Source organism: Erpetoichthys calabaricus, chromosome 17 (assembly GCF_900747795.2).
Source record: "Erpetoichthys calabaricus chromosome 17, fErpCal1.3, whole genome shotgun sequence".
Taxonomy (NCBI): Eukaryota; Metazoa; Chordata; class Cladistia; order Polypteriformes; family Polypteridae; genus Erpetoichthys; species Erpetoichthys calabaricus.
Genome location: NC_041410.2, coordinates 51,745,844 through 51,817,932, shown reverse-complemented (window position 1 = coordinate 51,817,932; position 72,089 = coordinate 51,745,844). Strand labels below are relative to the sequence as shown.

Here is a 72,089-nt window from a genome sequence, read left to right as displayed (position 1 = left end):
TCTTATATCTGAAGGCAACAATCAGAATGCCTCCTATGTCTTTTCTCCACCTCGTGTGTTTCACACTCACACTTCTGACCAATCACATTGCTCTGAGGGATCGGACACACACACACACACACACACATGGATTTTATTTCCAATTTTAATTTCTCAACTCACTTTTTTGTGTGAGTGACTGTGATGACTTTGTAAAGCACTTTGTGATATTTGTTTTGAAAAGTAATATATAAATAAAACGTACTTATGTTACAGCAAATTCAACAGTTGCCACAATCAAACTTTTCACAATATGCTCAATGCAATTTCTTACTTATATTTCTTTTGCTAGTCTGTTTCTGGGTTGCTGAGGCCCTTCTACCCAGCAGTCTTCCAGACCTGTGTTTGCTTAGATGTGCACATGTGAAGGCTGAACATTTTATTTATGCCTTTGGGCTTGAAGGTTAGAGCTCTTTCAAAGTGACACATTTGTTGATTATTTTGTGATACAATTTAAAGTGTATGTGAACTTGTACATTTCACTATTTTGGAGTTGTCATAATCATTAATCATACATCATGTCTCTTTTACTGTTAAAAAGTGCTCACGTAAGGCATTTTAACCTCCCAAGGTTCTTTTGTTTTATTGGTGGACAAGCTAATCCTGGAAATGCCTGAATTATTAGACTCGTATGTTCATGCCACAATACTTACTTCTTTACATTCACTCGCCAGTACCTTAACAATAGCTGAGGTTGGCTACCTCAGTTTTCTCCAATGGAAGGGCTGAGTCTCAGAACACTTTAGCAAAAGCCTCGAGCCTGTCCAGGAGCTCTGCTCTAGCCAAGATTCATGGATATGCTGGTCTGCCCCTGGATCGCTACATTTGAACCAACTAAACAAGCTCCGCTTTAACCTGACCAAAAATTCAAGGAATACCCAAAACAAACATCAAGAGAACCAACCTGCTGCCAGGTCACCTAAATCCTTCAGTTCCCAGATCACTGCCTTTGAAAGAGTTCACCTGAACAAGCACAGCTTATTTATTAATACTTCTTACAAAACATTGTCACACACGTGTGCTTAGGGGGCAGCCAAAGGGCTCACACGAGTGTGAAAGAACGAAAGATTGAGGACTGGAACAGAGTATTAATGCTTTCTCGCTTTTTTTCACCAGAAAAACAGAGGATCAATAACACTGGTCTACAAAAAAATATTTTTGTTTGCTTCTGGGAATTTCAGAGCAGCTATTTATTAAGTGTTTTACACTGATTTCATATAATTAAGCTAGGTTTTTGAAATACACATCATTGACATTTTGACACTTTTGAATATCAATATAATATATCAACACGGTATCTTGAATTTTCTCCCACCAAAATTGTTTTGATGTAAACAAAATAAAAAAAATAATCCAAAGAACCACAGCGATTGTCAAATGTTTGTTTATTGCATTCTCACTGACCAAGTATCAGTCGTTTACGAACACTCAACGGCTTCGGTATCATAAGGGGAGTTCCCCCAACTTTTAATCTTTCTGTGTTTTTGATTTCTTCACAACGTACAAATCATTTGAACAAGCACAGCTCAAACTATATTAGACTCATCACTCAGAGCAGATAATTGTAGTAAACAAGGCAGTTTCAGTGAGATAAGCCCCACAGTTGATTTCAATTCTTACTATTATTTATTTGCAGTGAAACCAGGCATCATATACCAGAAGTCAAAATAAATTAAAACATACCACCTGAATGTTTCAAATCAATGTCCCAAGCTTTGAATGAGTAAAATTAAGGAAGATGTCATTGAAAATTGAAGAGTCTTTTCCTCTTCATCCAGCTAAGGCATTCTTAAAATGTGGGCATTTTTCTTTTTATATGTGGCACTATACTTACATCCTCCAACAGCATGATGATAAATTGCACCTTCACTAACACCGTACCCTTTTTTCTCTCTCATACCAATCATTGCATCTCACACCTCTTGTGTCAAGAGCTACGTACCATCTCTGTGTCTTAAAAGCTAATTGACATCTCTCTGTAAGGCTGATAGAGAAGCTGACTTTGATATCTGAGCTTGAAGGCCACTTTTAGTAAGTCCACATCAGTCAAAAATCAGACAACTCATCAATTGTCTACTTAATTGTCAGCTAAGTTACTTTGGGCTAATTATGAGATACAAGTTAACAGCAGCCACCTATTTCACATCTTCTTACAAGCATATACACACTGGTTAGTTTATCTAAGCTTAAAACACATATTCTAAAAACTAATAACTTTCTTTTTAACATTTTGATTCAAATTTGCATATCTCCGGAGATGCTTAATTTATTTTGAATATACAGTACCTGCCTGCTGTTTCTGTTACATTTACATTTATTTGATGAGCAGACATTTTTATCCAAAGCAACTTACAAAGGAGGTCAACATAATCAAGTAACATCAGTCTAAGGACTGTTTTGAACAATTGTAGCAGTACAGGTCACAAAATTCAGTGATCACAAGTCAGAGCTAAAAAGCTAGCATTACAAAAACATGACAAATTACCAATATGACAGATACACACAGAGCAAATAACATTCATTAACAATATGACAGATACTCACAGAACAGCAGAGTTTTCAATCGCTTCTTAAACTTGAGTATTGTGTAGAGTGGAGTCAGAACCTCTGAGTTTTTCCCAGTTGATTCTGGGGTCCATCGGAGAGGTGTTTTTACTCCTACACTACTACTACTATGCTTGCATGGACTGGGTGTTGGGCAGGGTTGTGGGGTCCAGTGGCTATAGGACATCCATTGGTGAAGAAAGGTTCACGGATCTTGACTTTGCCGACGATGTTGTGATTTTTGCAGAGTCAATGGAGGGTCTGATTGGGGCTCTGAAGAGACTGAGTGCGGAGTCTGAGTGATCTGGATAAAAGCTAAGATCCAGGCCTTTAATGACCACTTAGGCACAGCCATCAGCAGTGTGTCTGTTTGCAGAGTGAGTGTTGATCTTCTCAAGCAGTTTACTTACCTTGGCAGTGACATTCATGTCTCTGGTGACTCTTCCTATGAAGTCAGTAGACGGATTGGGAAAGCATGGGGGTTCATGAGGTCACTTGAAAGGGGTGTGTGGTGCTTGTGATATACAATACAATACAACTTATTTTGTATAGCCCAAAATCACACAAGAAGTGCCACAATGGGCTTTAACAGGCCCTGCCTCTTGACAGCCCCCCAGCCTTGACTCTCTAAGAAGACAAGAAAAAACTCCCAAAAAAACCCTTGTAGGGAAAAAATGGAAGAAACCTTGGGAAAGGCAGTTCAAAAAGAGAGTTCAAGATATCTTTGTAAAAGTTCCAAGTCTTTAGAGTCCTGGGGCTCCCTGTCTTGCTATATGGTTGAGTGACATGGATGCTATCCAGTGGCCTGAGACAAAGACTGGACTCCTTCGATATTGTGTCTCTTTGGAGAATCATTGGGTTACACTGGTTTGAGTTTGTGTTGAACGAGTGGTTGCTCACAGAGTCCCGAATGAGGCTCACTACATGCATTGCGAGGGAGCGGCAATTACAGAACTACAGCCATGTGGTGCAATTCCCCAGCGGGTGATCTGGCTCACAGGATTCCCATTGTTGAGGACACGAGTGGCTGGACCAGGCCAAGGGGATACCCATGTAACACTGACTGGACTATGTATCTGCCCCGGGGGGGGCGCCAACCACCAGGATCAGGAAATGTTTCGTCATGTGGTGGGTGCGGAAACACATTGTACCTTAAACTTGGCCTTTTGAGTTCTGGGCACACCGTTTATTCACTTAGCCACATCTTATCTAAATACAGTAAAGCCTCAATTATCTGTCACTCAATTAACTATCAGTCTCCGTTAACCATCAGGGCCAAAAGAAAGAAAGAAAAAGAAAAAAACCTTGCGCTCTTTCCCAGCACCACGAGTCATGCTGCATTTTGAAATCACAGTGTCAGTTGCGTACATTGTTGTGGCCAATAAATGTATGTGTGTGGAATTGTCACAAAAAATTGAAATTATTAAACATTTATAAAATGAGGAAAGTGCTTCAAGTATTGCTTCAATTTATGGAGTAGGAAGAGCAAGAGTGAACAATATAAAGTGTGATGTCGATAAAATTGAAAAACGTGTCAAAAATGGAACCCACTGACAGTAATGTTATTCTGTATCAAAGTTACAGTAAATGTTGTTCTGTAATGTCATTTTCTTTTAAAATTCTGTTGTTTTGTTAATATATTGTGACATGCAGGCAGCTTGTAATGCACTGTAGGGGAGCAGAAAGGGTGGAATGAATGCTGTGTAGGTGATAGGACTGGGTGAAGGGCTTGCGTTCTGTGACGGGCGGACATGACTGACTGACAGGAGAAGTTAGGAGGAAAAGGAAGGTGCAGTGGAAGGAAGTTTTGAGTAGAGAGTCAGGAGACAGTAAGCAGGAGTGTTTGCGGTACAAAGAAAGTCAGAACGTGAGTGGTGGGAGATAAACTGATCGGTAGGGAAAGCTTTCTTTTATTATTTTGGAGGTGTGCTCTGTAACCCTGATAATGGAGTATAAGACAGGGCACCATTTGTTACTGAACAAAGACTCCAAATAAAATGTAAAAAAATCCAGTACTTCTGAGTTGTATTTGCTTATTACGCTGGTCATTACAATATTATATGAATTAATTTTGTTAATACTATATGTTGTTAATATAGTTTTGTTTTGCCAATAATTATGACCATTCACTAAACTAATCTACTGTATATCATTTTTAAAGTAGCTGTTCGCTTATCCGTCTTTTCTCTTATCCGTCACGGCTTCGGTCCCAATCCCTGATGGATAATCGAGGTTTTACTGTAATGCTGTAAATAAATGCTAAAATAAAAACACCCAAATTAAATATTACAAGTCATATTTAATCAACTCTAAAAAGCACATTTATCCCCATTATATAATGCTGATTAACTATGAACAATGCAATTTAACACTTTGGCCTTTATGAATATTCATTTGTGCCTTTGATGTTGAGTATTTGATATTAGTGCTGAGGTATCTTTTACTCCTGTTTTTTCATAATTGCACTCTATGACAAAATAAGTCGATAGATCTTAATTTTATGTGATTTTTCTATAGCACTTTTTGATTCACATTTTATCATCACTGGTTCTGAGAGCCTAATCGTTGTGATACGCTGTGTCTCTTCCTCATATGAGGTTTACTGGAGGCCGCCCTCCTCTGCTACCCTCCATGGCTCCTTCCATGCAGCTCCAATAATTTTTTCCTGTTCTGCCTACTGCCTGCAAATGGCTTCATCTCACACTGTGGGGCGGAGGAAATACCATCCGCGCTCACTTTCCCCCTACACCATGAGCTGATTCAAAACAGGATAATTCTGAAGATCACTGGGGACCACCATGCCAATAGGTTTAAGAAGAAAAGCGGGTCTCCTAAGTTCAGCTCTTGTGTTTAATGATCTCTCTCACACACACACACTACACAGCTTCTCAGGGTGACTCATTCCCTTCTTACAGTATCTCTCTCCCAGATCCGTGTGGCATCATCAGAATTTTCATGTCAAAATCCCACTGCTAAGAAGCTCCTAAAACTTTTGCCTCATGTTACTCCATCATATATACAGCACAGTAACTAACAAAGCACTGAGTAATGATTTAAAGAAAAGGGTAAACCTTAATGATGCACACTTCGAGATATGAAGGCACACACATGGAATATCCGTAAATGATGAAATCTCACTTTTCTAGTCCTGTCTGTGCTTTTTGCCCATTGCTCTCTGGTTCATTAGTGCAGAACCTCATTACCTACCAGACAACAACACGCACAGCTAATGTTAGGCTGTCTACGATCCAGGTCTCTGAGCTTTAAATCAGAAGCTACCATTCTTTTCAGAGGAGTCTTGCTTTAGTTGCTGGACCATAACATAGCTGAATGTTACAGAACGCTCTGAAAGAGATCAAAGTGTATCTTTTACAATGTAATTGGAGGAACTGCTTTCATTGCATTCTTTTCTTCAGCATGTGCTAAACAGCAGGTTAAAGCTTAAAGACTTTACAATCCTTCTCATTGTACTCCATGGAAAATGCACTCAGCTTCCATGACCGTAAGCAGTATTTTTAACACATGGGTTACCACTAGCAGTTGGCTATTTAAGTACTTGAGGATCTTCTAAACAATCTCAGAGTGGCTGAAACCCATCAAAGAGCTCAGGAGGAGTGCAATCTGACATTTATCTCATCTCAGTCCTAACTCCACGTCATAATTCTGCTGATGGAAGCATGAGGTTAGTTTGTACGGCAGCTGCTGGCTGTCAGAGATCTAGGTCAGGACGTGGGGTCAGTCTCAGGGTCAGGACTAGGGAAGAAAGCTCAGTGCATCAGCCCCTCCCGAAAGCCACCATCAGACACAGCAAAACTAAAATTTACAGGTATGTTTAGTGTTTTGTATGCATATACAATATATAAAAAATTCAAAATATTTAAAGATGCACTGTATTTTATATAAAATGTATTACTATACCATAGACTACAATATTTTATTATAAATGATACTATAGAATAACTTTTTTATATAAATGTATTAGTATATGAGCATAATGCTAAGTGTACATTTATAAAAACATGGTTTAAATTGTATAAGCATGGACACATTACAAATGAAATAGTCATACATATGTATATATACATAATGCGCTCTTTGTAGTATAATGTTATATAATAATGTTCATCACACATTCATTGCATTTTTAAAAACAGCAGGATAAGAAAATCAATGGATATATAATTAAGCATTATGTGTAAAATGTACAGTACAGTTAAAGTATTTGGTTATAATACACAGTAGGTAAACATTAAAATTAACACACAAAAATAAGATATGTATACATTATGCATTGTGTTTAATTTGATATAAAGTATAATGTCGGCTAAAATTGTACACAGAATAAGTTATGTATTGTATGAAAATCAACTGTGATGAATTCTGCTGCACAAAAATCACAAATCTAGAATGGAGACCTAAAAAAATGAGACAAATCAGAAATGTCCATAAGTCTGGACCCACCGAGAAGGCCTCACCTTTGGCAGCCTAGTCCCAAACCTCAAATGGCAGGCTTTCAGCTTGCACAGGCCCAAAAACTGAGCTAAAGGTTTTTAAATAACCAAATGTCGACAATATTCACAAAAGGAGGAGAGGAATACTGTGAAAACCTTAAGAGTCAAAAACAAATATTTAAAAAAAAAATATATAATTATTTATGCTGTTTCACAGTAAGGAGACCAGAGTTAATATCCCACGTTCTTCCCACATGGAGTTTGCATGTTCTCTACATGTCTGTGTCAGTTTCCTCCTACAGCCCAAAACCCTGCAAATTAACTGGTTTTGTGTTGCTAAACTGGGCCTGTACTCTGTGTGTGTGTGTGTGTGTGAATGTGTGGGTGGTGGGTGGGTGTTCTTCCTGTGATGAACTGGTGCTCTTCCAGCCTATGCTTGCTGGGATAGGCTCCAGCTCCCCTGAAACCCTCCTCAAGATGAAATAGAATAGAGGATGGAAAAATAGATTTAACTTTTTATTGTAAAGATTCCAAAAGGGAGCAAAAAAGGAAAGGCAGTAAGAAGTAAAAACTAGACTTTGTTTAAAAGGCAAAAGCTAACAGTAAACAAATCCAATAATTGTAAAACAGGATCAGTGCCTGAAATATGAAGCTGGGATTCAAGGCAGAATCTGTAAATTGGAAACACAAAAATTATAAAGAAAAGAAATTAAGAGTAAAAAAAAATGTACTGTCAACTGCAGCGTCTCCCTTTGTACTGCTTGGGTTGTTTCCAGCAACAACATCTGATGGCTCCACACCTTTAGGGCTACATAAAGGGGACAGGGCAGAAAACACTACCTATAATAGAAAAAATATTTTATAAAACTGACTAAATACTGATACATATACATAAAAATAAACAAAATAGGGACAAAATAAAACCAAAAACAGAAATAAAATAATGTGAAAAAATAAGAAAAATAATGAATAAGCAAAGAACAAATGTGAACCAGGGTATTGTTAAGGACACATTGAAGTGCCCGGAGATTATTGTGAGCGTTGAAAAATAACTGATGACAAGAAAAAGACGTGATCAGGCAAAGCACGGGTCAGAACTGTCAGATCCAAAGTAAATAGGGCCTACCGAGGGGAAACGATAAGACAAAACTTGAGTATCAAATAAAAAACAAAAGTCAAAACCAAAAGCAAAACCCAAAACCCCACCACTGTAACCTACTTGGAAATAAGCTAGCAGACAGTAATGATTCTTTCAAAGTTGTTTTATCTGCCAAGTGAGAAAGTGTGTTGCGAATGCTGGCATATTTCATTCGTTACATTACTGGTGTAATGATTGAGGTCACATGATCTGCAAAGCTGATTTGCCTAAATAGAGCAAGTCAACTTATAAACGTTTAAAAAAATTATAAAAAGTTGTTTAATAAGCAAGCGCAGAGATCTCATATTCTGTATGTAGTTAACACACCCATGTGCACTCACACACACACACATATAAATATATATATATATATATATATATATATATATATATATATATATATATATCCAGTGGAACCTCGGTTCACGACCATAATTCGTTCCAAAACTCTGGTCGTAAACCGAGTTGGTCGTGAACCGAAGCAATTTCTCCCATAGGATTGTATGTAAATACAATTAATTCGTTCTAGACTGTACGAACTGTATGTATATATATATACTTTTTAGTTTTTAAGCACAAATATAGTTAATTATACCATAGAATGCACAGCGTAATCCATCCATCCATCCATCATCCAACCAGCTGAATCTGAACACAGGGTCACGGGGGTCTGCTGGAGCCAATCCCAGCCAACACAGGGCACAAGGCAGGAAACAATCCCGGGCAGGGTGCCAACCCACCGCAGGACACACACAAACACACCCACACACCAAGCACACACTAGGGCCAATTTAGAATCGCCAATCCACCTAACCTGCATGTCTTTGGACTGTGGGAGGAAACCGGAGCGCCCGGAGGAAACCCACGCAGACACAGGGAGAACATGCAAACTCCACGCAGGGAGGACCCGGAAAGCGAACCCAGGTCCCCAGGTCCCCCAACTGCGAGGCAGCAGCGCTACCCACTGCGCCACCATGCCGCCGCACAGCGTAATAGTAAACTAAATGTAAAAACATTGAATAACACTGAGAAAACCTTGAACAACAGAGAAAACTAACACTGCAATAGTTCGCGCTATAGTGCTAGGCACCGCTCGCTAGGCGGCTCTCTCTGTCTCTCCTGCTGCCTCTCTCTCGCACTGCCTCTGTGTGTGTGTGTGTCGCGCTCTCTCGCTCTCTCTCTCTTGCTCGCTGCATAGGAAATGCACAGGGAGAGACTGAACATGTGCAAACCGAAAGGGAACCTGGCTTGTTCGTATACCGAGTGTGTGGTCGTGAACCGAGGCAAAAGTTTGGCGAACTTTTTGGTCGTAAACCGAGTTGTACGTGTACCGAGGTTCCACTGTATATATATATACACTCTATTGGTCAAAAGCAGAGATGCCCAAACTAGGGCCCGCAGTAATGTTTGATTTGGCCCGCCACACCATCCGAGAAAAGGGGGGGGGGGGAGGGGGATGCCTTCGACACAGATCGTCACTTGTAGTTTGACATAACATTTTTGTTTATTTTATTGTTGAACTACAAAAGAGTAAACTGATATTAAATGTTTAAATTAAATGTAAATTAATTTGATTTTTTTTTTCGTGCATGCACAATTCAAGGTGCAGCACCGCCTGCTTTGCTACACTCCACGTCAATTAACGTCAACAAATTAACAAACGCAATAATGGAGAAATCAAGGCGGTGGCACACAGACAAGAGAAATTTTTAAAAAGTTTGGCAAGACGAGTTTTTATTCACTGAAGTCAAATCAAAGGCAGTATGTCTAGTTTGCAAACAGTCGGTTGCTGTTTTAAAAGAGTACAATATCCGTCGTCATTATGAAACAAAACATTCTGCAGCTTTCTCAAAGTACAGCGGCGAGGGGCGAAAACAGAAGGCTAACGAGCTGCTTGCTAAACTTCGATTCGAACAGAGCGCGCTGCTACGTCCTTTAACAGCACAAGAAAGTGCCACACGGGCCAGTTATCAGATTTCCGCTCTAATTGCTAAAAGTGGAAGAGCCTTCGCTACTGGAGAGTTCGTCAAGGAATGTCTTGCAGTGGCTGCAGAAGCAGTTTGTCCTTCTCAGGTACGAATGTTCTCACAAATTAGCCTGTCAAGAAATACTGTCACCCGATGCATAGAGGACATGGCTCAAGACATCGGCGAGCAAATCAAGACAAAGGCAAGTGCGTTCTCTGCCTATTCAATAGCCTGCGACGAGAGCACCGACATATCCGATTCCGCACAGCTGTTGGTATTTTTGCGTGGAGTAAATGAAACTTTTGAAGTGACACAAGAGCTGGCTGGCATTGAGACCCTTTCTGGTACTACTAAAGGACAAGATCTCTTTTTTGCTGTTGAGAGAGTGTTGGAAAAAAATGAATTAAAGTGGGAGAAGATGGCTGGCATTACAACTGACGGAGCGCCGGCAATGGTAGGGAAGAAATCTGGCCTTGCTACATTAGTGTCTCAGAAAGTCAGTGAATGTGGAGGAAAAGTTGTTAAGTACCACTGCATTTTACATCAAGAACAACTATGTGCTAAATCTGGCGGGCTTGTGGTTGTGATGCGTGACGTCGTCAAAATTGTTAACAATATACGCTCCAAGGCGCTTTCTCACCGACAGTTCAAGGCACTGATGGAAGAGATGGATGCGCAATATGGTGATGTGTTGTACCACCAGGAGGTCAGATGGCTCAGCAGAGGAAAAGTTCTCCGGAGATTTTTTGATCTGCGTAATGAGATCAGAGTTTTTCAGGAAAGCAAGAATGGTAATATTCAAGTGCCCACTGATAAGAAATGGCTCTCTGACCTGGCTTTCCTTGTGGATGTAACAGAGATGCTCAATGTTTTGAATGTTCAGCTCCAGGGAAAGGACCAGATTATCACCCAGCTTTTTGATCACATCAGAGCCTTCAAACAAAAACTACTGCTGCTCAAAAGACATCTCTCAGCAGGTAACCGTAACATTTACAGTTATAATATTCAGGAAATTTTATGTGCAATTATAACTATATTATTAGTAATTATATGTGGAGTTTGCATTTATAATCAGTCATGTCAGCATTTGTGTTTTTGTTGTACTTCAAGCTGATAAAATTTGCTTAAAATTAGCTTGTTTCTTAAATTGTCATGAAATAATAATTTCCTCCTTTTTTTAGTTATTCTATTTTTTTCTTCCTGTTTTACATGCCTGCTTTGCTTGTTTCACTTCCAATCTCACACTGTTCTTTCTGTTTCTCACCCCACATGCAGGAAATTTAGCCCATTTTCCCTGTCTTGGAGAGGTAGGCATGGTGAAAGAGAAGGTCCATGAATATGATGCTGTTCTCAGCAACCTTATCCAGGAGTTTGACAGTCGCTTTGAGGACTTCAGACCAACACTGCTGACTTTGAGTTGTTTGCTCAACCCTTCACCATCAGTGTGGATGCAGTCAGAGATGATCTTCAGATGGAACTAATTGATCTTCAGTGTGATTCAGAACTGAAACACAAGTTCACATCTCTTCCTTTGACAGACTTCTACAAATGTGTCCCAGCAAACAGGTACCCAAAGATGTGCAAGCAGGCACAAGTGATGCTGTCTCTGTTTGGCAGTACCTACCTCTGCGAGCAGACTTTCAGTCTGATGAACTTGAACAAGAGTAAACTCAGAAGCAAACTAACTGACTCTCACCTACAAAATATCTTGTCTTTGTCTGTAAGTCAGCTACAGCCCAATCTTGAAAAACTTCTGAAAAATAAGGCCCAGTTTCATATCTCTCATTAGGTCACGGACATTGCAACCGAGTGGTTTTATTATTGCTTACAGCTTGACTAGTGTGTCTGGCATTGAACTGTATTGTACATTGAACACTTGCAGATTGTTTGTTTTTATTGTAATAAGTTCATTAAAATGCAAAACTTTACAAATAAAATTGCATTAGTTAATCAGGTTAAAGTTGTTTTATATTTATTTTAAATGTTATGAAATAAATAAGGGGAAACCATAGCAACTTTAATGTAATGCAGTTTGATATATGATGCAAAATTTACGTTTGGCCCACGGCACCTCAGTCAAGTTTGATTTTTGGCCCTTCATAGGAAAAAGTTTGGGCACCCCTGGTCAAAAGTTTCAGAACACCTCAGATTTATGGAAATGCACAGTTTAATGTCTTAATGTTTCATGAAATCAATGCCTAGAACAAATTAATAATTGCAAAAAAGTCAAGAAATCATTAAGTGTACAAAATTTTCAGATTTTTGATTCATCACAGTCGCCACCTTTTTCTGATATAACAGCCAAAGGGTGACAACCCTTTTGATTCAGAATGCCAGTCACTCAGCAAGTCACCAACTCTTCTTCCAAGACCATCACACTTCTTCCTCCATGTTTGACAATTGGTGTCACACACTGAGGGACCGTCCTTTCACCAACTCGATGGCATACCAGCACCCTGTGTTTCAAATTTTGATTCATTGGTCCATAAGACTTTCTTCGAGTCTGCAGTAGTCCACAGCAGATATTTCAAGGCCCGATTTGGTCCTTTAAGGAAGGGCTTTGTTACGGCCACTTGCCCTTTCAGACCTGCAGCTCAAAGTCTCCTCTTCACAGTACAAACTGCGACTTGTTTTATTTGACCTGCTCTGCTAAGCTGTGTGTGAAGCTGTTGTGCCCTGAGGTTCCTGTGATCACACAAGCTGGTGACCCTTAGAAACTTGTCTTCTGATTGGGTTGTGACTTTGGGTCCCCCAGATCTCTTCCAGTTTCCAATCGCCTTTGGATTGTGTGGGACACCTGACCTGACACCTTGTTATTTTTGGAAGTTTCTCTAAGGCCTTCAGTTCTAAGGGTAATAACACTCTGTCTCATTTCATTTGTTAATTGCAGTTTTTTTGCCATTATCACTGGAATATTGTCCACGTAGTAATCCAAAGGTCGTAGTAACAGTCTGTTCTAACTCTGCTTTAAGACACACAGAGAGTTGTTAAATAATCACAGGTCCTCCCTGTGTGGAGTTTGCATGTCTTCTCAGTGCCTGCATAGGTTTCCTCTGGGTGGTCCAGTTACTTCCCACAGTCCGAAGACATGCAGGCTGGGTGGATTGGCGATGCTAAATTGGCCCTAGTTTGTGGTTGGGGTATGTGTGCGTTTTTGCCCTGTGATAGACTGGCACTTTATGCCACCTAGGATAGGCTCCAGCATCCCCTGAGACACTGTTATATATATATATATATATATATATATATATATATATATATATATATATATATATATGTATACACAGCATAAAAATATACACACAGTTACAATTATTATATAATAAAAATAATAGTGTTTACACTTTATATCTTCAATGTTCAGTTTAGAAGAGAATAGCATCAGACAGAAAATGACAGGCAACTGAACCAATAAATCAATAAATACTTGAATGTATTAGAAATGCATAACTAGATACAAACGAAGAACAATAACTTGTGATGATCAAATAGACAACTAAGCACTTGTAGGAGATATGAAGCTCTGTATTTCTCACTGTTTTTCTTTCTTTTTATTTACTTATTTATCTACCTATTAATTTATTTAAAGAACTTCTGTAAAAAGCCAAATTTCCATTTGTGAACAAATAAAGTGGGCGGCACGGTGGCAGCGCTGCTGCCTTGCAGTTGGGAGACCCGGGTTCGCTTCCCGGGTCCTCCCTGCGTGGAGTTTGCATGTTCTCCCCGTGTCTGTGTGGGTTTCCTCCGGGCGCTCCGGTTTCCTCCCACAGTCCAAAGACATGCTGGTTAGGTGGATTGGCGATTCTAAATTGGCCCTAGTGTGTGCTTGGTGTGTGTCCTGCGGTGGGTTGGCACCCTGCCCGGGATTGGTTCCTGCCTTGTGCCCTGTGTTGGCTGGGATTGGCTCCAGCAGACCCCCGTGACCCTGTGTTTGGATTCAGCGGGTTGGAAAATGGATGGATGGATGGACAAATAAAGTTCTTTCTTTCTATCTATCTATCTATGCCCTGGTTTGGCCTTATCCTTTGTCTAGCAAGCTTACAATGTGGGCTTCTGTGTTCTAAAGGCTCAGCTGATGATACTGCAATCTGAAAGCAAGCTGCTGTAATCCATCGTGTTAAAGGTCCCTTTTAAGTAGATTCAGATACTGAGTAGCTCATGTCCTTCTGCTGCAAAGTAGAACTCATACATCAGCAGGAAGTACAAAGTTTGCTTTGTTTTAGCATTTTTACTTAAACGTGTCAACATTTTAATATTTAGAGGACTGAAAAATATATTTTACATTGTGTTTACTGTAACCCTAGGCTTTGCTCCTATATTGTTATCTTAAATGGAAAACATTTTTTTCTGTTTCAAATAACTCATAAGAGTATATATGCTATATATACAGTATGTACCTCTATATTATACAGTACATAATGTTTGGGACGAAGACATTTTTTTCTTGGTGTTCCCCTCAGCTACACAGTTTAAAATTACAAGTTAAATAATTCAGACATTGTTATTAAACTGCACATTGCAGACTTTCATTTAATTTCAGTCACACCATAAAGAACAGACAACACTTTTATACATTGTCCCCCCATTTCAGGGCACTATAACGTTTGGGACAATTGGCATCACAGATGTTTCTGATTACTCAGGTGGGATTCATTGCTTCATTAGTGCAGGCATAAAATACCTCGGCTTGCCTCTACCCTGTACAGTCTGTAGTTGCCATTGTTCAACATGAGGACAAGAGCTATGCCAATTAAAGTCAAAGAAGCCATTATTAGAACAATCTGGACGAGAAGAGGCCATTCAGCTCAACAAAGCTCACCAGTCCTATCTGCTTAATAGTTCTAAAAAAACATCAAGTCCAGTTCTGAAGGTCCCTAAAGTCCTACTGTCTACCACACTACACGGTCTACTCATTCATTCCAGGTGTCTGTGGTTCTTTGTATAACGAAAAACTTCCTAATGTTTGTGTGAAATTTATCCTCAACAAGTTTCCAACTGTGTCCCTGTGTTTTTGATGAACTCATTTTAAAGACACAATCTCGATGCACTGGACTAATTCACTTCATAACTGTAAACACTTCAATCATGTCACCTCGTAATCTTCTTTTACTTAAACTGTATAGGCTCAGCTCTTTTAATCTTTCCTCAAAATTCATCCCCTGTAGCGCTGCAATCAGCCTAGTCGCACTTCTCTGGACCTTTTCTAGTGCTGCTTTGTCCTTTTTGTAGCCTGGAGACCAAAACTGCACACAGTACTTTTGATGAGGCCTCACCAGTGTGTTATAAAGCTTGAGCGTAACCTCCTTGGACTTGTACTCCACACATCAAGGAGCTATATAACCTGACATTCTGTTTGCCTTCTCAATGGCTTCTGAACACTGTCGGGAAGTTGATAGCGTAGAGTCCACTCATGAGGTGTAGTCTCGATTTTCAGATCTACCATTGAGTATTCAAACTTAACATTTTTACTTCCTACATGTGATACTTCACATTTACTGCCATTAGACTTCATCTGGCACAAATCTGCCCAAGCCTGAATGCTGTCCAAGTCCTTCGATAATGATACAACGGATTCCAGATTATCTGCCAATCCAGCTATCTTGGTATCATCTGCAAACTTAACCAGCTTGTTACTTATGTTCCTATCCCAATCATTTATATACAAATACAGCTATTAGAGACATCGGTAAAACCTCAGGATTAGCTAAATCAACTGTTTCGAATATCATTAAGAAGAATGAAAGCACTGGTGAGCTCAGTAATCACAAAGGGACTGGTAGGCCAAGGAAGATGTCCACTGCTGATGACAGAAGAATCCTCACACGGTGAGGCTAAAATGTATGCAAATACTCTTAAACGAAAGTTTGCAATGTGCACTTTAATTACGTCTGAACTGTTTGATTTGTAATTTGAAACTGTGTAGCAGAAGCGCAATTCAAAGAAAAATGGATCTTTGTCCCAAATATAGCAGAGGGCACTGTATTTTTCACCTGTTGAAATTCAAAAGTTACATTAATGAAAAACATTGTTACCATAATCTAAACCTCATATTAATGCTTATTTGTAAATTAAGTATACACGCACTGTATCATGATAATCTTTACATCACGTTGCTATAGAAAGTCACAGGACTTAGCTTTTAGTTTTATTAAGGCACTCCTTACTCCTTTCTCAGTCCCTGACTCTTGACACAATGTTTATATATGACGCTTTTTCTTTTATATCAATTATCAGAGATGCTTGCCCTCAAATACCCTTCTCATCAGACTTTCTCAAACTAGATTGTGCCGGTGTCATTTCTTCTTGCATATGGTGCTCATTTTGCTTTTTTCATTTTTGAAATTTTTTAAATAAATGCTTTGCTTATAAGGATTCTTTCTGGCATTGTCCTTTAGGCCATATATTTTTGTGACTTCCTCCCCACTCTATTGGAAGGCAAATCTGTATATCTGCAACTTTTTAAAATACTTTTGAACTGTTAAAAGCCTATGTCCCATTTTTGGGCCCAAGTAGGCTTAAAATGCTGCCTGTTGAGTTTTTTGGTCAGACTGCCTGGAGTAAGGCCTGTCTCTAGGCAGATTGGTGAAGATCCTGCTTCAGTTTTGCTCCTTTGTTTGACATCTTACAAACTTTTCACCATTTCATGATGCTGTATCCCAACAATAAGGTATTGGGAAGAAGTGACTGATCCATAGTTTTAAATGCCTGGTGTTGCCAAAGAAAACTGTCCACTCCCCAAACAGACAGTCATAGCTACATGAGGGGCGAACTCTCTGTGCAGATAGCTTGGGCAAAATATCCTCACTGTGTATTTTATGCTCGTTTCTTCAGTCCCTTTGCTTTGAAAGCAAGGTCCACTGCGGATGTCTTACTCTTCATTTAATATCCATTTTGATACAAACATGAAAACTAAACAAAAACCTAATTGAGGTAAAGTAACCAAAAATAAAAACTAAAATAAAACTGGCCGACGTTTCATAAAACTAGAAAATAAAATGACTTGTGAAAATCCATCCATCCTCTTCCGCTTATCCGAGGTCGGGTCACGGGGGCAGCAGCTTGAGCAGAGATGCCCAGACTTCCCTCTCCCCGGCCACTTCTTCTAGCTCTTCCGGGAGAATCCCAAGGCGTTCCCAGGCCAGTCGAGAGACATAGTCCCTCCAGCGTGTCCTGGGTCTTCCCCGGGGCCTCCTCCCGGTTGGACGTGCCTGGAACACCTCACCAGGGAGGCGTCCAGGAGGCATCCTGATCAGATGCCCGAGCCACCTCATCTGACTCCTCTCGATGCGGAGGAGCAGCGGCTCTACTCTGAGCCCCTCCCGGATGACTGAGCTTCTCACCCTATCTTTAAGGGAGAGCCCAGACACCCTGCGGAGGAAACTCATTTCAGCCGCTTGTATTCACGATCTCGTTCTTTCGGTCACTACCCATAGCTCATGACCATAGGTGAGGGTAGGAACATAGATCGACTGGTAAATTGAGAGCTTCGCCTTACGGCTCAGCTTCTTTTTCACTACGACAGACCAATGCAGAGCTCGCATCACTGCGGACGCCGCACCGATCCGCCTGTCGATCTCATGCTCCATTCTTCCCTCTCTCGTGAACAAGATCCCGAGATACTTGAACTCCTCCACTTGGGGCAGGATCTTGCTACCAACCCTGAGCGGGCACTCCACCCTTTTATGGCTGAGGACCATGGTCTCGGATTTAGAGGTGCTGATTCCCATCCCAGCCGCTTCACACTCGGCTGCGAACCGATCCAGAGAGAGCTGAAGATCATGGCCTGATGAAGCAAACAGGACATCATCTGCAAAAAGCAGTGACCCAATCCTAAGTCCACCAAACCGGACCACCTCAACGCCCTGACTGCGCCTAGAAATTTTGTCCATAAACGTTATGAACAGAATCGGTGACAAAGGGCAGCCCTGGCGGAGTCCAATTCTCACTGGAAATGGGTTCGACTTACTGCCGGCAATGCGGACCAAGCTCTGACACCGGTTGTACAGAGACTGAACAGCCCTTATCAGGGGGTCCGGTACCCCATGCTCTCGGAGTACCCCCCACAGGATTCCCCGAGGGACACGGTCGAATGCCTTTTCCAAGTCCACAAAACACATGTAGACTGGTTGGGCAAACTCCCATGCACCCTCCAGGACCCTGCTAAAGGTATAGAGCTGGTCCACTGTTCCGCGACCAGGACGAAAACCACACTGTTCCTCCTGAATCCGAGGCTCGACTATCTGACGGACCCTCCTCTCCAGGACTCCCGAATAGACTTTTCCAGGGAGGCTGAGGAGTGTGATCCCTCTGTAGTTGGAACACACCATCCGGTCCTCTTTCTTAAAGAGGGGGACCACCACCCCGGTCTGACAATCCTGAGGCACTGTCCCTGATGTCTATGCGATGTTGCAGAGACGTGTCAACCAAGACAGTCCTACAACATCCAGAGCCTTGAGGAACTCCGGGCGTATCTCATCCACCCCCGGGGCCCTGCCACCAAGAAGTTTTTTAACCACCTCGGTGACCTCAGTCCCAGAGATGGGGAAGCCCACCTCTGAGTCCCCAGGCTCTGCTTCTTCATTGGAATGCATGTTAGTGGGATTGAGGAGGTCTTCGAAGTACTCCCCCCACCGACCCACAACGTCCTGAGTCGAGGTCAGCAGCGCACCATCCCCACCATATACAGTGTTGACACTGCACTGATTCCCTTTCCTGAGACTCCGGACGGTGGACCAGAATCTCCTCGAAGCCGTCCGAAAGTCGTTCTCCATGGCCTCCCCAAACTCCTCCCACGCCCGAGTTTTTGCCTCAGCAACCACCAAAGCCGCATTCCGCTTGGCCTGCCAGTACCTATCAGCTGCCTCCAGAGTCCCACAGGACAAAAGGGTCCTGTAGGACTCCTTCTTCAGCTTGACAGCATCCCTCACCGCCGGTGTCCACCAACGGGTTTGGAGATTGCCACCACGACAGGCACCGACCACCTTACGGCCACAGCTCTGGTCAGCCGCCTCAACAATAGAGGCACGGAACATGGCCCATTCGGACTCAATGTCCCCCACCTCCCTCGGGATGTGGTCGAAGTTCGTGCCGGAGGTGGGAGTTGAAGCTACTTCTGACAGGGGGCTCTGCCAGACGTTCCCAGCAGACCCTCACAACACGTTTGGGCCTGACCGGCATTCCTCCCTCACCGTCGAAGCCAACTCACCACCAGGTGGTGATCAGTTGACAGCTCCGCCCCTCTCTTCACCCGAGTGTCCAAGACATGTGACCGCAAGTCCGACGACACGACCACAAAGTCGATCACCGAACTGAGGCCTAGGGTGTCCTGGTGCCAAGTGCACATATGAACACCCCTATGCTTGAACATGGCACTTGTTATGGACAATCCGTGACGAGCACAGAAGTCCAATAACAAAACACCACTCGGGTTCAGATCGGGGGGGCGGGGGGCATTCCTCCCAAACACGCCCTTCCAGGTCTCACTGTCATTGCCCACGTGAGCATTGAAGTCTCCCAGCAGTACGAGGGAGTTCCCAGAAGGTATGCCCTCTAGCACCCCCTCCAGGGACTCCAAAAAGGGTGGGTACTCCGAACTGCTGTTCGGTGAATACGCACAAACAACAGTTAGGACCCGTCCCCCCACCCGAAGGCGGAGGGAGGCTGGGGTAAACCCCAATGAACAGGCTCCAAGTCAGGGGGCAATAAGTATACCCACACCCGCTTGGCGCCTCTCACCAGGGGCAATTCCAGAGTGGTAGAGAGTCCAGCCCCTCTCAAGGAGACTGATTCCAGAGTCCAAGCTGCGTGCCGAGGTGAGTCCGACTATATCTAGAAATGTGAAAATAGTATAGAAATAAAAATTAATATATTTAAAGTCAAAACTAAAATTACCTTGCTTGTCTACAACTTTTACTACATCTCCATGTCTCTCAAATTCTTTTTTGAACTTCATTACAGTGGCTTGATCTTCTTCAAAACTGTCATTGTTCAGTAGCTCTTATCCTACCTCCTCTTGATATCCTCCATCTCCTCATTCATCTTTAGTCAGAAGTATTTCAGGACAAATGCATTTGGTGCATTAGCTTATGTTTATTTTTAAAGCATGCAATGTGCTCTTTGTGCACATGACATACGCTTACATGTCTAATAGGGTTTTTTAGGAGACTATGACTGAAGATAGTTGATTGTAAGCAGAAGATTGTGGTCTGTCGGATTGGAATAACATGAGCACCTCTGATCTTTGAAGTTCAAAAACACCACCCCTACTTTGAGTGCCCCCTTCATGAGGCGTTGGATTGGTTTAGAAATGTTGCCACCCCGTGAGCTGTCTAATTGTTCCCACTCAGTTTATTCATGGTTGTCTACAGATGTTTCTATTGTAAATCTGGCTGAACATGAACATGCATAAATAAATGATTCATTGTATTTTTTTCCTAATCAAAATGATCAGCAGAACAAATATAGGCAAAAAGGAGTTGTGCAAAAGGCAATCCTAAGCAATCTAATTCAAATCCATAGAAGAGAAAATCAGTGACAGAAGTAAAATAAATTGAGAAATTTGAATTTCTATATAAATAAAATAATATATGAATAAAATAAATTTCAGAAACATGCTTGATCCGCACCAGTTTGCCTACAGAACAAACAGGAGGACGGAGGACGCTGTGGCCACTGTTCTCCATGCTGTTCTGTCCCATCTGGAGCAGAAGAGGAGCTATGCACGACTGCTCTTCATAGACTTCAGCTCTGCCTTTAATACCATCTTACCCCACAGACTGGTGACCAAACTGTCAGAAATAGGACTTCCACACTCCACCTGCCTTTGGATCAAGGACTTCCTGAGTGATCGCACTCAGAGGGTTAGAGTGGGCCTCTACTTCTTCACACCCATCAGCCTCAGCACTGGCTCCCCACAGGGCTGTGTGCTGAGCTCCCTGCTCTATACCCTCTACACCCACGATTGCATTCCTGCCCACTACAATAACACCATTGTTAAGTTCGCTGATGATACCACTTTAGTAGGGCTCATCACTGGGGGGGATGAAGTGGAGCGGCTGACAACGTGGTGTAGGAATAACAACTTGCTTCTAAATACAGTCAAGACCAAGGAGCTCATCGTGGACTTCAGGAAGAAGGCAGACAACATCCAGCCACTCATCATCAATAGGGACTGTGTGGAGAGGGTCTCAGACTTCCGCTTCTTGGGAGTCACCATTAGGGAGGACTTGACCTGGGAAACGCACACTGCTGAGGTAGTGAAGAAGGCCCAAAAGAGAGATTACTTCCGGAGGGTGCTCAGAAAGAACAACATCCCTGAGAAACTGCTGGTGTCCTTTTACCGCTGCACAGTAGAGAGCATCCTGGCCTACTGTCTCTGTGGGTGGTTCTCCAGCTGCACAGTAGTACAGAAGAAAGAGCTCCACAGGGTCATTAAGTCGCCCAGCGGATAGTCGGCTGTCCTCTTCCCTCACTAGAAGAACTACACAGTTCCTGTTGTCTCAGGAACATCAAGAAAATTCATCAGGACCCATCACACCCAGGACATGCATTGTTTGAACGCCTGCCTTCAGGCAGACGTTTCAGATCCATAAAGACTAAGACAAATAAACAGAGAAACAGTTTCTATCCTTCAGCCATCACCATGCTGAATGCTGCTAAGTGGTCAATCTGACCAAGTGCACCTTCATTCTAAGTTAACATTAGATAAGGGACAAGTGCAATATAATGTATGTATGTATGTATATGAGTGGAAAACATTTTTCTGCTGTTATGGACACTTTTGGATACTTAATTTATTCCCTTATTTTAGTTGTAACTTGAGTAATTGTGTTTTGTTTTTGTTTAATTTTTTTCTGCACTGGAATATTGCACCTAAAAATTTCATTGTACAATGTCTCATTGCTACAATGACAATAAATATTTTGATTGATTGATTGAAAACCAGAAAATTCAACAAAAACAGCAATACTCTCAAACACATGCGCAATAATCAACTGAACTGAGCTTACTCAGCTATGGTTTAAATAGCCATGGTGAGGGTTCAGAAGGAATGAGGTCAGGGTGGTTCTGACTCCTGGGGCTCTACCCAAAAAGTGCAAGAAACTTCAGGAGATTTAGAAGCAGTATATAGTGAGTGATAATTAATAAGTTAGTGATAATTAATTTAGTGATTTAGTGATAATTAATAATTTGCTCCTTTTTTTTTACCATTGCGCTTCATTCACATAAATCTCCAGGGACTGCTCCAGGTTTTTCCCCTCCATTTGATCATACAAGGGGGCTTCGCTCGCCTACCCCCGGCGTTTTGAACCCGTGCCTGCTGGGCAGCCACGTGTGAGGATGACGCACGTTTAATACGGAGCGTTCGCCCGTGTCACTCTGGGGCCCCCCACTGTTAATACGGAGCTCTGTCCGTACTATTATGCGATGCATTGTGGACTACTGCGGACCCCGTAGTGTTTCCCGTTTCAGTTTGTATCTCGGTCAGTTGAGCTTTTGTTTTTGAAGCTTTTGAATTCCGGTCTTCATTATCTGTAACCTGCTGTCCATGTGTTTGGCCCCCTTGTTTAACCTGTTTATGTCGTTTACTTTGCTTTGTACTCTGTCTTTCATTTCTGATCTTGCTTTATTCTGCTTTTGTTTCAATGACACCTGGTCCATGGTGAATATATTTTCCCTTTCTCGAATAATAATTTTAATTTGTTTGCGATATTGTGATGTTTATCGTACTGTTAATAATGCATCAGTGTAATGTGATTCACCTATGCTGTATAGTTTGGACGTGTGAGGATGACGTATGTTTAATACGGAGCGTTCGCCCGTTTCACTCTGGGTCTCCCCACTGTTACTACGAAGCTCTTTCTGAACTATTATGTGGTGCATTGTGGAGCACTGCGGACTCTGTAGTGTTTCCCGTTTCACTTCGTATCTCGTTTAGTCGAGCTCTTTCTTTTTGGAGCAGTGCCTGCCTGGTCTGCGGCATTTCAGACACACGTTGTAGGCGCCTGCGTTCATTAATTATATCCAGGCAGGCGCGTGTTTGTATCTCGGTCACTTGAGCTGTGTTGTGTTGAATCTGTGCCTGCTTTGCCTACGCAGTTTGAGACGCGCGTTGTAGGCGTCCACGTTCATTAGATCTGTCCACGCGGGCTCGGTGTCGAAGCTGTGTTAGTTGTTGAGCTGTTTGGTTTTGGAGCCGAGACAGTTTTGCTTCCGCGGTTTCAGACGCGTGTCCGTACCATCTCGGGTTTGATGTATGAACCTTTGTGGACTCCGTAGTGTGTCCCGTTTCACTCTGGGTCGGGGCGTTGACTCCTCTTGTTTTACTATGTCTCCTCCTGCGCCTTCACCACGCATTAGTGCCACTCATAATATGGTGGCGACGCCTGTGCCTTCCGTATTATGTCGGTTTTTACCATGCTGTGTAGGTGCCTTTGCCTTTTGTACTTTACCGTGCCTTCCGACGCATGATGTAGGCGCCTGCACCTTCCGGGTCCGCCTCCGCTGTGTGGTGTGGACGTTTAACTGTCGTTGTTTCTGCCTTTATATTCTGTATCTCGGTGTGCATGTGTTTAGTGCCTAGGTTTTTTTGAAGCTGTTGCATTCCAGTTTTCATCATCTGTAACCCGCTCTCCATGTGTTCGTCCCCGTTCTTTAATCCCTTTATAAAGTTTTACTTTGTTTCCTACTCTGTGTTTTATTTCTGACCTCGCTTTATCCTGCTTGCGGAATGTCAGACGGTTCGTAGTCTCTCTCGTTTTACTCTGGGGAGGGCGGCTTTGTTCTGTAACCTGCTCTCCATGTGTTTGTCCCTGTTCTTTAACCTCTTTATGACGTTTTACTTTGTTTCCTACTCTGACGGTTTGTAGTCTCTCCCGTTTTGCTCTGGTGCGGTGGGGGCTTTGTGTGGCACTTGCGCACTATGTCTTTTGCGTCCACGGGCAGGTCTCTGCGTCCATATCCGGTTTATCATTCTCGTTTAGTAATATGGATCAGATGAAACTTGTCCATATATTTACACATCACGGCATATGAAATAAGAAGTTTCAGTCAGTTCTCCACAGTACCCATATTGTCACAACTCACTATGACAGTTCACCCAATCTGAACAATGAACATTCCTCACTATATGGAGGCAGGCAGGACACTTCTGAAAACTTTCAACCTTACTTTATCCTCGCTCCATATAGTTGTCCTTTCTAATCCTGGAGAAACTTTTAACTTTGATTCTCACTTTGGATCTTTGCCCCTTCCATCCTCGGACTAGCTGCTCATCCAATGAAGTGTAAAAGAGCTCCTTCGGTGGAAGTAATCATAAAATCAGATAAAAGCATGGCAGTGCAAAGTACTTTACTGAATAAGAATCACAGAGTAAGAAACAAATATGAGCAGCACTCTATTCATAAAGATATCTGTCATGATTACCTGCATAGGCTGTCATCAGGTCTTGCAGCATTAAGTGCATTAATCACAGGTAGCTTTGTGCTCAATGTTGCCAAACTGGCTTCATGTCAGACAGTGAGAGAGAAATTCCTGATGGACTGCATTTATTCCTTGTTTGTAACCATCAACATCTTCTTACAGATTTGACGGCCTTGAATACTGCACACCACCATGACGTACTTTATAAAGGTACATGATACAATTGCCAGCAAAGAACTGTGAAGTGGTTTTGTTTATCAGTGCCTTCAACTGCTCAGAAGGTTTGTATCCATAATAACACCCCAGCCTATGGGATGGACACACCAGTAATTGCATTGCTTTCTATTAAGATGTTGCTTAGTGTCAGATTCATGTGTGTGCCATAAAGCACACTGTGCATTGTAAATAATGATTAAGTAATACCGTTGACATGGGGGAGGAAGCCAGAGTCTCCAAAGGAAACCTCACACAAACCTTTCATTCAAGCAGGAGTGTTCAGTCTGGGGTCCAAGTACCAGAAAACAGCACTGACATCCACTGTGCCTGCATGAAAACCTGTAAGAACATGGTTTGTTATGATTATTTATTCTGCTCATTAGTGTATATATATATAAATATATATATTAGGTGATTACGTGGTGGCGGCGCAGATCAACACCACAGAAAACCGGAAAAAGAACAGAAGAGAATGTAGAAATTAGTACGGATTTTGGAGCCATGAATAATAATGATAATTAATTGAATATACAGAGCATCAGGATTTAACTAAGATGAAGCTATGAGAAAGCCATGTTAAAGTAACGTGTTTTCAGCAGTGCTTTAAAGTGCTCCACAGTATTAGCCTGGCAAAATCCTATGGGCAAGCTATTCCAAATTTTAAGTGCATAACAGCAGAAGGCTGCCTCACCACTTCTTTTAAGTTTAGCTCTTGGGATTATAAGTAGACACTCATTTGAAGATCTAAAGGTTACGATTTGGAGTGTAAGACATTCCGAAATATAAGATGGATCGAGATTATTTAAGGCTTTGTAAACCATAAGCTGTATTTTATAGTTAATTCTAAATGACCAGGTAACCAGTGTAGTGACATCAAAACTGGGGTGATGCAATTGGATTTTCGTTTCTGAGTTAAGATTCTAGCAGCTGCATTCTGCACTCGCTGCAACCGACTGATGTCTTTTTTTGGTAGTCCTGAGAGGAGTACGTTACAGTTATCTAGCTGACTGAAAACAAAAGCGTGAATTCATTTTTCAGCTTCTTGCAATGTAATAAGAGGTCTAACTTTTGCTATATTTTTTAAGTGAAAAAATGCTGTTCTAAGTAATCTGATTAATATGTGATTTAAAATTCAGGTCAGAGTCAATAGTTACCCCTAAATTCTTTACCTTCGTCTTGACTTTTAATCCTAATGCATCAAGTTTATTTCTAATAACCTCATTATATCCATTATTGCCAATCACTAAAATTTCTGTTTTCTCTTTATTTAGTTTGAGAAAATTACTCCTCCATTCGGAAACACAAGTGAGACATTGTGTCAGTGAATCAAGTGTCGGGGTCGTCAGGTGCTGTTGATAAATACAGTTGTGTGTCATCGGCATAGTTGTGGTAGCTCACATTATGCCCCGAGATAATCTGACCTAACGGAAGCATGTAAATCGAAAAGAGCAGAAGACCCAGGATAGAGCCTTGTGGAACAACATTTAGAATATCAAGAAGATCACGTCTCGTCTTCCTGGTCTCCCTTCCAAGATTTTTTTATATAATAGAAAGACAAATAAACAGATCAGTTGTAACAATTGGCAATATTTTGCATTGCAAAGAATAAAAACAAGCAAATATTAACTGTCTCATTCTAAAATAAGATGCAAGATCATTTTCTCTTTCAGTGAGAAGTGCTCAGTTTAGTGGATAAGCAGCCACTCTGTGTGGGACATTGTGCTGATCTCTCACTTCAAATCCCAAAAGAAAGGTTTATCAAAGCATTATGTAAGAGAGACAAGAAAGGAACAGAGCATCTGCAACAGTTACATTGTCAGCACTTGACGAATCAGCAGCTCATTGAAGATTTAAAGTGTATCACCGCAGATCCTTGTCATGTATTAGAATGGCATGCCATTTACGTAATCAGGCTGGGTGAATACAATGGGTGCAGGTGTTAAGAGTAATAACATTGAATTCAATCGCTTATTTACCTGTTTCTTATGCGTCTCCTGTTGATATAAAATTATTATTTGCACAGACAATTTATTTTTTAAAATGTGTAATGATAAAAAAAATAATTTAAAGCATATGTTCATATAATGTACACTGAAATAATATTAAATGATTAAAATGCTTGAAATAAAATACAGGTCTAACATTCTCAAAATCATGTCATCCAATTTACAGACATTCTAGAATTTGGTGTAACCCAGGAAGCAGTCTGTCACAGTGCCTATTCACGCTCACACCCTTATAGGGCCAGTTTGGAATCACCAAATAACTACACCTGCACATCCTTGGCAAACTGGTAAGGAAAGCTTGGGAAGATGGAAGAGAACCCACATAGACGCATAAAGAATGTGCAAACTCCACACAGCCAACGACTGGGTGACAGATTTGAACCAAGGATGCTGGAACAACAAAGCAACAGAAATGCCCATCTCCAAACAGTGCAGCTGAACAAAATCTAACAACTATTTGATGTGTTTTTCACTTTATAAATTACAGTCTATTACATCAGCTAAACTGGAACTTGATCTAGAACTACAGTATAATGTAACATAACACTCTCAAACTCACTTAATCCAGATTAGGCTCAAGCAGTGCCAGAAAATGTTCTACTAGCTCTGCATAGGGTGCAGCCTTGTAGCCTTTTAAGTTTCCCACCCATTAGGAGAAAAAGTAATTCTAAAATAAGCATACAAGCACGAGAATACCACTCAAAACTGCAGCAAGTAAGGTAGGGTTTGATCCCATTAATGTGCAGCTTTAAAGCAAAACACTGTGTCATTGTGATGTAATATGCAGATAACGATTAATTAAAATGTTTACAATGCTGACACTTGCTACATAAAAAAAGACAATGATCTATCAGCAATTCTGCAGAATTAAAAATAACGTCATCCAGGCTGTAGAGCACATTTTTATCTAGTTAAGCCCACACAGGGCAGCCAAACATTTCCTATATACTCACTCACACACGATGCCCGAACTCCTCTGGACTGTCCTAGAAGATAGAGTTCTCCAAACCAATTGCAGTTATGTAGTGCGAAATATCACATATCATGACATTTCTTTGCTTTAAACTAAATTTAGGTTTATTTGAGAATCAAAGTACTACTGGCAGGTGAAAGAAATGGAGGGATTTAGAGATAAACATCTTTAAACTGGGAATGATATAGATTGACATGCAAGGAAAAAAAAATTCCCAAAAGTACCATGGCCTCACTTAACCTGAACACGCGATGTTAACAGTATTTACTTACTAAACGAGTGCTGTTATCACGGACTAGAGTAAGAAGAATTCCTGAACCTGAAACTTAGGACCAGGGGTTGTTACAAAAACTCCTAAAACTGAAACAATCATAAAAATGTCATGGCATTTTCTTTCCCAATTAATCCAGACGAGGGTCATGTGCAGGCAGCAGCCTATCCCAGCTAGCATAACATAGCAGAAACAAATTCAGGACACCGCCACACAAACACAAACAAACACGGGATAATTTTAGGGTCTCCAATTCACCTAACCTGCATGTCTTTGGACAGAGGGAGTAAACTGAAGCATCTGGAGGAAACCCACACAGACACAGGGAGAACATGCAAACTCCACGCAGGAACACAAACCCTGGTCTCTTTACTGTGAGGCAGAAGAGCTACCACTGCGCCACAATGCCGATCTTTCATGTAATAATATCATGGTATAAAAAAGTTATAAACTTTAAAGTTCTTCCTTTTTTCTTCACAGCTAGAAAAACAAATGAAGAAAAGAAGTGCCACTAAGTACAGTAAAAATAACTGCAAAATAAAGTAACATTTATGCCATTTAACAAATGAAATGCACAGTCAATTATTTAAGGTTATACCAAAAAAAAAAGAAGAAATCCTGTAGCTGGTCTAAACAGTCAATGAATGGCTGAGTTATTGTAAAGGACAGGCCACACACTTTAATAAATTAGGCAATACATACATTTTGCTGGCATACATGACCTGGCATTCACGCAGTGGCAGGTGTGCTGCTGGCTGCTACACCAAGAAATGTTATTATAAATTGGAGTGCATGAATAGCTGCCCTATGAATCTGATCAGTGCCCTTCTGTACTGTAGTTTCTTAGAATACACAGTACAGAAGCAAACAGCGGGTTTATTTAATTTATGACACCAAGTGCCAAGGAGCTGTCAAACGCCCCCTTTCCTCCAAACAAATCTACCTTTCATTTATTTTTAACACTTTGTTCTACTGCATCTGTGTCTTCTAATGCGGAGGTTGGTCTTTAAAGGGACTGTTGGTGTCTTCATGGACAAACCTTCTGTCTTCTTTTTCGACCGCTCTGCAGCACCACTTCTGTGGCTGCACGCACTGCCATCGATGTCATATGAGGCGATTTTTGAGACAATGTCCCCTAAAAATGGATGCCACATCCTGAAACTGGACCATCAAAATGGGGCAGCCATAGCCAAAAGAAAGTGGCATCATGGTAATGCAGCACAAATGTCTCCTATAAACTAAAAACACATTCTGAAGTGATCTCTAATATCAAAAATCACCAAAACAACAACAACAAAAAAAAAAGATTACTAGAAAAAAAATGTCAATGTTGTCTAACTCGTAATAGAGAAAGATGGGGCTTCTTTAATATTGGTAAGTAGAGCACTACTGAGTTTATGCACACTAAATATGTACCTTATTTTCTGTGTATGTCATATATTGTTAGGTGTATTTTTAGCATTGTGTCTGTATTATATTACACTTTATATGTTTGGCTTTCAACTACACAAGTTTGTAACCCTATGCAATGCTCTAGTTTTGTTATTAGATGTTCAATATTTAAGAATAATTAAACGTCTCTTGAGTGTGGGAGGTAAGGAGTAATTTCCTTGCTTGAAAATTACAAACATAAAGATGCACAGTAATTTTAGGGCAGCAAACAAAAAAGAAAATAAAGATGGGTGTAAAGGTTGAATTAACTCATTTGACCTTCTACTTTCCTAACCTAGTTAACAGCAGCTGAGGAAGTCATGTTAAGTTATACGCTGTGATCACATGTTAATGATGCCTTTATCTATCTATCTATCTATCTTTAAATGTAAATAATAATAATAATAATAATTCATTACATTTATATAGCGCTTTTCTGAGTACTCAAAGCCAGTAGTTTACTCCCACACAGGGAGTAAACTACTGGCCCCTTAAGGCAAATCTGACCACAACCTGATTCATTTTATATTCCCAGCTAGAAGCCTGTATTAGACGGCAGGGAAGTATGTGTGCATATTTATTTATATTTTATTTACTTTTCTACCTATTTATGTATTTATTTATTAAAAATCTTTTAAAAAAAGTCAAATTTACCCCTAGGGACAAATAAACTTCTATTTTTTTTGTAGGAACGATTCCTGAAAAGGACGTACTGTAGCATATGCATTGAATATTAAATTTTAAATTTTTTGCAGAAAATTGCATCATGTTGCCAATTTATTTTTAAATTTCACTACATAAAAATGACTTTTTTTATATTCATCTATCCATCTTCCTAACCTGCTTGTTCGGGACAGGGTCATGGAGCAGCTTGTACCTATCCCAGCAATCACAGGGCGCAAGAGAGGAACACCACCTGGACAGGGCCCAGTCCATCACAGGATGAGCACACACACATTCAATCACTGACACACACTATTGGGTCAACTTAGCATCGCCAAACCACCTGAACTGCATGTCTTTGACCTGGGGGAGGAAACCCACGAGGAAGGTGAGAACACACAACAGACTCCACACAATGAAGACCCAGAACATGTTATACCTGGTCTCTGTACTGTGAGGCGACAGCAGCACTACCGAGATTGTTCTCTTGCTTTTCTCAGTCATTTTTTTTTATTATACCTGAAGCCAGATATGTCAAAGTTAGAAAATGCACCAGTGTTCTTGCAATTGTGTATTACATTTAGTCATCGGAAAGAGTCTATCTTTTTGAAAGAAAACAATGAAATAAATACAGTACACATTACTTAAAGGCCCACTGACTGAAAGAGTTGATGTCATTTACATGGGAGGTAGAGAAGAAAATTGAAGTATATATTAGACTGAATATTCAACAGACAAAAAGATGGTCTGGAAAGACGGACACAGCCTCAGACAGATAGATTGAATATCTAGCATGTTTTCGAGTATTGAGCAGTGACTGAATATTCGGAAGTGCTTTGTAAATTAAAAGGAATATTCTGAAGATTATTCTGCATTCATGTTAGAAAATGAGGTTTTCTCCCACCACAGTGTCACCTGTGCAGTATGTACCTTCAACATAGCAGCCATGGATAAGGATACCTACAAGAGTTGACAGAGATAGCATAATTCCATAGCAGTGCTAAACAAAATTGTTATAGAAGATCAAAACATAAAATTGTGCTTTTTATTACTTCATTCTTAACAGGTTTATAAAGATTCCTTTACTTGATTAACATAAGCATCTATGATAGCGGATTTCAGATATTATGAGAAAGGGAGATCTAAATTTAAAGAACGGTAAACAGAATTAATAATCTATGAAGTTGAATTCTAACTTAAGATGTTGTCTATCTAATCGGTTTGCCTCTCCATAATCCTAGACATGCTAGCACCTATGCATTTGTAATAAACTTAAAGCTCACCGGTGAGCTTCCATGCCGAGACGCAGGTGCTTGTTATGTAACAGGTCTAATTCTGACTTGATCTGCTTGTCACTGCACAATAAAGCGCATATACAGGTACTTCAGTTAATAGTCATTACCAGCTCAGGTGATTAAGTTAGATTTACAACCACTGTGTCGAAAGTGGACTTCAACTGATGAATTTGTAGTACTTGCACAACACTTCCATTAGCACCTTAAATTGTACTTAAATTAGACACCTGTGTACACAAACCCAACTTATCCATTAATACCTTAAATTTAAAAGTAGCATTGTACTTATTAACTACAAATGAAACAAGATATACATCTTAGATTAGAGGTGTCTCTGCACAAAAAAGCACTTCTTAGCCATAAGTGTTTGAAAAATCTAAACAAAACAAATACTCATCAAACCAGCAATAATTCCCCAAAACCCACAGGTATTTGTATGATGGAGCTGTGAGTGAACACCGTTTATAACAGTAAATTCTATTATGTTAATGTTAACTTCATGCAAGTATTTACTTATTTATGACAAAATGTTTCACCTCACCTATTTATATAGTTAAAGGGATACTGGAAGGTTCTGCCTGATCCCTTACAAGCTAACATGTAAACTGAATGTTCCAGCCTGTTGCCAAGCTATAATCCTTATGTAACAATAAAACAGACTCCGTTTATTTGTGAATGGCAAGAAATAAAAGGCATGTAGCTTTCTGTCTAAAACATAACACATGAAATGTAACATGGTTAAGAAAATGAATAGAGAACTCACTTATTCAGGGCAGTGTTGCAGGGAGGATGGAGCCTATCCCAGCAAGCACCGGGTGCAAGGCTGGAACAATTTCTGGATAAGGCACCAGTGTATCACACATGGGCCAAGTCACCTAACCTGCATGTCTTTGGACTGTGAAAGGAAACCTATGAGGACATGGGGAGCAAATTCAAACTCCACCCATGGAGGACCCAGGACATGAACCCAGGCCTCCTTGCTGTGAGGCAGCAGTGCCACCACTGTGCCGCCCTAACACAAATTTAGAAACCTGAAACATCAGTCTTTTTTGGGTGTCTGTTTTTTGAAGAACATTCTTCTTTTTCGTAATTTGTTTTCAAATTTTACTAGAACTTTAAAAACAAAGATACCTGGAAACAGTGAAGAAATGCTGAACATACTTTTACTGTGTCTTGCCGAAACCTGACAACCCAACCAAAATGGGTCCTTGTTTCATGCCAGTTGCAGCTAGGACAGCTTCCAGTTCTCTAAGGCCTGGTAATGGTTTGGAAACCTGAACAATTCAGAGAAAGGTAATTAAAATCCAACAACTCTAATTAAAAGATCAAATTGCAAGTCTACAGCCTAACACTTCATAATATAATAGATCATCTGCTGGTCCCTCTGGCGTTATATGAATTCTAATGATTGGCAGTAGAGTTCTCATTATGTTCTAATTCTTGTCAAACTTAATTTATCAATACATTTTTTGCAGTCTTGAAGGAAACAATGTGCTAGAGAACATGATTAATCTAATCTGCAGCAGTTCAAAAATGTGCAACCAGCTCTTGCTTTAAGAAACATAACCATATGTGACACTGGGAGTAAATTACAACATGCTCTGATCGAGCTAAGGCAGCCTAAGTAGGCATGTGTTGCTGTCTGGTTTTTCGATGACCCTGAGCCGCTGTAAGTCTGTAATAAGCTAAATCCACAATCAAAGAAAAAAAACAAATCTGTGACTTCAGTACACAAATTACGAGTAAATCACGGAGCAGTCACTAATTAGGTAGACCGAGAGGGGAAGAACTGTAACCATATGGTAGGTGAATGGCAGCGTGATTGAGTCTACGATTGTTTTTCTCTCTCACAGCTAATTGTTTTTTCTTTAAGCCCTCTATTGTTAACGGGTGGTGGGGTCATTTTTTAATATTATAAGTGGATTACATTGTTTGAACTGATTTGCCTAATTAGCATTTTTATTTAAATGCACAAATGCTTTGTGGGTTGTAATGGCACAATGTAAATGCTTCACAGGCAAACCAACATTTTTGAAAATGCTTTTATTATACTCATTTAAAAATTGTAACAAAAATATTCTATAGAAAAACGTTATGCTAAAACACCAAATTTAGCATTCATAGAGATCAGACTTTGTGTGACAAACAATAAACATCACCTAATGCCATAATTATAAATCACTTTAAAGTTTGACTAAACTTTATTATTACAACCTCACTAGTATTTACACCTCATGTTTGCATCTACTACATTTAAAACCTTCAATGGTTTTAAAACTTCTTTGTGAAGTTTTCTCATTTTCATGTGCATTTCCACTCCAACTTGACATATGCAAACTGAAACTTTAAAGCAACATTTGTAAAAAGCAAAATTCAATTTAACATCTCAAACCTGTTGAATTCAATTTTGAGGGCCACTGGGTACAAGGCAGTATTATATGACATCAATAATAAAGACACACTCTAGTATCCATCCATCCATCCATTTTCCAACCCGCTGAATCCGAACACAGGGTCACGGGGGTCTGCTGGAGCCAATCCCAGCCAACACAGGGCACAAGGCATGAACCAATCCCGGGCAGGGTGCCAACCCACCACAACACTCTAGTATGTATTTAGAAATTAATTTTTATATGGCAACCATCACAGACAAATGGCACACAATGATGTTTACAACCTTATACACTGATCCAGTCAATCAGTACAGGAAATCAAAGAATTCTAAGCCTACACCACACTTTGTTAAAAACACACACACCCACACACATACACACACACGCACACACCCACACGCACATATAGGTCAGGGTCAATGAGGTTTAAGTAAAGAAACACACGCTTGGCACCTGCTCATTGGAACGTTTTTTCCATATTCTTTCACAAATGGAGACATGGTGGCTCAGTAAGTAGCACTGTTACCTGACATCACCTGTACCCAAATCTAGTGTTTGGCTGAGGTGCCTTCTATATCAGTGTTGTTGAGATGACCTCTCAAAATGGGAGTGAGGGTATATATAGTGAAAAGGGGACTTGGTCGTGACCAGACTTGCATGCAATCAGGCAAAAAGATGGTCTGGCAAAAAGTCCACTGACATCGGCTACGTTTGTGGACAGAGAATTGTGCTACCATTTCCAAGGGGGCATTCCCTCCTACAATCATGCATAATACCGTACAGAGTGTAGTATACGTCTTCAGGATGCTAAATGGTAGATGGCCAATTATTGTAAAAGGTTGTCTGACTTTCCATCAGTGGTTAGGCTGCCTCCAGGAATTGGTAGTAATAACCCCAAGAGCTGATAGCTCTTGAATAGTTTAAATGAATGTCTGTTGGGGTACTTCAGTTTACAGGACAGGTGACAGTAGGGTGGCCATATATCCTATAAATGGATCCTGATACTAACTGGAAAGGACAAGCAGGGAGCCTTAGGTTTTTCTGACCTTTTATCAGAGAACTGGAACTTGGACTTGCAGAAAATTGTGTGGCCACTTGGGGAGGTTCAAGAAGAACAACCCCAAGAGTTTGCAAAGTCAATCCTTACCCTATAAGTTATCCTCAGGGTATATCCAGAAAATATTCCTCCTCTAAGTTTAAGAAGACTTCCCAGCTGGTGATGAACTGAGCTTGGAGTTAGAAGCTTCATTAGTGGTACAAGCTCAACTGGAAGAAAGGAGACAGGTGAGGAAACAGGATTGTTAAGTGTGTTACTTTTGTGGCACTTCCTCTCAATATACAAGGATGTAAGCACAATTTACAGAACTTACAGTTTGGAAGCTTCCATTCCTTCATCCATCCAATTTCTAACGTCTGCTGAGCAGGGTCACAGGGAAGCTGGAGCCTATCCCTGCAAAAATTAGTCAGACCACAGACAAAGGCTTCCCTGGGATATTACTGTTCATTATTCAGTATGGCTGGGGTGGAATAGAGTGCAATTCTACAGTGAAATGTACTCTATTAAATTAAATATGACTATCGATTTATCTTAGCTGCGGTGGGCTGGCGCCCTGCCCAGGGTTTGTTTCCTACCTTGCGCCCTGTGTTGGCTGGGATCGGCTCCAGCAGACCCCCATGACCCTGTAGTTAGGATATAGTGGGTTGGATAATGGATGGATGGATTTATGTTAGAAAATCTTGGACAACAGAAAGTCTTTTGAGTGCAGCAGGCCAAGCCAATTATTCTTCCTCTCTGTGGATACACTTATCAGTTTGAAATCAAAACCCCATGTATTACTATTGATATCCAACTGCTTTCTACATAAACATTTCCAGACCACGGGGAACTGAATCCTATATTCTGGCAGCAACAACCATCTGGCAAAAAACAACCCTGAAAGGGATTCCAGTCTATTTTTGAACCAACAGAGGAAAGCCATATGAATAAGGACAGAACTTAAATACTCCACTTCTCAAAAAATGAAACCCCTAAAGAGGGGATGAAACACTGTCAGGTGGTGGCAAACCATTAGACACTGCCACTTTACCACACAAAAAACCTGAAATGTTGAAAAAATATTATTTTAATTCTCAAATAACCTAACATTAAATTTTAGTGATATTTCATTTTCAAGTTGCTACTTCAATTGTAAATTAATTAACAGAAAAAAAACAGCCTAAGAATGATTTCTAAATTGCCTTTCATAAAAGGTACAGCTAAATACATACAGTCATTCATTTTCCTTGTACAGTTATTTAAATACTGACCCAAATGGAGCAAGAGCTTACCTTGGCTTCATCCGTCGCACACCATCGGCTGAATGGCCGATGAAAAGCTTTGCAGTCCTGTGTGAATAATAAATTATAAATCAGTCTTTCCAAACAGTAATAGCCACTTGCAACATTAATAATGTCTCAGCTATATTATAAATCACTTTAATGTTACTTTAATTTGAACAGTATACATTTCTACAAAAACACATGAAAATGTCTTTGTGACTTTGAAGTTTTGAGTGCTTGAGCATATATAGTCCTTAAATATATATATAGTCATATATAGTCCTTAAAGTGGAATCTCTCTAATGTCACCTGTAAACAGTCCTCTAGAGATCTTCTTTCACTTTCGCTGCTTACCTGCCTTTAAGGGTGTTGGGGAACATTTAAGGCTTCCAGACCAGGGTGGTGGGTGAGGCAACGTGCTATCCCAGTGCATGCTCCCCAACCTGACCTGACCTGAGACCAATGCCTAAAGGTTATGAGATGACTAACTCACTCTCTCCACTATGATCTCTCTCAAACAAAAATGGCATATATACTATACTAAATATACATATATACTGTATACGTGTATCTATATAAATGTAATGAATTATTATTATTATTATATCATATATACACACACACACACACACATATATATAAGAACCTGTTTGCTGTATAAGTGCCAGCGCATTTACAAAGTGAATTGTATCTTCATTTACTTGAACTGTGCTGTCCATTAAAGACAAGACAGGAGATTATGGAAAATGGAGAAAAATATCAATGACAACAAACTGCTGACTTTTAAACTCTACACAATGTAAAAAATAGACAGTAAAAAAGTTCAAACCTACAGGAGAATAAAATGTCTGAACATATTTTTTATTGACTCAGATATTTAATTTTAATCTTAAATTGAGAATACCATTAAAAAGATGTAATTTTTTTCTGTGCTGTTTTCTTTTTGACAATAAACAGATCAATCATTCAACAGCAAAAAGCAAAATGAAAAGTTAATAAGCTGCTGGGGTGGTTGGCGCGGGGGGAGGCCGGCATTATTACCTGTGGGCAATCAAAAAAGATCAAATTCACAAGAGGAACCTGAGCTGGTATTCTAAGAGAGATGAGACAGCAAGAGACAAAAACTATAGAGTGGCAAAGGAAATAATCTCTGTTTTGTATAATTGTCCTTTGATAACTAGACACTGCAGCAACATGTGGTCTGAAACTCTGCACTCAGGGAATCAAAATGGAAGGAGACAAACAGTTTAGTGGTGTCGGTTTAAGGTTACAGCTCCACTCTCTCTCTCCGTTTCAGGACTGGTCTTTTGGATCTTTTTGTGATCACTAAGGATTCATCACCTTTTTAATTCTTCATAGTGTGACTGATTGATCCACCTTAGATATACAGTAAAGATTAAGAGGATGACAAATAAGCATGTGCTTACACAGCGCCTAGGTCTAATCCTTCTGCTTGTCTTTAGGAGCCCCAGAGGAACAGGGAGAGAGGGAGAAAGGCAGACACAGAAGGAAACAGGCTAACAAGGTAGAAGAAGGGAAGACAAGCACTTTACCAACTCTTGCTCCATCTTAGGTCTGAAGAAATTTTAACAGAAGCTGTTTGCAGAGCTGTGAAGAAAAAAATGAAATAAGAAAAGAGAAACTCAGCAAAATGTGTTTTTACGTGAAAAACGCTACCTGAAGACCACTTCCCTGACACCAGTGTGCCATCTGCAAGTTCTTTCTCACAATTTCTAAAGAACGCATTCACTGGAACTGACTGAAAGACTGAGGGAAAACAGCTGTGAAATGAAGAAATGAATCTCCTTTTAAATAAACTTTTTCATCTTCTTACAAGAAGATTTTAAGTCTAAAGAGTCTATCTCAATACCGTAGAGACAGCATATGGACAGTTTTTAAGAATACATATTGCTAAAAGTTTACACACCACTTGGATTAGGTAACCATTAATTTAATTTTGCTGCCGTTTCTCTCAAGTGCGTAACTTTATTCACTCTGGGAAATGGAAGAGGATCTTTCAAGCATTTCCAGTTTATCCAACTCTCCGGCTGATTCCATAGTTACCAGCAGGATGGAGGACAGCAGACCAGGTAAATTTGTGCTTTGTTCAACAGAAATTAATTAAAAGGTAAACTATTAGCAATGATTTTTTTAGTATATGAAGTTTTATACAGTAAGAATCACATTTCATGTATCTACTTTTCTCCCCCCCCCAACATATTCACTTTTTAACAGTAGATACATACGCATAGAACTGGCATGAGATTTCTGGGGAAAATGACCCTTTTCGAATGTTCTTGAAAAGCAGCATAATACAAAATAATAAAATGCTAGTGTTCTAGCTGTTCTAATGCACAAAGACTATAATAATAAATATTTATCATTTTGCTGTTTGTGCTTATTTATAGAACATAAAACACACTCCACACCTCGGGACAGTTCTTTTTTAATCTCACCCTTTTTCCCACATTGCAAGTATACATAACAGATTTAGTTCAACACACACAGCGTAACTCCTCAATCGCATCTTTAAACTTCAGAATGCTTCAGGATTTCTTCTTCAGATATGCCACAGCATATTCAGTATTAATTCTTCCATTTCATTTTTTTCACCCGAGTTTATCTTTTCTTTTGCTTCCTTTCCTTTCTACTCCAAGATGTTACTGCACATCATAGTTTAAAAGAAAAAAAAAATTTGCTAATCTAGGCCAATGGTGTCCAACTCTGATCATGGAGGGCCACTGAGGCTGCAGGTTTCCATTCAAACCCTTTGCTTAATTAGTACCAGTTTTTGCTATAATTTTAATTGACTTGCTATTTGGGACTCAGATGCCTTAATTGTTCCTTTTTTTTCCTTAATTGGCAGTCAAACAAAAATGAGATACAAAACGAGCCAACACATGACCAGCTAACCTAAATAAGAAAGGTGAAGGTCTAAGTAATGTTGATCTGCTCAGGTCACTAATACATTTTGCAGGTGCTCTTGAAAATAAGAAAATCAACGGTTTTGGAAATGTCTTCTGTGGCAGAATGAGAGCACCAACAAACCATGGAATTAAATAATGGACATAACAAAAAAAGAAAAAGAAAATCAACTCCTAATTAAGAAGATGGTTGAGGTTTGGGGCCCTGATTTAGCTGGTCTGTTGGCTCACTTCACAATTTAAATTTTTATGGCTGCCAGTTAAGGAAAAGGTGAAGACTTATAAAACAAGCCTATTAAAAATAAGGAGGAAATAAATCTATAAACGGCAGAAATTGGGCACTGATTTTGAAAGTAACAGGACGGTGCCACGGCGACCCTCCAGGATCAGAGTTGGGCACCCCTGTTCTTGAGCAATACTAACGACCCTCCTTAAGGGCATCTTCTTACACCTGGACCCTTACTTGCTGGTTTTACGTGCTATTTTCTTTAGCTAATCTCACACTCTCGTATTTACACGAAACAGTTTAACCATTGCACAGCTTAAAATTTCTCATTACTTTGCCATATGCCATAAACATTCTATACATTATACACTTTAAACTGAAAACTAGTACTGTAAATGTATATTTATTTAGAAAATATGATTTTGGATAAACTTGAATCTGGTGTTTCACTTACAATGGCGGGCACATGACATGTGCCTAAAGGCGTCTACCTGAAGTTACTGCTTTCATCAAACATAACTTACAAACCATCGTATTACCATTGTTTTCATATTCCAAATTATTTCTTCAATGGAATCACACGGCGGGTGATGACTAAACGACTGTTCTGTGCTGTTCTGGTTAACTTCTCAACGCAAGTCATCAATAACAATCTTTGGTTTTATGTTTAGGTTGTTTCCTGAGTGCTGTGTTGTTTTTTTTTTAAATTGTAAAATCAATAAATGAATCTTTTTTTTTGGCGACCAAGTCGCTTCACTGCGTGTTTTGTCACGATACTCGACTCGCCTTTTGACTCTAAAAAAACTCCCTCTGTCTTCCTGGCAGATAAAAGCCCCGCCCCCTGCAAGGCCCTGAGCCCCGCCCTCCTGTGTAAAGTGTGTGGCGATACGAGCAGCGGCAAACACTACGGAATCTACGCCTGTAACGGCTGCAGCGGATTCTTCAAGCGCAGCGTGCGTAGGAAGCTAATTTACAGGTGAGCACGAATGTGAGTGGGTGGGTGAAGGTGGCGGTGCAAGACAGTATCAAACCAGTCGTTCTTAAAGACAGTAGTTTCACCGTGAAACTGTTTTAAAAATGTCCTTCCAGTTTGTGCGTGATTGATATTCAGAAACGTTGTGCTTTTCAGTTGTCTGTTATGCGTGAGACAAGGTGCTGAAAAAACTAAAAGGATAAGAATAGGGCATCCCAACCCTTAGGTGCATGGTTGTATATGACAGACTATGACAGGTCACTTTCTTACTTGGTTGATGCCTTTACCCAATGTGATTTGATTTGATATACTGTACTGTTGGTTACATTACTTTTGTTGTTCCAATTGGGGTGCAGGCAGGAGAAGTGAGTTGCTCAAGGTCACATAGTGTCAGTAGTCTATGCCTTAACCGCTACACCACACCACATAGGGATATCTTAATAAGACTTGATGATATGCAAAGGCATGATGTTGTTTAGTTACTGTCTGGGACCTGGATCTGAAATCTGGCACTGGAGAATTCAGGTGTGTAGTTTGCGTGCTCTCCCCCATGTCCATTTGGTTTCTCTGCCAGCATCCCAAGGAGGTAATTTGTCTTTGTGTATGCAAGGGTGCCAAGTAATGGACTGGCACTCTGGCCAGGGATGGTCTTTGCCTTGCACCCGTCATCAGCTCCTGTCTACCTAAATTGGATCCTGTGTTAGAGAATAAATGGATGCAAAGGTCTGCGAGGACAAATGCTGAAAATATCGGGCAGAGAACCTAATAAATACTCACAGATGCATTCCTTTCAATGGTGTCTTACCCAAATAGTATGAATGTTTTAACACCTAGAATAGAGACGCTTAACTCGAATCCTGGAGGGCTGCTGCTGGTTTCCCACCTGTCACTATCAGTGACCAATTTCTGCTGTTAATTGACGTGTTTTCCCATCATTTTAATTACTTTGTTTTTTAAAACTCTGTCCACTGAATTGCTTCTATATTTTCATCAAATGGCAGTAAAACAAAAAAGAGATGTGAAGTGAGCCAAGAGATGACCAGCTAAGTCAGTTTCACTCCAACCAGTTTCTTAATTAGAGGTTGATTCTTGTTGTTAATTAAACCCGTTTATTTAATTCCATGGCCTGTTGCTGCTCTCATTCCGCCACATCAGACATTTCCAAAACTGATGATTTTCTTTTTTTTAATTTTGGTGACCTGAGCAGATCAACATTACTGAGACCTTTACTTGTCTTTATGCTCAGACATTTTATGATGGAGACAGGCCAGCTGGTCATGTGTTGGCTTGTTTAAAGAAAAAAGAAAGATTATTGGTCTTAAAAAGATAAACAATTAAAATGATGGCAAAAAATTCAGTTAGCAGCAAAAGCTGGTCACTAATCAATACAATGGTTAGAATGAAAACCAGCAGCCAATGTAGCCCTCCAGGCTTGGAGTGGGACACCCCTGTTTTAACATCTAGATATTGTTTGATATCAGACTCATGTCATCTCATCATATTTTGGCTTGTTTGGAGTCCTACACCCAAATCTTCATTTTCCTGTTTGTAGCTGTGTAAACTGTCCAGATACAGTATGTGCAAGTATATGGTGCATAATGGGTAGCCACACGGCTCTCTCGTGGCTTTGTTGAAATCCCAGCCAGGGCACCATCAGTGTGTTGTGGGTCTGCACATGTTTTCCTCCAGACTTCTGCCCACATGCCAATGATGTGTGTGTGTGTTAGTTTAAATCATTCTAAACAGCTCCATGTGAACAGAGGTTTGTGCTTCAGTATACCACTTGATGGACTGGCACCCCATCCAGGAATGGTTCCTGTCTTTCTTCTGATACTGCTGGCAGAGGTTGCTGCTCCCCTTCAATGGGATAAAAAGGTTTGAAAATAGATGGATAGATTTTTGGCATGATGTCCTGTTTTGTACTTATTGGCATAGTGTTTATATAAATCAGTGTAGTAGACTACTCCTGCCATTATTAAAAATAAATGAATCTGAAATTGATAATCATTTTTATATTAGTTACTTAAACACAATTGTAAAATGTGAGTTCTGCTCGGAATAAAAGGAAATCATTGACTTAAAGTTCATTACATTAAGAAAAAACATTCAAGATTGTGGTACTTTAAAGTAATAGATAACAACTAGGTGTTGCAATCCAGCTATCATAAAGAGAAAGCGTTCTCTACTTGAATGTTTGGGTTAAATGAGTAAAGAGCAGACTGTCACTAAATAACACGGCAGGCATCAGCAGCAGATTAGTTTGATTTCATCATTTGTAGAAGGAGCTTTTCATAGTCTCAGCTAAACTGCCGGTCATTTCTGTGATTCTGTATACTTGAAATTGGACGTCAGTGAAAGTAAAAACTCAAATCAAGCTACACTTGATTATTATTTGGCTTTATCCAAGTCAACTTAGAAATGTTTGAGATACAATTGGTTATATTTCTTCTGGTTTTCTACTGGCAGGTGAAGTGACTTGCTCAGGGTCACACTGTGTGAGTCGCGGCATTTGGGTTTCAAGTCCAAAGCCTTAACTACTACGCCATACTGCCTGCCTGGACACATTTCATATTACGTATTATTTGGCTGATGCCTTTATCTAAGGTGACTTACAACATTTCAGACATACAATTGGTTACTTGTTGTTTTTATTTTTAATCTTAAAAATGTTATTTTTTTGCCTAATACATGTCTGAAGAAATAGGACAAGTAATTATCCAAAGTGACAGGATGAGAAAACTGGCTTTGGAAAGATTTCTTGGATCTATTAAGGTTGTATTGGTTTATGTAGATTAAAGATCTGTTAAATGTATTTCTTTTTGGGCTATTTATGAAATGCTTAATAATTATTATATGGATTTTCTAAAGAGTTTGATTAAAATAAGTTTATTTATTTTGTTTTTCCCAGCTCAGCATATAGTGGGAGCAATTCTCTTTCTAGAGACTAAACAGTTTTTCCCTCTTCCTACTATATACAGTATATATATATTATTCCTATTTATTCTGACAGATCCCCTTTACTAGATATGCAGCAGTGTGTTTTTCTAAAGGTTTTCACAGGAGAGCATTAGTTTTATTACAAGAATTGTTTTGTTAATAATAGTGACAGTTTTCAGGACTGAGGATGGTAAGAGTGATAGGAGGTTCACCATTGAAACACGCCGGTGTCAGTGAAGCCATTTACAAGAAGTAACATAAACTGGTAACTGAGAACTCCAATGAAACTGAATCTTCTTTTTAGGAAATAATTTGGACTTGCTTTCAGGCTAGTATTTATTTAGCATAAAATGTCGGAGTGATGCAGTGTTTGTTTAACGTGTGCAATTTACCCTTTATAGGTGCCAGGCTGGCACAGGAATGTGCCCTGTAGACAAAGCACACCGTAACCAGTGCCAAGCATGCCGGCTGAAGAAGTGCCTCCAGTCTGGCATGAATAAAGATGGTGAGTGGTCTCAAAATCCCCCAAAAGGTTTATTATGTTGGTTTGTATTGGATGAGAAGAGACAGCCCATTGTATAAGACAGCAACAATAATATTTTTTGGAAGGGCGCTAGAGTGATTACCACTTCAACCACAGAGCATTACTAAGAGCAGAAGAATCAACAAATAAGCAAAATATATGGCAGTTAATAAATGATGGCAGCAAAATTTTTAAATCATTAGTATCTTAAATGTGATTTCTATGCATTTATTTTCTTTAGAGGGTTTAATTTTCTTTTTGTGTCACTAAATCACCATTAATGCATCTTGTTTCATTTTGAGCGTGTCATACAAAATCATGACTTTTGATGGATGGTCACTAAGTTTATTATATGAATAAATCACCAATCTTAAAATTTCAAATGTCATTAACTGAACCTTGAATAGAGAAAGTTCTGCATGTTTCCCATTTTACACTTTCATTATTGTAATTGCCCTAAAGTTGATCATCTCTTTGTATGTTTTGGTGCCGTCTGCTGTCTCCCTCTCACACTTTGCTGTATGCGTTACCTGCAGCTGTCCAGAACGAGAGGCAGCCACGTAGCACGGCTCAGGTCAGACTGGACACAATTGACGTGGACCCAGAGAAAGAGCATCTGACATCTGCAAGAGAGCCCACTTCATCCTCCTGTCCAGCTGCACCACGACCCGTAATTACTTCATCCATGTCTACACCATCTCAACATTCACTTAGTCCTCAGAACAATCATCGGTTCATGGCCAGCCTCATGACAGCAGAGACTTGTGCAAAACTTGAACCTGAAGATGGTAAGTGTTTCAATTCTCTTTTCTAACCAGTTCTTTATGTAACTTACTGTAGTTCTACTGACAAATTTACATTTTTCTTTTAATGGGAAATATGCTGGCAGCTTTTATACAAATAATAACAAAAATTTCAAAAATTAAGCTACATTTGTCCAGTCTAAGTATTGTGATTTCCAGAATACATTCTATATGGGCGAAAAGTGAGGTTTCATTCCAAAGAAGTCACCCATTTAGTAATCATGAGACACGCAACAGAATCGACTTATGTGAAGGAATGTGTATAACGTGTGACACATTACAAGGCTTCTAGTCAACGGGTATGAAAGACTTGCTGACTGAAGCTGTTGATCTCGTCACCAGACCACGTCAATTAAACGACTGAAAATCTCAGGGCATCTCGCATTTAGTGACTGCGTGCCAACCTTACAGCACAGTCGTTCTCAGCACTTTATGTGACTGCCAATAACATGCTGCCTGACAGAGCTGGTGTTGTACAAAGAGTCAGCAGGCACGGCAAGTTCAACTGCAAACTCTGCCCTGGTACATGGTATGTAAAACATGAGACATTAAACTGCCAGGTTTCTCTTTTGTGAGTTCCAAAACATGAGTGTTCATTATTCATCATCGAAGCATCATATGCACTGAACACTTGGATGAGCATTCGTTGGTTGTCAGCTCTCCTGCACACAACTAAAGGCAGAATCCAAGCAGTTTGATTTTGTCAGAGCGAGGGGTATGTCACGTTACACAACGTGGAGCGCAGTGGCAACTGCCTTTGTCTTGCTAATATTATGTAAATAATGGCTACGACTGAAAATCGCTAGAAAAGTTGTCAAATGTGATATGGCCTTTAGTTTCCATACTTGTAAATTCTGTAATAATGGCAGTCAATCAGATTTGCAGCAGAAACATTTCACCTAGGGCATGGCACTCTGCTTTTGGCGAGTCAATCATGCAAATGAGAGTTGAAGCAGAACGTGTGCATCCTAACAAACAAACGGTTTTCTGCCACTTAGCTCTTTCATATTGTTGCGACTTAAAACATTTTCTGCCAGCTGTATCTCTTCTCTGTTTCATAATTCGGATTTCCTGGTTTTGAGAGTCATGTCCTGATTTTTAACAATTGGTTAAGAAAAGTGCAAACACATAAACTTCCATCAATGTTATGTAAATAAAAGACCCCATTTTTTTCCATTATCAATCCCGTTAAAGGTCCTGGGGCGTAGATCCTCTTCTGACAATATCAGGTGCAACGTAGGAGCCAGCCTTGGACAGGGTGGAAGTTAGTCACTCGCTCACACACACATTCGTTCATGACGCCAGTTCTGAGTCCCCAATGAATCAAACAGGCACATTTTAGGGAAATGGGATGAAAACAGCAGCACCAAGTGAAAAACCCACCCAGACATTGGAAGAACATAAAAACGGCACACAGACAGGGACCTTAATTTGTTAAGCGTTGTATTGTTTTTAAGAGTTTTGTTGCTCTGTTTCATACGTGTGTAAGCCCAGTATCGGCAATTCTTTATGATATTTCCAGGTTAACGGTTTGGAATATGTGGGCTACAATGGCAGAATGGTTAGTTTTGTAGCCTCATACCTTTAGGACATAAATAACACATGCAGCCTGGGCACTGGCAGTGTTTGCACATTCACAATGTGCTTTTATTCCTGCCATCCTCCAGTATCTTTCAGGGTATTCATGTTCCTTCCGTATCTCAAAGATGTTCATGTTAGGCTGATGGGTGACTCCAAATTATTCCATGATGAGTGAGTGTGAATGTTTGAGTGGGTCCTGAGTAGTGTTGGATGGGTACTAAAATTATGACCAGCTTTCAGACCTCAGCACCAGTGCCAAAATGGTTCTGAAGCAAATAATGGGTAACTCCAGTCTGCACCCTCCCCACCGCTGTTTTACTGCAGCCTTCCTGGTGTGTTCACTATACACCATATCTTGATGGCCAGGACGTCCATATTGAGTAGAAGCAGTTTTTCCCTGTGAAGTCCCAATCGTGTTGGAGTTTGTACTTGCGTTTCATGAAGTCTATGAAGCAGACATTTTTCCACAACTGCAACAAATGTCAAGGGTAGAGGTGGGAGAGAGCAAAGCTGTTGCTTACCTCCAGTACAGAAATGCTGGTACTGTACTGTTTTTTACATTTTGGGCTTTCTGTACCCTTCCAGTACAGGTACACCACACAGCCCTAGTCCTGAAACAGTTTTCACATTCAGTTCCTGTCCCTGCCTTACATCTGATGCTGCTGGAATAATCTCCAGCTCCTTTCAAGCCCTATACACAGTACAATTGTTGTTTTTATGTCTCCCAAAGTCTAGTAATATTGATATAATACACTGCTCAAAAAAAATTAAGAGAACACTTAAATGACCACAATGATCTTGATGAACAAAATTTTCAAGTTGAAATTCTTTACTGAATAATCCTGTGTAATTTGTTCAGAGCAAAATGATATAACAATTGTCAATGGAAACCAAAATACCAACCCCTTAAGTGCTGCATTGAAGATCACACCGCAAACACTGGTCTACAAAAAAATATTTTTTGTTTGCTACTGGGAACTTCAGACCAGCTCTCTATTATGTTTTTTACACTGATTTCATATATAAAATCGGAATGAAGCTAGCACCTCAGATTTTTGAGATACACATCATTGACATTTTGACACTTTTGAATATCAATATAATATATCAACACGATATCTGGAGTTTGAACTGTGTCACCAAAATTGTTTTGATGTGTTTATTCTGAAAACAAACCAGAAGATGATACCAGAGACACGTTAAAGCATATTTATGTCAATTTACCTCAATATAAAAGCAAGGTCAGTGTGCTCAAAGTTGTCTGAGGCACTCGCTTTTGCGCTTAACTGCACATCCGTCTCTCTTTGCAAGAACCAACAGTAGTCACCTGTCATGCACGGAGTGAATTTTCCCCGATATCAGTTTTCCATCACCTTTATATCTTGATGAAATCTTTCCCTGTTCTCATCTCTGACATTGCTTAGTTTTGGTGGAAAAAAGTCGAGATGAGAATGTAAATAATGCGTCTTCAGTGATATTCTGGCTCCCGTAAGCTAATACAGTGCATCCGGAAAGTATTCACAGCGCATCACTTTTTCCACATTTTGTTATGTTACAGCCTTATTCCAAAATGGATTAAATTCATTTTTTTCCTCAGAATTCTACACACAACACCCCATAATGACAACGTGAAAAAAGTTTACTTGAGGTTTTTGCAAATTTATGAAAAATAAAAAAACTGAGAAATCACATGTACATAAGTATTCACAGCCTTTGCTCAATACTTTGTCGATGCACCTTTGGCAGCAATTACAGCCTCAAGTCTTTTTGAATATGATGCCACAAGCTTGGCACACCTATCCTTGGCCAGTTTCGCCCATTCCTCTTTGCAGCACCTCTCAAGCTCCATCAGGTTGGATGGGAAGCGTCGGTGCACAGCCATTTTAAGATCTCTCCAGAGATGTTCAATCGGATTCAAGTCTGGGCTCTGGCTGGGCCACTCGAGGACATTCACAGAGTTGTCCTGAAGCCACTCCTTTGATATCTTGGCTGTGTGCTTAGGGTCGTTGTCCTGCTGAAAGATGAACCGTCGCCCCAGTCTGAGGTCAAGAGCGCTTTGGAGCAGGTTTTCATCCAGGATGTCTCTGTACATTGCTGCCGTCATCTTTCCCTTTATCCTGACTAGTCTCCCAGTCCCTGCCACTGAAAAACATCCCTACAGCATGATGCTGCCACCACCATGCTTCACTGTAGGGATGGTGCCAGGTTTCCTCCAAACGTGACGCCTGGCATTCACACCAAAGAGTTCAATCTTTGTCTCATCAGACCAGAGAATTTTCTTCAGGTGCCTTTTGGCAAACTCCAGGCGGGCTGCCATGTGCCTTTTACTAAGGAGTGGCTTCCGCCTGGCCACTCTACCATACAGGCCTGATTGGTGGATTGCTGCAGAGATGGTTGTCCTTCTGGAATGTTCTCCTCTCTCCACAGAGGACCTCTGGAGCTCTGACAGAGTGACCATCGGGTTTTTGGTCACCTCCCTGACTAAGGCCCTTCTCCTCTGATCGCTCAGTTTAAATGGCCGGCCAGCTCTAGGAAGAGTCCTGGTGGTTTCGAACTTCCTCCACTTACGGATGATGGAGGCCACTGTGCTCATTGGGACCTTCAAAGCAGCAGAAATTTTTCTGTAACCTTCCCCAGATTTGTGCCTCGAGACAATCCTGTCTCAGAGGTCTACAGACAATTCCTTTGACTTCATGCTTGGTTTGTGCTCTGACATGAACTGTCAACTGTGGGACCTTATATAGACAGTTGTGTGCCTTTCCAAATCATGTCCAGTCAACTGAATTTACCACAGGTGGACTCCAATTAAGCTGCAGAAACATCTCAAGGATGATCAGGGGAAACGGGATGCACCAGAGCTCAATTTTGAGCTTCATGGCAAAGGCTGTGAATACTTTCCGGATGCACTGTATACTTTCAGCATATTCTCCACAAGCTCAGTATAATTCTCTGCTCTGTGACTGTCAAGAAAATTCTGGACAACCTGCACGAATGAGGGTGCTGATTCAGTTGGCTTCAGTTTCCTTTTGAACTCATCGTCAAGCATCAGTTCATGGATTTCAGGGCCAACAAAAACACCTTCCCTAATTTTGGCTTCACTTTTTTCGAGACCGAACTTATTTCTTAAGTGCTGAAACGCATCGCCTTTACTGTCCAGTCACCCTAGTTGTCCAAGTGCTGGAACATCATAACTAAAAAATGGGACATGCTGGATGAAATCTGTTTTCAGATTTGGAGTCAACAAGTGAAATTTGTTAAAGTACAGATGAAAGAATCCCAGTAGCAAAATGCTTGTTGACCAGTAAAATCAAAGTCAAAATTGAAATCACAGGTTGATTGACTTTCATCACAGCAACTCCAAATGTGACTCATAATGTGTATGGCCCTGACATGCCAGTGTGCTCTCCTGACAACATCTGGACCTGCTCGTGATGAGACAGCGGATGGTGTCCTGGGGGATCTTCTCCCAGACCTGGATCAGGGAATCAGTGAGCTCCTGCACAGTCTGTGGCGCTACATGGATGCACAGATGTATAACGTCCCAGAGGTTCTCAATTGGATTCAGGTCTAGGGAATGTATGGGCCAGTTAATGGCATTGTCATCCAGGAGCTGCCTACACACTCTGGCCACATGAGGACGGGCATTGTCCTGTACCAGGAGGAACTCAGGGTCCACTGCACCAGCTTAAGGTCTGACACTGGCTCTGAGGGTTTCATCCTGGCACCTAACGGCAGTCAGAAGGTACCGTTGCCTAGCATGTGGATGTGAATGCGATCTTCCAGGGAGCTAGGTAGCACAGCTAGCATTCTAACCCAATGGTATTATATAAAAATAATAATGGTAATTATTCTATTTTTATTTTTATTCCAGGATAAATTAAGCAACTTCTTATCAGTATATCATTAGCTAGAGTTTATACTCGTGGACAGATCAGCAGCATTTGGTGCAGTGCACGATCCACTCCTACACAAAGGGCCATTTAATTTCAGCATCACCTACCACTGACTTCTTCTTGGCATTTCAAACAGAATTTAGTCCATTGACCAGACGATGAATGGAGCAATGACTTCCTATGCCATGTTATTTAAATTATGAAAATTGAGAAGACACTAATAAGATGCTGGTTCAGCAAAGCATAAGAACAAAGTTTTAATGCTATTGCAAAAATCAATATTACAAACACGGAGAAAAAAACTAATGCAGGCTCAGCAGCTTCATAGGAAGGAGCTTCGTAATGCTATTGCAGAAATTCCTGGAGCATAAAGAAACGAGTAATATATTTAAGGAGTACCATTACTTATTCATGCTCTATATATTGGAACGCAATGAAAATTAGTTTTTAAATAAAGAAAAACTTGGTTGCAGGAATTATACATAGCTGGACAGACCTCTAAGGCTCTCTGAGATGCAGAGACGCTCTGAACATCTACAAAGCTGGAAAGTAGAAGGTCCAGTGGAACTGAACAAATGTCTTATTTTGCTAAATTAGCTCTGTGAAAGTTTGTCATGTTCATGGAAGTCACTGAAGATAACTTTTTTTACCCCAAACATTAGGCCAGGAAGGGGGCGGCACAGATGCGCAGTAGTAGCGCTGCTGCCTCGCATTAGGGAGACCAGGGTTCTCATCCCGGGTCCTGCATGTGTGGAGTTTGCTTGTTCTCCCCATGTGTGTGTGGGTTTCCTCCCACAGTCCAAAGACATGCATGTTAGGTGAGTTGGTGGTACTAAATTGGTCCTGGTGTGTGTTTGCCATGCGATGGACAACCAGCATACCTCTGCCTGCAAAACCGATGCCACTCCCCTGTGACCCTGGCCAGGGCTGAGCGTGTTAGAAATGCCAGTACATGATGCCAGGTATCAGTTACTGTTTTTCCAACCAAGTACTTTCTGGAAAGCTCAAAATTCAAGCCAGTTTCTTTACTGACCAGCATTGTTCGGAGTCAAGCCCAATCACTGCCAAGCACATTAGGAAAAAGTGTTCCCCTTTATAATTTTGTTAATTCATATTGAATTTGTTAAAAGCAGACAATTATAATTGTTGTTATTTCTTCATTATATTGTGCAGACACAACTGCACAGGCAAAGTCCCAGGTTGAAATCAGTCTTTTTTTTATATTTCTTTAAACAAGCATCTTTACTCCAAAATACCTTTGTTTAATACGACTCATTACCTTTCCTGTCCTCCGCCACCTCCACTCCCGACTCTGACTCAGCTGCCTAAGGAGGACGGCCTTCTTTTAAAGCTGAGCCCAGGAGTACTTCCAGTACATCACCAGTACATCATGGAAGTAGTTCCAGTTGGGACATGTGAGGGTAAGGAATCTGCTACCCAAGAGCTCCTGCAGCAGGACTGGCAGCCCCGACAGGGTGCACACTCCAAGTATAATTTTCATACCAGCCTGTGGGAAGCCAACAGCAGACCTCCGCTGCCCATCCATGATATCAGCACCCCATCCAAGGAAAGTACCACCAATCATCACGGCTGACTTTCCAGTTCATCTGTGGTCCATGTATATATACACATATATACTGTACTGTATGTACTGTATATGTCTCTGTTGAAATGACAAATGCAACGCATTTTATTATATTGTTTGTGATGTGCCATTTTATAGAATGTCAGACACACAGACTCTTATCTGGGCGTTGTCATCATTTCAGTGTTGACTTTTCAGCAGATTTACAGGAGGTGTTTCAGGTGGTCCTCTGTACAGTGTGGCTACTCTCCTACTGGTCTCTTGTCTGTGCACATCACACAAATCAAACATGAATTGGTCTCGGCCCAGTCATCAAAACCGTGAAACGCTTTAAGAAAATTGACATAAATGGATACACCGCAGACACAGGTGAATATATTATCTGCATACATATTGGGGTGTATTTGGTTCAAAGTTGCACAAATAAAACTACAAACCTTTAAGTATATTCAGTTTATTCCTGAACTTGTAGAAAACAGTAGTGGAGTCTTTCAAAAGCAAACAGCAAAACGAATAATCTTTCCAGAGATGCTTGACTGCGTCTTCCATGTCTTCTGTGAATGAAAAGAATTCAAAGGCGTCGTCTTCCGAGCTGTCCACCTCACAGAGGGACAGGGCCACCAGCTCCACGAATGGTCTGCTTGAGGAAGAACTGCTTGCATTAAACAGTCAGTCACTCATGAAGGCTTTTATTACTGTGAGATATGAGACTTGGGGGCGATGGCAGCTAATCCAGCACTTCTGTCCCTGTGAAAGTGTGCGTTCTTGTAACTGAACTGGCTCTACAAGGACAAGAGCACAGCCTCGTACTCACAACAGTGGTGAGATCCAAATTTGAACTTCAAGCTTTTTGTAGAGGAAGTCAAGTATTAGACATTTTAAAGACCTGGAAAGTGGGTAACGGTCATTTTCCTTGTACTGGATGTGGGCTTACTTTTCTCTGTTTTTTGCAGACTGATTTGCTAAAAAGTTTAACATTTTGTCTCTTTTAGTGGATGAAAACATTGACGTGACAAGCAATGAACCGGAACAGAACTCCTCTGAATACCAGATGTCTCTCTATCCTTTAAACAGCCCAGAAAATGTGTATGAGACTTCTGCTCGACTCCTCTTCATGGCTGTTAAGTGGGCAAAAAATCTGCCGGTCTTCTCCAACTTGCCATTTAGGGATCAGGTGAGAGAAAATAAAAGTTTCTTTCTATCGTAGGCATCAAAGTAACCTTATATTTCAATATACAGGAATGTCAGCAGGGGAAGGTAAGGTGACATTTCTGAAGGAGAGAGAGGCTTAGATTTATTCCAGCATCGTAAGCTGTTGGGTGGATAAACAATAAATATTGTACAAGTATGGCTTAGTCCGGTACACTGGGGGAAAATTGAAAAATAAATCAGGCCGCCTACCAAATAACTCGAATGTTCATTGATTCCATTAATGGTGTATCAAATGTTAAAAGCATTTTGAAGTGAAGTCAAGATTGCAGATGTTTTGCGGCCAGAGGCATGCTGGTTGTCCATCGCATGGCAAACACACACCAGTGCCAGGTTAGCATTGCCAGTTCACCTAACATGCACGCCTTTGGACACGGGGAGGACATGCAGACTCCACGCAGGGAAGGTCTGGGACACAAAGCTTGGCAGCACTACCACAGCTCCACCGTGCTCTCCGTGTGTAAGTTGTGCAGATAAAAATACAGATTGGGTGAAATGTGCAAATATGTTTCCAGGCATATTGTGATATTTTGATTGCACACAATTCAGAGTTGTGAATATTTTAAGCCGTCTTGGTCAAACATGCTTACAACTAGTAATGTCGGTGATAAATTATTAAACGTTAGCTCAAATGAGTGTTTGTGATCAAAAGGGGGTGCCAGACAGCCCCAAACCTCAAACACAGTAAAACACCACACATTAAATTAATAAAATAAAGGGCTCTTATTCACTACCAGCACATTTCCACAGTCATTCTCCAGCAGTCCGTCACAGTTCACAGTAACTAAACAGATTCTTCCCCCTTCTCTTCTCCGCTGAATGTTGCCCACCTCTGACTCGTGTATCGCGCCGTATCTTCCTGGAAGCACGTTCAGGCCATGAAGAAAGCAGAGAGGTCCCCTCTGACAGCACCCTCTATTGGCCGGTAGGGACTCCCACAGGGCTGTATTTCCACACTCCATCTCCCAAGCACCCCTGCGGCTGTCCTGCTGGGTTGTCGTATGATGATGAGGAGTGGAACAGCTCCCTAGTCTCAGCTTCTGCTTGTCCATTTATCAAAACATACCGGCTGGGTGCAAATTCAGCAGCGAATCTGATGTGTCATCACACTGGAGCAGAGAGGCCTGATCTCCCACGGTGTCCTTCCAATGTGCAGATCAGCTGTTCCTGATACCCACAATTGTTTTAACCACAAACAGAATGCGTTCTTAACTGTACATATAGTGAGAAATATTATCTAATATGTTCTGTTGAAGAGAACAGACTCTGCAGATTTGGGCTATTAATGTGCCAGAAAATGAACATCATTGCAAGGAGCCACAGAACAATTATTAAGAAATTTCAGCATAAACAAGTTAAGCGACATGTTAAGTGAGTTACAGTAGGACATTCACGCAGTCTGATTTCAATAGCATTAAACAATCACAATGCCTGCTAGAAAAAAAGAAAATTCATGTTGTTGTGTGTAATTGTCAATAAAGATTGGACACATAGTGAGGTGCTGCTCTCTTCACGCTTCAGTTACATTCAGTACATAAACTGTAAAAAGTGTTTGCGTTGGTGGGGTCGTAGGGTGACCCGGACTGTAACAGAATGCCCCAAATCACAAACTCTTGCCACCCTGTCAGGATTGACTGCTCCTGTAGTCCCTCAGCAGCTCCGAAAACAAGGAAGCAGGCAGGAGAAACAGTTACACATTTCTTAAAGATCATTCAAGCAGAAAGTCCATGAAGACGCAAGCAAAACAACGTGAGCGCACCGTACCACCTGGCACTGCTCGAGGTTTAGGGGACCCCTGTGTTGGGTCGCTTGAAGCGTCAGCCATAACTCAGAGCATTCTTGGACTAACTTCCTCCTCCTCCTCCTCCTCTGTTCCCTCTTTTTCTGATTTTATAAAACTAATTCAGGTATAGTGTGGTCATTCTGTCTGCAAGACAACTTTACCTTTTTAAAAAATTACATTTCTTGTCTCTGAAAAGTGCTTCCTTCATTAGAGTCTGGCGCTACAGCAAGGCATGCGTGTGTAACTTGGAAATGGGGTTATAAGATGTGCCATCAACCCAAGTTCATAAAGCTGAAACCATGTTTCCAAAATCAGCTGCTTTAGCTCCTGGATCTCCGACATGACAAATGGTAGCAAACAGAACAGCAGGCTTGTGTAACGTTAAAAGCAGCGCTTGACAGCAGACTGTACGTGCATTATGGCGGCCTGTCTGTCTCATACATTTGATTAAAGCCAGTTCTTATCTTCTGTTAACAAAAACATGCAAAGCCAAGGAACCCCTCAGACCAGGGGTCCCCAGCTCCGCTCCTGGAGTGCTGCTGCGGCTACAGCTTTTCATTTGAACCCTTTACTTAATCAGTGAGCACGGTGTAGCCAGGCCCTACGTATTATATTATATTCACTATCTGTTACTGCTGCCTTGTTCCCCTTCAATATGTGTGTCCTAATTAAGTGTTTGTAAGACGCCACTTTAAGGAGAGAAGGGGGTCCTTACATAAGTGTGCTGTTTTGTGGCGTAAGGGGATAGACTTGAAAAATGGAGGCGCGCTTTTTGGGAAGGAGGTGAGGAGGAATCAGGAAAGGGAGTTCCAAAAAAGCACAAGATACCCGACATGGTGGACTGGTTTATGTGCACGCGACTCCAAGTGCTGGCTAACCACCCGAGGACGTGTGTGTGTGTGTGTGTGTGGCGCCGTCTTTCTTACTGCTGAAGCTCATGTCTTCCGCTTTATAGTGCTTGCTTGCAGCTAATTAACCTCCTTCACCGGCATTTTAACTAATTAGTGCGTAGTACAATTGTAAAGATAAAGATGAGGGAAGACGGTTTTAGGTCAGAAGTTGTTTTGTTGCCATTCCTCCTCTAGGACCCTATGAAGTTTTGGCAGTTGTTTATACCCACAAGGCAGAGGTGTGTATGTCATTGTCACCCAACTACTACTAGTGGGTACCCAAACATTGTGTTACCTGCTGCCTTGTAAATTGCCCCGTGTGCTGCTGGTCACACAGCTGGTACTCCAACTGAGATCTTAACTGAGGTCAGACATTCAGAGTCAAGGTGAAAGAAAGACATTCGACTCCTACAAGGCCCAGTATGTGTTGTGGAGCAAAGAAAACTTTATACCTAGAAAATGTGGTGGGCTAACTGAACCAGTTCGGCCCACAAGCTGGATGTGAATGATGAAGTCTTGTCCTCCATGTTGTAGGTCATTCTACTTGAGGAAGCATGGAGTGAGCTGTTCCTGCTGTGTGCCATTCAGTGGTCTTTGCCTTTGGACAACTGTCCCTTACTGTCGGTGCCTGAACTTTCAGCTAACCTGCAGGGAAAGACCAACTTCTCAAGTGCTGACCTGCGTGTCCTCCAAGAGATCTTCAGTCGCTTCAAAGCTCTTACCGTTGACCCGACAGAATTTGCATGTCTGAAGGCCATTGTCCTTTTCAAACCAGGTATTTTTCTTTCACAGTTGCCTTTTTAGCACTGCCAACGCCCGCCCCGTCCTGTAAAGTAATTGTGATTTTTCTTTTTTGTATTTAAGTGAACTGAAGGCATTTTATTTGAACAAAAACACAGTTGTTAAGGTAACAAGAAGGAGATGCCAGTCTCCATTTCCAGGGCTTTTAATGACCATGCCAGGCACTAAACTGGCTTACGTGGACAGGATAGCAAGGCATAGCTGAGGGGGTGAGGGTGTCCAGTCGGTGAGGTAGCAGTATGTGCTTTATGCAGATGATGATGATGATGATGACGATGTCCTCTTTGCTTCATATGATTGTGCGTTTGGCCCACACTCGAGTGATTTGTTGCTGAGTTCCAAGTGCCAGGGACGAGGATCAGCACCTCCAAGTGTAAGGTCATGGTTCCACCTCAGAGAAGATTGGATTGCACTCTCCAGGTGATTGGGCAACATCTGAGTAGTGGAGGAGTTCAAATATCACAGGATGTTAGTCGTGAGCAATGGAAGAAGGGAACGTGAAACTGACGAGAGCAGCTGTTCTGCGGGTGCTGTACCAGTGTGTGGTAGCGAAGCAGGAGGTGAATGTAAAGACAAGACACGCGGTTTACTGGTCAATGGACATCTCTGTCTTCACCTGCGGGCCTGAGACGTGGGTAATCACCAAGAGTACAGGCGACAGAAACGAGGAGTCTGTGCTGGGCGGACACTCTGTAATAGACTGGGAAGTTCAGCAGATCAGGAGAGCCACTGATCACCAGATTGAAAGGAGCCAGCCAAGGTGGTCTGGACTTGTCAGACGGATGTCCCCCTATTGGCTCCTGCTGGAGCTCCTCTGGGCGGAGATTCTGCGGCAGACCCAGGACACCCTGGAGGGATTTTAACTCACAGCTGGCTTGGAAACAACTGGCATCTGTAGCTGGGGACAGGGAAGTCTGGGCTGACATGCTTGGCCTGCTGCCACCACGACCCTCACCAGTCTGTTCTCTAGAGGCCCCCTAACACCTGCTGATACCCTCACTGTGTGGTAGTCACGGCACCTTGTCCAGTTTGCCCACTAAGCCTAATACTTTACCTCATACTTGTGGATCTCGTTCTTCTCCATGCTCAGCACAGTGGCACAAGTAGCCATTTGCATATTTCCCAGGGGTTCTCATCAGGTCACATTGCTTCATGGTAGTCCTTCAATCTCCAGAACTTACTATGCAGGGGCCTGCTCACAGTTTTCCTTGACATTGAAGTTTGCCTTTTCATCTGGTGGTGTAGCAGTTCAACAATTGCAATGTGCCAGACAGTTCTAAAGTCTCCTTTGTCGACAATATTTGCTTCTCAAAAGCTTGTTTCACCATCTTTAGGTTAGCACTGCAAGTAAATCTTTGTTTTCTCTGTAGAAACACGAGGCTTGAAAGACCCCGAACAAGTGGAGAACCTCCAAGACCAGTCCCAGGTGATGCTAGGACAACATAATCGTACACACCACCCCTGCCAGCCTGTCAGGTAACACTGGGGTTTGACGTTTCCAGTCTAAGAGGCAGCGGTGCCAAAGCAGCACGTGCTTTAGTGTACCGTTAGTACAAATGGTGTGAGTGGCTTACTGTAGATGTCTGGAGACTTTCATTTATAGTTTACTTACCACCGTTACTAACACAGATCAAGTCTGGTGGAGAAATAACCAAAGGACGAAACAGTACAAGATGTGGGAATGAGTAAATAACATGGCCAGTAGCGGCGGACATACGTCACAAGTGCATCAGATATACATGTCAAACATGATCTGTGCTGTTTGTGGAAACATGGCTGCAAGAATAAAAAGACCATCCATGGATTAAGTGGTCTAGTGGTTAGTGCTGCCCCCTCACAATCCCAGGACCTTCAGTTCAAATCGTAGCCCCATCGCTGTCAGCGCATTGCATCTTCTCCCCGTGTTTAGGTGGGCTGTAACAGCCCCCAACACATCCACTTCAGTCCTCCTGGCTATGGGAGTGTGCCATGTGCTCAGGACAGGGGCGTCAGGCCCGTTTGGGAAAATCAGTTAATGAGCTTTCAGTGTATCACAAGTTACTCGTAATCAGAAGACGTGGCATTAAAAACTGTAGCATATCATTTGTTAAAGTGTGATTTCCCATTTAGTTTCAACAATATCATCACCTAATCTGAAATTCAAAACTGAGTCCTCATAAAGAAATTACATTTAAGAGCTGCAAAATATACGAAATGCTCTAAATGGATCTCAGATTGGAAAGTGAATGGAAGTGTCAAAAAATAAAAGGCATTTGACAATGAAGCGATAACCGTGACGGGATTGCACCCAAGCCGAACGACGTGTTGAGTGACACCCGCTGAGATTCACTGACGGTTGTTGGCTCAGCACAGAAGTGAAACCCGCAGGCCTCATTGACGTGTTTACGATTGGGGAGAACACGTGTAACCGACGAAGCTCGATCTGCTCGGCCATCGACACGGCGAATGCTTTCATCAGCCAAGACCGACGGGTTGAGTTGTCCACTGCTGCTGCACATGTGGGTATCAGCTGTGGACCTGCACCTACCATAGGGTACCGTACAGTATGTGCAAGATGGGTACCCAAACAACTAAATGATCCGCACAAGCTGACGTCACTCCTTCTGCCCAAAGAAATCGCACTATGGCACATTTGTTCAACATCGGTGCCATCCAGCAGAGGAGTGTCTGTGTGCATTTGACCTCCAGTTCAGTGAGACTAACAGCAGAGTGTGGCCTACCCATAAGCCTTTGCAAACATGTTGTGTTGCTTCAATGTCTATCCATCTATTTTCAGATTGCCTTTACTTTTTTGCTTAATCCTCATAATTTATTCCACGGCACTAGGAGAGCAATGAATGACGTATTTTCACAGACACGGGGAAAACCTGCAAACTCCACGTAGACCCTCATCAGGCTAGAAATCGAACCTGAGCCCCCAGCACTGTGAGGCAGAAAAAATAGCTCTAGAATTAAGAGATCTGAACTAAATTACATTCAATTAGGTAGAACTTTATTTGTCCTTGGGGGAAAGTTGTCTTTTAACAGAAGCTCAATAAATAAATAAATAAATAAGCAAACAGATAGACACATTGCAGTCTAAACACACACCAGAACGACTAAATAGGACGAAACTACCAAGGTCTTGGCTGTCCCAGTCCCATGAGGCCTTGTGCAGATGTAATGCTGGTGTTATAAAGGACCCCCTGGTGTTTCCTGCTGAATGATTCATTGTCTGAAAGTCCTCGGTGTTGATGTGTCAGAGAGAGGATGTGCAGCTTTGTTCATAATGGCACTCAGTTTTGTTTTAATTCTCTCCTTTGTTATGACCTCCTGGGGGTCCGGAGTGTGTCCCATAACTGACCCTGCCCTTTTAATTAGCTTGGTGATTCGGTGGGCCTCTCTTGAAGTGAAGTTACCAGCCCAGCACAGCACAGTGGCCATCACAGAGTTGTAGAAGATGTGAAGGACGTCGCTACTCACATTAAAGGAGCGCAGTCCTTAAGGAACGAGAGCCTGTCCTGCCCTTTCATATGCAGGTCCTCTGTGTGATAAGAACAGTCCAGCCTGTCGGTGATATGGACCCCCAAGTGCTTGTAGGAGTGGACCACCTTACATGCAGTCCAGTTCACTGCCAGTCACATCAAGAGGTCTTCTGTATCTACATGCTTGGCCATATCATTCGTAGTTTTGGACTGGATTATCATTTTTACGCAGATGACACTCAACTCTATTTCAATGTTAAAAGAAAAACTTCTCAGCTCACAACCTGCCTTAGTGAAATTAAAACCTGGATGGAACAGAACTCTTTAAAATTAAATTACAACAAAACGGAACTCCTGCAAACTGGCACTGAAGTGCAACTTAAGAACATGAGCTCCTTTTCAGTCATCTTTGGTGATGAAGTTATCAGAGCTGCTTCTGCCAGGACTCTTGGTGTCATTTTTGATTCCTTCCTCACTTATTCCGCCCACATAAATCACATTAAGAAACTTTCTTACTTTAACCTCCGTAACATATCCCGTGTTCGCTCCTTTCTCTCCTTCTCTAATGCTGAGAAACTTGTCCATGCTTTTATCACATCCCACATCGATTATTGTAATTCCCTACTGGCAGGTGCCCCTTCTAATCTTATATCACAGCTCCAGCTTATTCAAAACTCAGCTGCAAGAGTCCTTACTCGAACCAGCAGCAGCGAGCACATCACACCCATCCTGCTCCGTCTTCACTGGCTCCCTGTGTCCTACAGAATCGAATATAAAATCCTACTAATAACCTACAAAGCCTTAATAACCTCACGCCAAACTACATCAGTGATCCTCTTCACCACTAAGGTCCTCTGGTAATTTTCTTGTGCCCCACACTAACCTGCACTCTATGGGTGACGTGGCCTTCAGCTCCATAGCACCCAGACTTTGGAATGTCCTTCCTAAATGAATGAGATCAGCGGACTCCATTCATTCTTTTAAAAACACCTCACAACTCCTGTGTTCAGGAAGGCCTTTAACTTCACCTGCCATTGTGCCTCCTCTCTCAGTCTTCCTCTCTGTCCAGACACTCAGGATTAGAACACACATGATGTGATTTGTTCAGGCTTCTCTTCTTGTATTTTACTGTAGTTTATTGTCTTTTATTCCATTGTGTATCCTGTATTTGTCTGTTTTAGTTCCACGCAGTCAGTATTGGTATCCAGTGTTACTTATACCTGCTGTTCTTTCTGAGACTCTGTGAAGCACCTTGAGCATGGGAAGGGCGCTATATAAATAAAACGTCTTCTTCTTCTTCTTCCTACCCCCGAGTAGTGACGAGGCACGGAGGCTCTTTGTGGCGGTGAGCGTCACTGTGCGGATGTTAAACTGCAGTCAGTTCTTTCTGCCCCCCAACTCCTCTCCTCAGTCTCACCCCCCATTCAGTGCAGATGGCCCTCTTCACACCAATCACGCCTGATGGATCTCCCTGTCGCTAGAAGATGAGAGCACCCCCCCGCATGTGATGCTATGGGGGTCAAGCAGGCACCACCTTCATGGCAGTTTTCTGTCTGAGCGCCGCGTGTTGCAGTCGGCACTTCAGTTCGTCTGCTCTGACATGCTAAGGGCTGCGTTTTTAGTTGTATTGTATGAAATGTATAAAACAGTAGCGAGGAGTGTGTTTTACTTCTGTGTGGTTCACATGGTCCTTGTGGTGGGGTAGTCTCCATCGTAGCTGTGACTATAAAGTGCGAAGTGCAATGGCAGGGCATTGAAATGTTGTTTTAATTCAGACCAACTGCTGTAAGCTCTTTCTCTTCTCCTTTTCGCAGGTTTGGGAAGCTCCTGCTGTTACTTCCTTCGCTGCGATTTGTGAATTCTGAAAGGATAGAACTGCTCTTCTTCCATAGGACAATTGGCAATACACCAATGGAGAAGCTCCTGTGTGATATGTTCAAGAATTAGTGGACAACACACTGCATGAAGAAGAGGCCTTGGTGCCCAGAAGAAGAGAGAACTTCACTTTTCTTAGGCTGCGGGACCCTCAGCAGCACACACGACTGGACGGCTCCTGAAGACACACGACTGCCATTTATTACATGTAAAGCGGGATCACGCTTAGCAATTCCCTCGACACCCTAATTTAATGGAGCTGTGATGTCCATCATCTCCACAATGCAGAAGAAGACAATATGGAGAGCTCCACAGTGAGCACAGCTCTGGTATGTTATTCTGTTTAACCAGTGGGTTGTTTTTCTTTCATTTTAAATAGGAATAAAGCATTCACATGCGTGTTCTTGATTTTTGTAAGCACAGCTTAGAACAGAGAAACAGTCCGTGTTGCTCAAATGCAAGGCACATTTTTAAAATGGTTCAGAAAATTGTGTTTGGTTTCAAGTTTCGTAGTGTTTGAACGTTTGAGTTTGTGTAAATAAATTACACCTTTCTTACCTCATTTTGCATTTGAGTTCCTTAGAGAATGCGTTTACTTCTGGGCCTGCGGCGGGGCGACGGCGGGTACGAGGGCACCAGAGGGATTTTATCAGAGAAAGGAAAAGGCCACCGACCTCTTGGTGGAAATTTGAGTGGCCACACAGCCACAGCTTTGGGTGGGCTGAAGACCTCACTCTCGGAGACCAAATATGTGCTAGGAGTCGGCCGCACTTAGTGACCCCCGCCAGGAGATCATCTGGAGGCCTTGGGGGCAGTTAAAGCCCACCAGCCAAGCCGGGCCTAGCAGGTGTTTCCAAGAAAGTCAGCAGCGTTCAGCCTAAAATTACCGTCCAGTGATGATGGCAAAGTGAAAAGACTGCACAATGGTGAGAGTGGTCAGAATATTAAAATACAAAACCGAGCGCGACAGCCGAGCAGTGGGAGCTCATTGGGTCACATTGACAGCCAAAACCCCGCTCTTCTTACTTCTTTTTGTCAGATTTTTCCTGACATAAAACAAGAACAACAGTGATATTGTAAATAGCTGTCTGTACTGACACAACAGCTGTCTGGAAAAAGTCGAACTAAATTAAAATACAGTTTAATCTGAAAAAAGTGTTCACAAAAGGCATGTTAACCAAATTAATACCAGAAGTGCCCGTGTATCCAGCAGGGCTCATATGTACGCCCTTCTTTTAGAAATTGCAGCTTTACTAAACCACAAATCTATATATCTATATACAGTATATACAGTACTGTGCAAAAGTTTTAGGCAGGTGTGAAAAAATGCTGTAAACAAAGAATGCTTTCAGAAATATAAATAATGATTGTTTATTCTTATTAATTTACAAAATGCAAAGTGAGAGAACAAAAGAAAAATCTAAATCAAATCAATATTTGGTGTTACTACCTTTTGCTTTCAAACCAGCATCAATTCTTATAGGTACACTTGCACAAAGTCAGGGATTTTGTAGGATTCTAGTCAGGTGTCTGATCAACCAATTCTACCAAACAGGTGCTAATGATCATCAATGTCACACGTAGGTTGAAACACAGTCATTAACTGAAACAGAAACACCTGCGTAGGAGGCTTAAAACTGAGTGAGGAACAGCCAAACTCTGCTACCAAGGTGAGGTTGTGGAAGACAGTTTCATGTCATGGCAAGATTGAGCACAGCAACAAGTCACAAGGTGGTTATACTGCATCAGCAAGGTCTCTCCCAGACAAAGATTTCAAAGCAGACTGGGGTTTCAAGATGTGCTGTTCAAGCTCTTTTAAAGAAGCACAAAGAAACGGGCAACGTTGAGGATCGTAGACGCAGTGGTTGGCCAAAGAAACTTAGTGCAGCAGATGAAAGACACATCAAGCTTATTACTCTTCGAAATTGGAAGATGTCCAGAAGTGCCATCAGCTCAGAACTGGCAGAAACCAGTGGGACCCAGGTACACCCATCTACTGTCCGGAGAAGTCTGGCCAGAAGTGGTCTTCATGGAAGAGTTGCAGCCAAAAAGCCATACCTCCGACGTGGAAACAAGGCCAAGCGACTCAAGTATGCATGAAAACATAGGAACTGGGGTGCAGCAAAATGGCAGCAGGTGCTCTGGACTGACGAGTCAAAATTTGAAATATTTGGCTGTAGCAGAAGGCAGTTTGTTCGTCGAAGGGCTGGAGAGCAGTACAATAATGTGTCTGCAGGCAACAGTGAAGCATGGTGGAGGTTCCTTGAACGTTTGGGGCTGCATTTCTGCAAATGGAGTTGGAGATTTGGTCAGGATTAATGGTGTTCTCAATGCTGAGAAATACAGGCAGATACTTATCCATCATGCAATACCATCAGGGAGGCGTATGATTGGCCCCAAATTTATTCTGCAGCAGGACAACGACCCCAAACATACAGCCAAAGTCATTAAGAACTATCTTCAGTGTAAAGAAGAACAAGAAGTCCTGGAAGTGATGGTATGGCCCCCACAGAGCCCTGATCTCAACATCATCGAGTGTGTCTGGGATTCCATGAAGAGACAGAAGGATGTGAGGAAGCCTACATCCACAGAAGATCTGTGGTTAGTTCTCCAAGATGTTTGGAACAACCTACCAGCCGAGTTCCTTCAAAAACTGTGTGCAAGTGTACCTAGAAGAATTGATGCTGTTTTGAAGGCAAAGGGTGGTCACACCAAATATTGACTTGATTTAGATTTCTCTTTTGTTCATTCACTGCATTTTGTTGATTGATGAAAATAAATGATTAACACTTCCATTTTTGAAAGCATTCTTTGTTTACAGCATTTTTTCACACCTGCCTAAAACTTTTGCACAGTACTATATACACGTATACACACACACACACACACACACACAGCTGATCAAACATTTAGAACACCTCAGTTTTTCTTCAGATATTCTCAGTTGAAATGAATTGAAGGACCCACAATTGTGAAAAGGTGAGCAGTAAACTGCCAGAGGTTTCATTTTAAACTTTAGCTTAGCAAAAATTGGAAAAAAGGGAAATTTCAGAATATTACAAATGGACCTTCTTTAGAAGGTGTAGTAACTCAGTCAGTTCCAGTTCTGCTTTAAGACACACAGAGGGCTTTAAGTAATCAACAGACATGAAACGGTGTGGAGAAGCTGTGGAGAACGTTATGCTGCCTGGTGGTGGGTCAGTGATGGTCTGAGAAGGCATATCCAAGGAGGGTCAAACAGACCCCTACAGGCTAGACAATGGGACCTTGCCTGCCATTAGGTATTGAGATGAAATCCTTGGACCCATTGTCAGACCCTATGCTGGTGCAGTGGGTCCTGGGATCCTCCTGGTGCACGACAATGTCCGGCCTCATATGGCGAGAGTATGCAGGCAGTTCCTGGAGGATGAAGGAATTGATACCACCGAGTGGCCCCCACGCTCGCATGACCTAAATCTAATTGAACACTTCTGGGACGTTATGTTTCAGTCCATCCAACACCACCAGGTTGCACCTCAGACTGTCCAAGAGCTCAGTGATGCCCTGGTCCAGATCTGGGAGGAGATCCCCCAGGACACCATTTTATATATATATATATATATATATATATATTGTAGGTTTCCCTAGCTATATGGCAGTAATTCAAAGATGAAGAAAGAAAAACAAACACTTTATAATATAATAACAGCTTACACTCGTAACACTAGTATTTCAAAGGACGCTCCTGTCCAGGCACAATGCAGTGGTGGGGTTCCTGTTAGGCGGCTCTGTCCACCTGGTGACTTCAGGGGGCTTTTTCCCCAAGCCCGGGACATTAATGATGGCTTCTGTCCATCCATACGTGAGCTTCAGTTTTCAGTGTGGTTCCCAGAGCTTTTATACTTTTCTCACAGTCTTTGGTTCCAAAATCAGTAACATGGGATTCAGCCTTTGCTAACGCAGTTCAGTTTTAAACAGAAGACAGAAACTGCTGCCCATACATCGACGATCACCAAACAAGGGGCACAGTAGCCTGCCTGAGCGGCTCCATTTGTCCTGTCAGCTCACTTACATTGTTTAACACTAGAATTACCAAAGCCTCCGAAAAAACTCGGAAACCCGGCCCATCTTAAATCTGTTCGCACCTCTCCATCAGCGTCTTTTGTCTTGTAAATATGTCGATAAGCCCAAACAGCCTGATATCCCATCCTCCCACCGCCACAGAAAAGGCAAAAACCTCTCCCAGCTCAAGCCTGTATAGGCTAAAAAATATATCGTTATTTGGAACGCATGCATTTCGTGTGTGTTCCGTGTCTACAAAGTTCTGTGTAAACACATCATTAAAACTGAAACGTTTTTTATGTTTTAGTAATAATTGACAAAATGTAGACATGAAGTGTATAATGTGTGAAGTCTGAAGTCCAAATATCAAATAAACACTTTCACAACAGGTACAAATATAACAAAACAAATGCGCTTTTATATATTATATGCTTCAGCTGTGTCTATTCTTGGCCTCAGTTGCCAGTCTTAAGTAAAATAACATAATGTGGAATTAAAGTCAGTGTCACACTTCAAACCTTTGGCTACACTGCCTAAATTATTTGCTATGATTTACAGGCCCACCCCATTATATGTACCCACGTATCACAGACAACGCCACAGAGCACTGAAAATACAAACCAAGCACACCTTAACAATGGCCGTCAGCTCCAGTAGCTTAGTGGGGTCCGAAGCCTCTCTGCTCGTGAGCCACACGCCCGTCAGGACGCCTGTATCCTTCAGCCCCCAGACTGCTACCCCTGAAAGGGCGAACTACATTAGCAAAGGCCAAGAGCTGCCCTCGTGTCTGGATTCACTAATGTGGCCCTCCGCTCCCAGATGGTTACCTTTGAAAGGGCTGCACAAATACTCTTAAAGTAAAAGACCTGCCAGGACACCTGTATCCTTCAGCTCCTGGAGTACTACCTCTAAACGAGCTGAAGAAACAACAAATCACGGCTCGAACCTGAAGACCTTCAAATCACTCATAAGACACACGACCCTCCTGAAAACACACCGTCACTCGGCGCAGAGGACACCAGCACAGCAGTCAGCTCCAGTGAGACGTTACTCCAACGGTATTTCAATCATTCCTTGTGTTAATTTCAGAAGTAGGAGAGAACAGACAACCCAAACGATTCAAATCAACGTCCGCACAGCCACAAGAGGGACGGCCATGTAAATTAAGAGCCCACTCTTCTGACCTCAGCTAAGACATTCTTTAACAGTATAGGCCAACAGGGCACAGCCTTTCTTGTCTTCTCCACTGGGTGACGCTGTCCTTTCATCCTCAGACAGCTTTGGAACTGCCTACACCCCCCATACCGACACTGTGCCCTTAATATTTAAAGCCCTGCGTCGTCTGCTTCTGTCAAATGCTGCACAGCGTCTGTGTCACACCAGTTAGATGCCTTCTTTTATGCCGTGGCTTTGCAGTTATTCTAGTAGGTGAAAACAGTCAAACGACAGGCGACGGAGAACTTGCCTTGGGTTTGGCCCCCCGTCAGCCTGAAGTTATTTTAGGCTAATTATGAGATTCGTAAACCCCAATTTCACACCTCCTTGTGAGCCTTTACACACTGGTTAGTTTACCTGAGCTTCAACATGCCATACTGTACCACCTGCTTAGGGTTACGGGGGCCTGGACCCTCTCCTAGCAAGCTGAAGGCACAAGGCAGGGAGAACACACACAAGACAATGGCTCCCGACCCTTTGATTTAGGTCTCCACTCCTACAAAAAGTAAAATCACATTTGAAGCTGAAGAACAAAGACAAATTGAACCGCATGCAGTACTGTGGACGAACAAAAACAAAAAGCTTTGTGACCCAGTGCATAAAATTAAAATATAAATTGAGCAATTTACCTTTATAAATCTCAATAATCTTGTAAATGCGTCCCCCGCGCAGCTTAAGATACTCAACTGACATTCCAGGTGTTGTGATATCTCGTGAAGCACCAAGCACTCCACACGATCAGTGATCCGCGGTTTGGGGGATTGGAGACCCCCGTGAAGTAACGGGTGCTGGTGCACTGCTAATCAATGACATGCAGTTGACGCGCTTTGTCCCCCTGATAACTCCTTCTCTCGAGTCCAGTCATTACAAGTCCAAGTTCCATTCAATTTTACGAACGCTCTGCCCGCCTCAAGGCACCCGTGAACACGTGCATTTGTGCAGCTCATTCATAGGCGACATTCGCGTGTGCGATGCTCGATTCTTTTTGTGTCTTAGAACAGGAACACTTACTAATAAATGACCTGCAAATGACAGCGCCAGCCTCCTCGAGGGCTGCCACTGTCCCGTCTTTACTGTCCGCCTACAGAAGTGTTGCCGTCTGTCGCTGATTTCGTGTCTGCTACAGAACAGCAGCTGAGTGCTCAGTTATCTCACACGTATGCTGTATTAATATTTAAAGAAAGTAATAAATATGAATTTGAGCTGCATGTCACCCGCATATTTAGAAAGTAAAAGGCTCTAGCAGACCCGAACAGCACGTTGCATAATCACTGAGGTCCAGCACTCGGTCATGGAAGGAGCAGAATGTGGACGACTGGAGTAGACGGAGAGCACTCACCTGCAAGAACGTCAGAGATGCGTCTCGTCTGGTGAGGTCGTGTGGCCACCAGCAGGCCTTCTTAAATATGCTGGCCTGGATCACGTAACAGAGTTGTGGTAAGTGAGGCAGTTGGCATCATCCATGAACCCAAGTGAGGTGTGAGGAGGTCGAGGCAGTGAAGGAGGCTGTGGAGCACAGCAGTGGTGTTGTTGGGTGGTCAAATAAGGAGACAGCACATGGAACGAGCCCCACGACACCTGCTGCACCCCTACCTGGGTGGTCACAGTACGTATCCATATCCCTTTTATGTTAAATCCAACCCTAAACCCTCCAATAACAAAGCTTCGCATGATGAGCTAAACTCCCAGAAGGCACCTCCTTCATTCACAGATTGTTATGAATTACTACAGGGTGGTCTATCGACAGAGGGGCAAGTGGCATTAACCGAGGTGTGTCAGTCTCCAGGAATGTGTGTCTACCCTCTGACACCAAAAGGAGCCGTTACTTTGAGGGGCTATCTGGGGACACCCGTGTTGTTGTTCATGGCGAAGCCAGCGAGTCGCCGTGTGGAGTGCTGAGGAGTGACGGGCTGTGCAGACATCGCTTATCATCAGTGCTTCATTTCATGGGGTCCTCTGTGTGTGTGCATGCTAAACGCATGGTGTCAGAGTAGGCCGATTTCACTGACCCCACACTAATACAGACCCCCTATGATCTCTGGAGTTCTCCACCACACTTTGGTGTTATCTGCACAAGCAGAAGAAAGAAGAATAGAGCAAAGACACCTTCCAGTACTAACAGTAGTTTTGTGCTAAACTCAACTTGTTTAAGAGTCGTCAAGTCTTGACATCTGTAATTTGTAAATTACCTTTCCAGCTCAGGGTGGGCAGGCTAACCCAGAATGCCGAGACTAAAATACTTGAACTCTGAAAAATGAAACAATACAGCAGATCCTCATTTGCACAGCAAAAGGGGCGCACCATTCATCTTGAGCTGGGGGGCCACACTTGTCATCACACGTGGCTCAAGTGACACAAACCTAGGAGATGGGGCTTTACTGTCAGGAATGAAGCAGTGGGTCATTTCTCAACAGCTTAACTGCCATCTTTTAGAACATTTGAACAATCTGAATGAGAAGAGGCCATTCGGCCCAGCAAAGCTCACCAGTCCTGTCTGCTGGTTTTGAAAGTCGCTAAACTCCTACTGTCTACTACACCACTTGGTCGCTTATTCCAAGTGCCTGTGGTTCTCGGTGTAAACAAAGATTTCCTAATGTTTGTGTGAAATTTTATTCTTAAGTTTCCAACTGTGTCTCTGTGTTCTTGATGAACTCATTTTAAAGTCACAATCTCGACCCATTGGACTAATTCCCTTTTAAACACTTCAATCGTGTCTCCTCTTAATCTTCTTTTGCTTTAACTGTATAGGCTCAGATCTTTTAATTTTTCCTCATAACTCATCCCCTGTAGCGCTGCAATCAGCCGAGTCGCACTTCTCTGGACCTTTTCTAGTGCTGCTTTGTCCTTTTTGTAGCCTGGAGACCAAAACTGCACACAGTTCTCCAGATGAGGCCTCACCAGTGTGTTATAAAGCTTGAGGATAACCTCCTTGGACTTGTACTCCACACAAAAGGGGCCTCGCGTATAACGCAGTGCGGAGAATTCACACTAAAACATGGTGTACGGACATAAATGGAAATGTGTGTACCCACAAAAAAAATCCAGATACATAAATCTGTGTGTACGCCAAGTTCCATGTACTTCTTTACAAATCCCAACGAACATGAAATTTAAAGCTCCTACAGCCCCACCCAGACGCCTTCCAGAACTTCTCATATTTTAATATGAAAATCAATATAAATATCACCTTCCTATTAGTGTTTCGTTAAAAAACAATGGAAAAGGCAAGTGAAAAAAAGAAGAATTTCAGCGAATGTGAAGTGGAGGCAAGGAAAAATGTAGTACTTGTTGTCTTACACAGTGGTATAAGAACCAAAAGCGTGGCAGAGACGCTCAAAAGTTCAAGTTCAGAAAGTCACAGCGTGCCTGAAATAAAAAAGAAGAAGTGGTCAGATATCACAGTCGATATGAAAAGGCAAATCGCAGCCCACCGCCCCTTTATTCTGTTTCAGACAGGATTACAAACACAGACCCCCGTGCTGATGATTACCTGCTTTTACATTCTGCTAATTACATTCAAACAAAGTTGTCCGATTTGGCTGATCATTTGGTGGCTCAGGGTCATCATACCGTTTCTCTTCAGGTACGGGCAAGCCACGGATTGTGTGGCACATTATGCAGGATGCTACATGCCAGCACAACGCGACACACTTTCTGTGGACTATACAGCAGCACATTAATCGAGTGGAAATGCCTTCCATTTACATAAGCAAATTCATTCTCTGAAGGCGCCTTTATAGTGTAGCATTGGTGCAGAGTGCCACAATGGATCGATTATCTTCTCTTTTCATGGCTATTTGTGGTGACTTGCCATTTTTAAAAGAAATGCTTGCCTTTTGCCACACTAGTTAGAAAAAGCACCTGCGACTGTACAGAGCTGCCGTTTTTACAGGTTCTCCAGCTATATATGTTGTTATGCCAGCTCATTCTTTCGGTGGTTTGTCCCTGGCTGATGTAACTTATCCAGCACCACTGCAACAGCAAAGTGCATTCAGCTGACCGCCCCGATTACATTTGGAAAACCGGACAATGCTGTGAATTGCGCTTTGATGTTTCCCAGTTCAACCACAGTGTAAGAAAATCTTATATATCTGGATGGCAAGCGGATAATACCATCCTATACAGCTGGCATGGCGCAACTCAGTGGTGTTTGTGAAATACCCGATCAGTCAGCAAGTTCACATTGAAAAGCTCCTGTGGCTAAAAACCTGAGAGTGGACAGAATTTGCAAAAGAGCAGGTAGGTCACAATTTCTCAAAGTCTGTCTTTGTAAAGCCAGCGCCAGTTCAGCACACAGCTCCTAGAAGATAGCTCTTGGAAATCTAAATCGACTTAGAAGCCAATCGTCATCATCATCTGTAAATACACTCTTCTAATTCTTCTATTTGCAATGTCTTCTAACAATGCTAAAACAGCTACGGTAATTGGAATAGTTTGCCCAGTCCATGCACCATTATATTGTCACAGAATGATTACAATCAAGTGAATTAAAATTATAAATGATATGCAAATAATTGGGCGGCACGGTGGCGCAGTGGGTAGCGCTGCTGCCTCGCAGTTGGGAGACCTGGGGACCTGGGTTCGCTTCCCGGGTCCTCCCTGCGTGGAGTTTGAATGTTCTCCCCGTGTCTGCGTGGGTTTCCTCCGGGTGCTCCGGTTTCCTCCCACAGTCCAAAGACATGCAAGTTAGGTGGATTGGTGATTCTAAATTGGCCCTAGTGTGTGCTTGGTGTGTGGGTGTGTTTGTGTGTGTCCTGCGGTGGGTTGGCACCCTGCCCAGGATTGGTTCCTGCCTTGTGCCCTGTGTTGGCTGGGATTGGCTCCAGCAGACCCCCGTGACCCTGTGTTCGGATTCAGCGGGTTGGAAAATGGATGGATGGATGCAAATAATTTCAGTGTATTTGATAAATCCTGCATCATTGATGCGAATATGAAAAAGAAAGGTAAACGACATTGAAACAATAGCACTGCTTTGACGCTGGGTGTCGCTAGTTTGACTGAGCAGAAACGTGCGTACGCAAGGTAGGGGGCCGCCAAATGTAGTTTTTATACATCTCAAAGTGTGCGAGGAAACAGGTGTATGCAATATTTTTTTGCGTTTATACCCGAGGACGCTATACAAACTGACATTCTGTTTGCCTTCTGAACACAGTCTGGAAGTTGACGATGACGCGACTCCTAAATCCTTCTCATATGGTGTACTGTCAAACTTACAAGGATAAGTGAAAGTTATTTCTTC

General features: G+C 41.8%; 1 protein-coding gene across 1 annotated transcript; it reads left to right on the top strand.

Annotated features, from left to right (window-relative positions):
* Window positions 1-37,600: 37,600 nt before the first annotated feature.
* Window positions 37,601-61,860, top strand: nr2e3 (nuclear receptor subfamily 2, group E, member 3). Its single transcript, XM_051920343.1, has 8 exons — window positions 37,601-38,217; window positions 40,103-40,253; window positions 43,589-43,692; window positions 44,247-44,498; window positions 52,565-52,746; window positions 55,989-56,229; window positions 57,626-57,731; window positions 61,534-61,860. Exons 1-8 carry the CDS (start codon window positions 38,130-38,132, stop codon window positions 61,664-61,666), a joined length of 1,257 nt encoding a protein of 418 aa, XP_051776303.1. The 5' UTR covers window positions 37,601-38,129; the 3' UTR covers window positions 61,667-61,860.
* Window positions 61,861-72,089: the final 10,229 nt, after the last annotated feature.

Coding starts and splice junctions, on each gene's coding strand:
- nr2e3 (XM_051920343.1), top strand. CDS start 38,130: ATGGAAGAGGATCTTTCAAGCATTTCCAGTTTATCCAACTCTCCGGCT. Junction 56,230..57,625: donor CATTGTCCTTTTCAAACCAG/GTATTTTTCTTT, acceptor TTTTCTCTGTAG/AAACACGAGGCTTGAAAGAC. Junction 57,732..61,533: donor CACCCCTGCCAGCCTGTCAG/GTAACACTGGGG, acceptor TCCTTTTCGCAG/GTTTGGGAAGCTCCTGCTGT.